General features: G+C 35.9%; 1 protein-coding gene across 4 annotated transcripts; it reads right to left on the minus strand.

The window, feature by feature from the left end:
• Nucleotides 1-11,218: 11,218 nt before the first annotated feature.
• LOC110008226 (transcription factor PHYTOCHROME INTERACTING FACTOR-LIKE 15-like) lies at nucleotides 11,219-44,528 on the minus strand. 4 transcript variants are annotated; one of them, XM_020674414.2, is made up of 7 exons: nucleotides 43,872-44,528; nucleotides 40,448-40,537; nucleotides 40,270-40,335; nucleotides 40,108-40,173; nucleotides 39,298-39,733; nucleotides 38,957-39,041; nucleotides 11,219-11,509 (listed from the first exon to the last, which is right to left on the minus strand). In XM_020674414.2, exons 2-6 carry the CDS (start codon nucleotides 40,532-40,534, stop codon nucleotides 39,016-39,018), a joined length of 681 nt encoding a protein of 226 aa, XP_020530073.2. In that variant the 5' UTR covers nucleotides 40,535-40,537; nucleotides 43,872-44,528; the 3' UTR covers nucleotides 11,219-11,509; nucleotides 38,957-39,015. The 4 variants fall into 4 exon arrangements, with proteins under 4 accessions (XP_020530073.2, XP_088710586.1, XP_088710585.1 ...); XM_088854460.1 differs by lacking the exons at nucleotides 11,219-11,509; nucleotides 38,957-39,041 and having other exon boundaries at nucleotides 39,169-39,733; nucleotides 43,872-44,221; nucleotides 44,348-44,501; XM_088854459.1 differs by lacking the exons at nucleotides 11,219-11,509; nucleotides 38,957-39,041 and having other exon boundaries at nucleotides 39,169-39,733.
• Between the last annotated feature and the right edge of the window lie 6,477 nt (nucleotides 44,529-51,005).

Below are 51,005 nucleotides of genomic sequence, written 5' to 3' on the forward strand. Positions count from 1 at the left end.
CATGAAGCAGAGCGTTACGTGGCATTTTAAAATTGCTTGGTATCGTATGTTGATACATGTTGATATTGCATGTGGGCTGATTCTTGAACCTCTCTCTGCGATGCTGACATGTGGAAAAGACCCCCTAGTATCACACGGGCTTGTTATACTTTTGGGGATTTGGTTATCGTTCTTGGTGGCTGATTTTTTTAGACTGACAAACATATGTGAGGAAGTACCTTAAACCTGGACTGGACTTTGGTGAGAGAACCTTGACTGGACTTTGGTGAGAGGTGAGGTGGTGAGAGAACCTTGACCGGACTTTGGTGAGAAGCGAGGCCAGTGCGTAATAGGGTAGATGCGAGGCAAGTATTAGGGCCTGGTAAATGAGACTCAGGTGCACGTGCCGATGCATGTAGCGGTAAAGGCCATTGGTGCAAGACCTTTGACATGATGGGATGGGTGAATGGTTAAGATGGTGAGACATGGTGGACCTTAGTTGAATGGGTGGGAGCTTAAATGGTCCACCCATGGCCAATATGACCTGTCATGCACAACCCTTGTAGAAGAGGTATGATTGAGTATACACCTGAGCTGGAAGGCATAGACCAATAACAATCAAGAGGATTCAAATTGCTTAATTACCCAAAACCTGCACTTGTGTGATGGTTGTCGGCCAGGTTGAGTGCACTTGTAATCGGCCATTGTTAACTGTGTAATGCTCGTGCATGTTTTGACATGCCACTCACGGGGGACTCATGGAGTGAGTTACAGACTTGCATAAACCGTCGAAATTTCGTCTTGATCCAACTTCAGGGAATGAAAATAAATGAAATGTCTCTCATTTTCAAAACGACGAAATGAAATTCTATTTCCCATTCTCTCCTTGAATCCCATCCAGAAAATGGGAAATCCATATTTCAGATTCTTGAAGAAATTTCGTCTTCCATGGAGCCATTGTTTATAAATATGAGCTTCCTCTCGCTGCAGCATTTCAAATTGCCAAACTAATAAGTGAGAACCGGAAATTTTGGCTTCTGGTGCTGAAATTTCTGGTTTCCAAATGCCTTCATAATAAATTTGTGTGAGGCAAAAAGAGTTCACACGCATTGTGGTAGAAAAGTCTCGCTCCAAGTCTCTAATAGAAGCCTCTTAAGGTGGTGATTCTCTACCGCAACACGCTCTCTTGAGCACCTTGTATCCTGCTCCTGAAGGTGTGACACATTCCCGAAATTCGGTCAACCATGATCTCCAAACTCCACTTCAAAAACCATTTGTCATGGAGACTAATTTCTGCTATCGCCAAACCATGCAAAGCCGAATAAAAACCGATCCACAAGTGTACACGAGGAACATAGCGAGATAAGCATAGAAAACATGCAGTGTATAGTAATGGGATGTAGCCCACTCTTATACAGCCATGAATGCCCCTCAAGGGTCTAGACAAAGGGTTTTTATAGCCTCAAATATGCACTGATAAGCTCACCCATCGGTTGCATGGGTTCAAGGCTTGCCCCTGTTGCTATTCACAACCACGTGTGGCATTTACATGCCATGCCCCCCATCATCACTAACTAAGGGAGCTCATACGTTTTATTAAAGGATTGATGAAATGTTTCAAAGCTAAAGAGGGCTGACAAACCTAGCTTTCTGCAGAATTCACAAGAATTCTAGGTAACAATGTTTACTAAATATGAATCAAAACCTTCACTTAAGCCTTATAGTTTACTTAGGCCTCCTAATCCATATTCCAATGTAATCAGAATTACTTGAAATTGAACTTGAACTTGACACTTTTGCCTTTGATGAAATGAATTAAGACAAACTAATCTAGAAGTAACCCCGAAAAATACCATGACTTGATGTAGGCATAACTTTTGCTTCGATATAAAAATCTCTATGACCCATTTGAAAATGGTAGGGAAAGCTCTAAAATCTCCCAAATTGCTATATGAGGCTTGACCAACAAATTTGGCTGACATATGCCTAAAACAGCTGCACATCAGCCTTAAAAGTTTGTTGTGCATTGCTGGACTCCATCAGTGTGTGTGCCCATTGGGCACCTATGATCTAGTGCCACTGCATGTAAGGAAGAGAAAATGTAATTAAGACAGATAATAATAAATAAGAACACCAATTTTCATCATTCTAAATATTATAAGGTACTCTTTCCCATCACATAATGTGAGAGCAAGTTACACAACTCTCTCTAGTAGTCGCTTCTAAATACAAATCAACCACTAATCATTCCAAAGAAGGTGTTAGTCATCCAAGGATTGTTATCCACCGCAAGCAGCACCGCATCCGGCAGAGCAAGCCGTGCCGGTGCCGGTGCCGGTGCCGGTGCCGGTGCCGGTGCCGGTGCCGGTGTGGGACGACCGTTTTTCCTTGCGGCCATCCGCACACGAGAAGAGGAGGAATATGAAGACGGAGATGCTCACAATCACAGCCCATAGTGCAACTACACCGTCACTATTCTCTCCCAACACAACCATACTCTCTCTCTCGCTCCCCCTTTACACCTTTTCTATCCTTTAATTCTCTTGTTTCCCTCAAGTAGCAGCTGTGTTCTAGTCTCCTCTCTCTCCTCAATTGCCTTCTCTCTGTTAACTAATCTCTCCTATAGTTTCTCTCTCTCTCTCTTTCTCTCTCTCTCTCCTCAATTGCCTTCTCTTTGTTAACTAACCTCTCCTATAGTCTCTCTATCTCATGTGCTGTGCCTGCCTGTCTTTAAGTCTTTGTCCTTTTGGGCCTTCCTCATGGAATCACATGTTTGCTCTTATATCTTGGGGACGCATCACGGTCGGTGGTGCGCACTTTCAAGAGTGATGGCTGCATCAATGGGTTGGGTGGAGGCTTCCCTAACGTTTAATATTTAGGTCCACATAAATAGAAAGAGGAGAAAGGATCATGAGAAAAGAGATAGGAAGGGAGCATATTTGACTTTGGAAGACTTAAAGGCACTAGAATCCATCAGGTGGAAAAAAGTTCATGCATGGATGCAATTTTATACCCCCTTTCTAATCATGTAGGGTTCGTTATATGAATCTTGATCCGATATTTTGTTCTACCAAGAGCCGTACATTCAATAAAGCCATAAGTCATTATATTACTAGTTTTTTTACTTTGTTAAAAAAAACAAAAGAACAAATTTTACAGGCAAAAAAAAAACTCGTTGAGATTAGATAAAGCGTTCCAATTTGTTGACAACCAAATATAAGCGACCCAAAATTCACTGGTCTTAAATCACTCATTTGACAATTCTGTGGTGGATCCAAAAATTTTACATCGTATGAAATAAGGCCTGAAGGAGTAAGAGTACAATATAATCCTTTTGGAACATGTTAATATTTTAATTTTTCTTCCCATTTTGGTCGTATTTTGTAACATCCGTACGGAAATTTGGAGGAGTTTTAGGAATTCGACAGCGAGGGTGAAGAAATCACTTTACTAATTGCTAAAATATATATACCTCCTCCGGAGTAGATTGTTTTTTTACTCCCTCGGAAAAAACTCCACTTTTAATTAATTTTAGGTTCCCAAATTTTGGGGACAATAAAAAAAAAATATTTTAATTGTACCCTCTATGTACTTGGAAAAATATAATTTTTCGACATTGAATAATGACCATCCAATTTTTAAACAATGAGATCTAAGAGTTAAAAAACTAAAATTTCAAATTCATTTTTTGAAAACAATCATCTGATAATTTTGACATGGTTCTCAAAATTTTAAATTGAAAAAATCATCCCAAATAGTAGGTCTTTGGACGGAGGGAGTAGAAGCAAAAACTATGCAACGTGAGCATAGTATACCCGCTCTCCCTGATCCTTTGGCGCTTATTTTATTGGGATTTGAAAAGGTATAAAACAACCTTCCACTACCCATGGTGTATGCATTCATTCGCTATTTTGTATTCAACTGTTCTTTATTTTGAGTTATATTTTGGTTTCTTTGTTGATTATTTTGCTCAAAGATTATATACTCATGTGGGAGTAGACTGTTCATTTACTTCATCAGGTAAAATTCTTCTTCAAATTCCTCAATAATTTTTTTTGTCAAATTTCACTATGTACGGGCAAAAATCAAGAAAAAAAGGAAAAAAAAAAAAAAAAAACGTAATGTCTCAAAAATTGAATAGAGACCGTCCAATTTTTGGAGGGTGAAATCTAAGTGCTAGACAAGTAAAGTCCATTTTTTTTTCCAAATAATCATTTAGTGATTACAAGGTGGTTCCGAAAATTTTAGAAGAGAAGGAAATCTATTCCCAAGTAGATCACCCATCCAACATATGCCCCGATGGCAATATAGTATACACGCTAATTAGCAAATTCCATAATTCAAATGCCGTTTCCTGCTTACATTGATGTTTGTATATAATATAATATCCCAATAGCCGATCTCAATTAATTGAAAAAATACTATGATAATGACAATAATATAATATAATATCCTGTGCTCTTTGTACAGTGGTGGGGCACCCACTTTTTATGGACGTCAAAGGCCCTGACTTCCACCAAACTCGTCCCAAAACCCAAATAAATTTTTTTTTATGATAATGCATCCAATGTTTTGGATAACGTTGGGGACGAAATCCAATGGACAATCTGTGAGGCTATGCTCCAATGGGAGCATATAAAGAGAAAAAAATTTATATGCACACTATACTTTGTGTAGGACAAACAGCATTCTAAGATTAATTATTGTGTAGTTCTAACATACGTCATAATATTAATATCTTGGCAATATGGCATCATGCATGTGCCACACAAACACGTCTGCTAATGTCATGAATCGATAAACACTAATAAGGGAACTACCAAACAACTCCACGTGGTGCTCACCACCCTATGTGGCTTACATGGCATCCACATCAGCCACATTGATGATGTCACAGCCACTTGTAGCCATGTGGTAGCCCGTGGGTTCATTGGCTACTGGGCCCCATGTGGTACACTCCTTTTTTCAATTTTGAAGTGCAATTCACCTAGTTGAAGCCCTACTTCATTGGGAAAAGAGTTGGGCCTTAATTGGTTAGCGCTTGACGATTTGCAACTTTATATCTTAAACTCAATTCTTACAAAAGCTAGGGCCTTGACTCGCCAAAAAAAAACGTCCTACGTCACTAAGCCATCGAATTTTGAACCCCAGCTCATCTCAAAACCTAACCGTAATCACCATTCAACAAACCCAAGAGCTACCTAGGATTTAGCCAACCTGACCTAACCACAACCCTAACCGTCGATTACTAAGGATGTCTTACTCCAGTGCATAGATTTTGTTGAAATGACTTTCGTGAGTCCAAACTATTGATGATAATCAATGATTTCATTAAAAGAAAAAAAAAATATATATAAGGTTCTTATAATGTAGAATTAAAGATGCACGTCATAAATCCATCATAAAAGGTTGTTTAGATGTTGAAAAACTCTCTCATTTATCATTTCGACATCAAGATAAAAGAAAAAAATATTTTGAGTCTACAAAATAGTTTATCTTGCAATACATTATCTAGACCGTTCATTTTCAAGATTTTCATGTATTTATAGATCTACTTGATTTGAAAACTTTTTAGGATTTAAAGTTTTATAATTAGATATGAAAATAGATTCTCATCCATCCTAAGAATTTTTTATATCAAAATTATATTCATAATAAAATTTAAATGTACGCCTTAATTGGATTGTTGAAAGCTGCAGTCTTATGCAAACTTCACACTCCATTAAAAGGTCTACAGGTACGAGAAAAGTTTGAAAACACCAGTGAGCATAGCGTTCTATGGTGGGAGCCCCTCAAACAAAAACCCTATTTAAGAGAAATGTCATTGTATCGAAATCCACAATTTGTTTTCAGCTCCGCTTAAGAATTTATCATATGAGCATTGTATCAAAATCTTATTTTTTGTTTTAAGAATCAAGATTCATGTCGCTGACCCTAATTAATTGGAAAAATGCTAAAATGATGAATATGAGTATTTTTTTTAAAAAAAATAAAATTTTTAGTTTTCAAACACTTAAATCTGACCATCAAAATATTTTTGAACTTGAAAAATGATTAATCAAGATTTTAATTATTATTGTTAATAGATTAGTATTATTTATTTATTAAAATACCTATAAGAAATGAATTATTTAATAATTGATAAAATATTGTTGTTATTATTATTAAAATATTATTGTTATCATCAATACAATTTGTATATCAAGTTGCAAAAAAAAAATATAGATAATTAATGCATAGATTTGGCATTTTGTGAAAAAGAAGATCAAATTTCTAGAAAGAGTAAAGAAAAATATAATTTGGGAGGCTCCAAAATTTTGCCCTTGTGGTTTTGATAAACCTAAAGAACTCGTAGGGATGGAAATTTCGGGGAGGGAAATAGAAGTCATTTTTTTAAAATTTTATGGTTTTTGATCCCATGAAAAACTAGATGTAAAAGTGGTTCCTAAGTTATTGATTTTTTACACGCCACGTGTCTTATGACACCAAATGTGTGAAATATGAGATTGTGTATGAAGTATGAGAACAAATGTGCAGATAAGGATATCTAGAAAGAGAATGAAACAAGTTTCAAATTTAAAGTTAGAGCGAGAAGAGAAATATAGAGAGCATAACCGTCTTGATTTACCCCTCATCTAAGTATTCTATACCATGCGCAAATGTAAGAAATGAATTTTTGATTTTTCAAAAGATAATTATTGAATAGAAATTAAAAGACGATAAAAGTGTTAAATCAGAACTCATAAATAATAGCTTGCGGGGTAGGGCTGGGATCAAAGCCTCTCTCCAAGCCATAGATGCCCTAAGACCAATGATCCATATCTAATATAGAAAAGATAGCAACTAAACTATTTTAGGGCTTTAATATTAGAGCACGCTTTCAATCCTTTCCTTACTGCATAAAACTTATGTACTCCCTCATTTTCAACGGTCCATTTTGAATGGACGGCGGAGATGGCTCCAATTACAATGTCAATTCTCAACACTATTTTATTTGTAATTTTTTTTACAAAATGTTTTGACACCAAATTTTAGACATCTACTCCTCTCTTAAATTCGCTTGTAAAAATATCTAAAAAAATACTTAATAAAATAAAAATGACAAAAGTACCTCTAAAAGTTTAAGGGGTATTTTGGTCATTTTATTTTATCAATTTTTTTTTAATATTTTTTTTAGATGCGTCTCATTGATATGATGTCATATACCAAATTTAATATTCATATAATTTAGGAAAAAAACGAAAAATAAATGCTCCAAGGCGTCGGATCTAGATTAAGCTGTTAGTGACTCACTTGATCTAAATTATACGGTTCGGGGAAGTATATATCTTTTATACAGTAGAGGAAGTATAGAAACCTTTTCCTTAATATAAAACCCTAAAACCCTAACTTCTCACTTATAACATTTCAAGAGAGAGGAAACTAGAGGCCAACATAACCCCCTTGAGTATTCTTAAGCTACATGGAGAGAGAAAGAGAGAGAGAGGTCCACGCCCTCCCCTTTGGCCTATACATTCATTCTAGTGGCTCATGATGCCTATTCAAGGGATTAAAAGAGCTCTTCTTTCACATCAAACACTTCCATTCTTATTGTTCAAGCATCCTAACAGCAAGGTATAGCTTATTTTTGGCCCTCTTTCATTTTGGTTTTTATTGTTTCTTTCATGGCTCCAGTACGTGATCCAGTACGTGATCATGGCTTATATTGGTCTAACTTTGGCTAGTTTTACTTTAGTAATCTGTTGCTAAAATTTTACACTTTCTTAGCCAAAATTCAGCCAGGTTTTAAGCCCATTCAAACCGCCACTTTTTCACAACATCATAATACTAATGGAAAAATTTTGTTCCCCATTTATATTGAATCAATTCCCACAAATTTAGGCCCAATCTACACACGACACAATACTCTCTCTCTTTCGATATCTTTTCATAAAGCTATTAACGTATGGATATGGATATGTATCATACTGATATATATTAGTATGGATATGCATCTGTATGGATACGTATCTCTTAGTAAGATTTGGTGGTGTCTATCCATAACCATAATATTTATCTTTAACCGTTACTGGAACGTATGGATATGGATGCATATCAGTATGGATATATATCTCTTGATAATATTAGATGGTGTCTATTCATAACCATTGGTATTTATCTTTAACTATTACTGGCTGTATATTTATATAGAGTCATGTATATTATTGATTAATCAATTTAGTAGAGTTCTCTACAGTATTCTGAAATTTCTAACATGGTATCAGAGCGATAGTCTTCTCAACTTCATATATGAGGTGCGAGCTCAGATTTGAGGTTGTCGAGATCTGAGGTTTGTCGAGATTTGAGGTTGTTGTGAATCTGAGGCTGTCGAGATCTGAGGTTGTCGTGAGGTTGCCATAGCCTCTTTGCACAGCTTCAAGCCCCACAATTCAATGTGCTGATTTGCTCGAGTCACTGATTTGTTGTTGCGTGACTTCCCTTTGCCTTCCATTGCTCGACTTTCCTTTGCCTTCCATTGCTCGAGCAAGTTATAAATCTATTTTGTGTGACTTCACCCCTACAATTTGCTTCTTTGGGGTCACTTGGGTATTGTGTGACTTCAACTTGTTTCATGTTTTTGCATGACTTCACCTTGATAAAACCTCGATACTTGAGGTTCCCTGCCTCTCCACTTGATATCCCTGCCTCTCTCAAGGATGGATGAGAGTGGTGAAAGAAGAAGAAACTATTCTATGTGAAGCTCATCCTCTCTCTCATTACTTCGTACTCTGTTGGGCACTTTTGTTGGGCAAAAAGTGCACCTCTAAGTTTTTTATTATTCCCCAAAGGCTGCCTTCATTTAATAGATGGAAGCCTCTTTATTTGGGTGAATTTGTTCTTTTGTTGAGATCCTCTCTTTCCTTCTACACGTGTAAAAAGTGCACATTGAATAAGTGCACCGCTAGGTTCTTTACTATTTTATAAAATATAAACCATTGCTGTTGTGTTCTCTCTAATCTGTCTCTCTGTCGAGTCGTGTTTCAACTCTTTAATCTGTTTTGGATCTTACTGTCCTCAACTCTGAATCTAAAGTCTAACTGTTTTTGTTGATCCGTTGCTGACTTCTATTGGCTCTTCCAAGTGCCTCATATTTGATGATCGAAATTTCTTGATCCTGGTTGATGATCAAGTTTCCGTTACTCGATCATGTTTAATGATTGAGTTTTTTGTTACTCATTTCTATTGGATGATGGACTTTTTTGTTGCTCCATCTTGTGTGATGATCGAGTTTTTTTCTGTTACTCGATCCTATATGTTTCGGAAGCCTATTGATTTGGTATTATGTGAGACTACTCTGTTCGAAGCGTCGGTTTATGAGGATCGCTAATTTGCAAAATTCACATCTGAAAAATGGCATGTGAAAACGATTGATCTGCTCTATCTGGAAAATCACCCCTCTCTTTGTTTTGCCTCTGGATCTTGATCTCAGGGTGATCATCTGAACTCTCATCAGCTACTCTGATCTTTTCTGATGATCGAGTTTTATGTTACTTGATCGTGTTTGATGATCGTATTTTCCAGTACTCGATCCTATTTGATGATTGTGTTTTTTGTTATTCTATCATGTATGTTGATCGAGTTTTTCGTTACTCGATCCCGAATGTTCCGAAGGCCTATTTGTCTGCTGTTGATCGAGTTTTTCGTTATTCGATCTCGGATGTTCCTGAAGCTGTTTGTTCATGAGGTCTGCCACTTTTTGTGCTTGTTGTTCAAGCAATCTGAGCATGGAGACCATTGCTTCTATCAGTCACGCCATGAACTTGAAGACTTGAAGATCCAACTTGTTCGTTTATGCAACTTATTGTTCAAACTCTAGATGCTTTGTGTCAAAGCATCTTGAGTTTGAGGGAGGGTGTTAACGTATAGATATGGATATGTATCATATTGATACACATCAATATGGATATGCATCTGTATGGATACATATCTCTTGATAAGATTAGGTGGTGTCTGTCCATAATCGCAATATTGATCACTGTTACTGGAACATATGGATACATATCAATATGGATATGCATGTGTATGGATACATATCTCTTGATAAGATTAGTTGGTGCCTATCCATAACTATCCGTATTTATCTTTAACTGTTACTGATCGTATATTTATACGGACTCTTGTATATAATTGATTAATCAATTTAATAGAGTTATCTGCAGTATTCTGAAAATTCTAACAAACAGTAAGCATGAGTTTACTTGAGTGTCATGAAGATATTTTGGAGCTTGATATTCTATTTCATTGTTTCACACTATTTAGATTAGATTGAACTATATTATCGTGCTGTCAGAGTAGGCAATCATATGGATTGAAATTAAGTTCTCAACCTGCAAAGTATTGATCCACGTGTAGCTTTCACCTTTTGTACAATTTTACTATGGTTCTTATCTTTGGAGATTGGTAATTTGATATCTTTGAGTGTGTAATTTGTTGTATTTGAAGTTTGAATGTTTATAGACTGATTTCATGTATTATTTGGTAATGTAAAGGTCATTTTGGTTGATCTCCGTAATGTGCATTGAGTGGAACAAGTAATGGATCAAGTTGAGGTGTTATTATTGTGTTTTGAAGTGTATTCATATATTAAATTTTGAAAAAATTATGTATACATCTATTATATTTGCCGTTATTGCAAAAAATATCTTTCGGTTTCCTTATTATAGATATATCTGTTTTTTTTAATTTTGTAATTCTTTTTTTCTTAAGAAAAAGATGAAACTGCCCATTTTCGGAGCTTGCTCTTTTGTCTCTCGCTTTCACTCGCAGCTGATTTTGAGTCTCTCTCGTATGCCTTGTCTTTCTTGGTGGAGTTGGAAGAGCGGTGCATGCTTGCATTATCTCATATATGATTCTAAGTCATGGGGGGTGGCTATGCTTCCGTGTTTTTCTTGACACAAGACTTGGGTCCTTTGTGTGGATCTTGTATCAGGAAGGGCAATGGAAGATCAAGAGAGTACCAACTTTCTTCATTTGATGAGTTCAATTGTTTTAGTTTTCTCGATATAGTTGGGAATTAAAAAGAAATAAAAGAGAGAAAAAAAATTAAAGAAATGTTTTAATTTTCTCCCTTTATTACTTTTAATCAAAATCGTGCATTCTTCAATGTGGAACTTCGAATGATATAAAAAAGATAAATGGGACTCATAATATTTCTCATTCTCTCCGTCTTTTTCATGTCACCAGATAATTCGTAACAAATGGTTCCCGACAAAAGTATTACCTTTACCATTAAAAGAAATCAACTGCCATGTTTTCTAGAACCATATTAGGAGAACATTTAACACCCCCACCTAATATTTTGAGGCAAAAGAAGTGGAGTTAACAAAGTGCCAAGCAAAATGATAAGAGAGGCATACAGAATTGTGAATCGACAGAAATGTTTTTTATCTTGCCAAGACCTCCTGCTCCCTCTGCGGAATCATTAGCAAGGGATCTGAGTGGAGTTTCCTCCATGCTTTATTGGCAGAGCCCTTGGAACAGTTTCTTGTTGCTGAAATAATCAACATACAGTTACTTAGTCGCATGTTAGATATAGAGAATTAAAAACACAACAAAATTCAACCAAAAAATATAAAAGGAAATCAATTGCAAGGATTTTAGTAAGAATCAAACAACAGAATCAAAGGTGCACCTTGCAATAGTGGCGAGGCCCTAAATCGAAAAACTTTAGAATTTTAGCTTTTGAAGAACCGAAAATAGAAGTTTTTCGGTCTTTTGAAAACCGAAAATCGTGTTTAATTCAAACATAAATACTTGAAGTTACTGGATAAGTTCAAAAAAATAAATTCGATTTTGAAAAACCAAAATTATGAAAATTTCGGTTTTTCAAAAGTCGAAATTATTAAAATTTCGGATTTTCAAAAATCGAAATTATTAAAATTTCGTTTATTCAAAAAACCAAAAATTTTAAAAATTTCAGTTTTTTAAAAATCGAAATTGGGCAGTTTTGTCATTTTTTTAAAAAATTATTACGAAGTTTAAAACATGAAGTATTAGGTATTTTAGTTATAATAGAAAATAAAACGGATATTTACATAATTTTCCCTTAAACGTTTTAGCTGTGTGATATTGTATGCACCTGTAAATTCAAGTAGTAAGGCGGGTTTTTTGTATTTCAGTATGGGAAAGCATATAATGAGATCATTTACCTTTGGTACAAGAAGGTCACAATTTATCTTGACCATTTACCTTTTAAATATTAAATATTAAGTTTGTAATCCTTGGGCAATGCCTCTACACACCCCCATTACCTTTTAAGTTCTTAATTAAGTGGTCCTAGGTGTAAATAATGAGGCTTTGGTTAATGGTTCGACCGATTTGGATTTCTAGGTCGTTTAGCATGGTACATGAAGTATGGGGGTATGGTGCACTTTGGTCTACCAGGTTGTTGTGGTTTGTAGTGTGGTTTAGGCTGAGAACGTGACATTTGATAGGTGTAAACAACATTGTTTTAGTAATTGACATATAAAAAGCCTTTATAAGACATTAGTGGACCTTGTCCACACTATTTATTAATACAATCATTCTCCTTGCTTATTGACGTCAACAAAATAAGATCAATTACACCTTGTAACACTCCAATGAATGAGGAGCTCATGGAGAAGGGAAAAGCTCCATATGGTCTTTAGAGATTTATAGAAAGCTTATAATAGTATATCTAGAGATTTAAATTGGTGGGTGTTGGAAAAGAGATGAGTCTCCAGATGTTATATTGACATGGTGAGAGATATATACGACGGAACACTAAGTAGTGTGCGGACAATTAATGGAGAGATGTGTGAGATTTCAATGACGATAGACCTATAAAAGGATTATTGTTGAGCTCATATCTCTTTGTTTTAGTTATGGATGAGTTAACGAGGCATTTACAAAATGAGGTACCGTGGTGTATATTATTCGCAGATGACATACTTTTGATCAATGGTTCTAAAAGCGGTATCAATACAATATTAGATCTTTGGAGGGTTGCTATAGAATCTAAATGTTTTAAAATTAACTAGATTAAGATAGAATACATGGAATGTAAGTTTAGTAATGATAAGAGTAGAGGTAAATAAGTAGTTAAGATTGATAGCCAAAAATATATAAAAGAGAGCATTTTTGATACTTTAGGTCGATAATTCAGGGAAATAGAGAGATTGAGGAAGATGTTGGACATAGAATTAGAGTTAGGGTGATGTGCATCTAAAGTTTTATGTAGTCATCACATACCAAAGAAGTTGAAGGATAAGTTTTATACGACAAACAAAATGTTGGGCAGTTAAGAAACAACATACCATAGGATGAGTATAGCAAGATGGGGATCATGAGATGGATGAGTGGAAAAACAAAAAAAAATAGAATTTGAAATGAATATAATCAAAGGAACTTAAGTGTGGCTTCAATAGGCAATATGATTATGAAAAGTAGACTTAGGTACGTGAGTCATATACAAAGTTGATAGAGTAAACTAAGATTCCTGTAGCCAACTCCAAATAGTTGGGATATGGTTCTAATAACGATGATGATAATTATAATGATGATGGACACTCCCATGACAGTTTCCATTCAATTAATCACTAGGATATTGCTTACATACAACACAATATGCAAATCTTGAAAATTAGGCAAAATACATTGTTATACAAATACAATGAAAACATTTCATGACCAAAATTGCATCAAAATACAATCTCCATGTTTACAAAACTTGATCAAACACATTCATTGAAGGTAGAGATCATGGAAGCTAATTTTGTTAGCTCAATTTTTCCCGGATTAGTATTCACCAAAAACAATTCGGCCTAGGTAACCTCATCGCGACTTATATACACCCCATATCAGATCCTCACTCCGATAGCACAAGAGATCGGCTGTAATTTATCCTCTAATTTGTGGAAGCAATTAATTAGAACCATACTACAAAGATACTTAATCAAAATGTACTCAAAATTGGGCTGAGAAAATGTGGGAGAAGAGAGCTCTTGATCTATATCATAAGGGGATCAATATAGAATAAAAAGGGCTATCAGATATTCATTTCAAGAGCTCAAAATAGGCCAAATTCATGGCTGATTTCTCATGAAAAACACAGTAAAAACAACAACGAAGTGAGAATCAAATAATAAGAGTAATTTGATCAAAACCAGGTCTTAAAAATTAGTCTATGAGAAGATTGACTGCGACATAAAGATGGCTATGTAAAATTGAACTTAGAAGCTTAAGAGGGGATCGAAGATCTTTCTTGAATGTAATGGAGACAGTCCAATCAGCACCATGGAAGTGACGATGGAGCACCCAAAGTGAAGAATTGCCTCATCGTTGAGCATGAGGGCATAGGAGCAAGGTAGAGCAACATCACCTCTCTCTATGTGGGGCGAGCCACTTCTTTGCACTCTCTCTTATTTTTCTTGTTTTTTCTCTAGTTTGGCATAGGCACAATTCAAAATAGGAAGAGCAAGAAACAAGTAGGTAGAACCTCCGAGTTATAGGCTTCGAGAGAGATTGTAGAAGGTTCTATAGAAGATTAATATAGACCATTGATAAGGGGATTCTATAGGGCAAGAGGTTGCTTGATCGCAACCATTCATCTCTAGACTACCTATTTAGATCTAGGGATGAGATTTAGCATCATTATCCCCTAATTCAATTTTGATTTTAAAATTTCCCTCCCTTTGAATATTTAATTTTCATTAAAGTTTCAATTTTTTAATTTCAAATTCAAATATTCCATAAAATCATATATGGCCATAATAAATTTAATAATTTTGCTAAAGTAGGAGGGTGTAGACCCCCTTTTTTTGGCTAACAAAATTCTAGAAACCTAGAAACCCTAGAAACGGTTGGGACCCAACATAGACCTTTTCCTGACCCTTCTAGAACCAAAGTCAAAACTTTCACTTCACAAAAAACCCAATTTCTCGATCTAAGCTATGCTAGTAACCACCATAAACTAGTACACCTTAAGGAACGCATCAGAGATTTGTGTGGCCCTGATGAAGCTAACAGAGAGGAGCAGAAGAGGTTACTAGATAGCTTACGCCTCTAGGCTAAGCAGCGAAGCGGAGCTGAGCAAAGTGGCTTAGCTGACTAAGTTACAGAAAGACAGAATCAAGTGTAAAGTCATATTCTCCATGCATCCAACTACCACAATCAATTAAAGCATTGCTAGTTAAACTCTAATTCACTTAGTTAACGCCCAAGCTCACCCCCAAACTCATTTAGTTACTCTTATATCTGCCAAATCAAGCCTAAACTTACTTTAAACATTCTTAATTAGGTCCAAATCGTCCGAAGTAGGTTAGGATCAATATTAAAACCTTACAAAATAGGATCTAAGTATAAGGTTAGTCAAAACTCTGTACCACTAGGACCAAAACACCCGTACTTACCCTCTCACAAAGATAAATAAAAATATAAAATATCACTTAATAGGCCATTTCCACCCCATAACAACTAGAAATGGAGCACCACCAATCCAAAAATACTCCATTGGGTGTAAGGGACAGGTGGCCGGAAACTGCCATAGTCTAGGGCCCACTACTTTAAGCGAGCCTGATCAGGCCGAGTGCATACCACATAGTCAGGTACTCATCTTATTCAAGCTAGCATATAGATGGATAACTCGGATTTGTCTGCCACCTCTTGGAGCTATTTCCCAACCTATTTTGCTTATAAATAACTGCCCCGCCTTCTCCCCCTTCACATCATTTTATGGGGACCTTTTTTAGACTTTTCAAGCAAAGCCTTGTTACATTGGACCTAAGATTCTCTAACCCTAGACTATTACATATCCTAATCCTAATTTCTGGTCATTCTGTTGGAATTATGTCCTTTCAAGGCCTTAACTTTCAACATTTTCAATGGCTCTTAGCATCAATTAGAGTAAAATCGTGACAGACTTAGGATCTTGGCGCACTGGGACCAAGACATGCAATCTCGATTAAGTCATGAGGAGAATATATATGCATGGGAGGTACTGAGAGGGTTGAAGTTACCTCTTAGTCAAGGTCGGTTGTTATATTTGTGCCTCATGATTGAGTGATAGGCCAAGGTAATAATGTTTATTTATGAGCTTGATGACTAAAGCCATGTACGAGAAGGTTATGGTTAATAGAGGACATTGGCCTAAATCTCTGACTCCTAGAACCTTCTCATTGCATGTATATATACAATCGCAATGCATGGGAAGCATTGGTTCCAGGGATCCATTGGTTAGAGCTATACACATGTGCCAAGAGATGAACCTCTGCCCCATGTGTGTGCATGTCCTCCAAGGGCTGGCACTTGAAATCCTCTTATACTTGGGGATTCAGAGTCGTACATCGATTTGGATTTAATATGCTGAGATCATGAGCCAGTGACTCTCCATTGTGAGTCATGAGTTTGTTGGGTCATACCGAGAAGGTAGCTTTGGATTCTAGGTCTAGCCGAGTGGAGTGCTCCGTTTCGTAATTTCAAGAATCTTAATTTTTCTTGTAAATATTTTTAATCAATGCCAAAATAATTTAATTTTTATAAAAAAATATTAAAATGATTTCTATGGATGTATGGAAATTGTTTTGGATTTTTTTGGGCTAAAAATCTGTTTTTCAGGATTGTTTGAAAGAAATATCAAACAAGGACATTCCCCTAGGACCCACATGGGACACCCAAATAGTCAGTGGGTGCCACATGTTGGTTTGGGGGTACCACGTTCCCCCCATGTGGTGAAGATGTGGGGTGACATCAACCCCACTAGAGACCCCGCGTCTTTTTCTAGTTTATTGTTTTAACTTAAACGTATTGTATTATGACATTTTACGACATATTGACTTCTGAAAAAGTCATTTTTGGCACATGTTTCATTCCTAAAGCAAAGGATTTGTGCACATATGTGGAAGATTCTAGAGGGTATGTTCAGAAAAAAATTGATGGAGGATATCCTTATAGAGCACATATACTACTATGTGCCTCCATGAGGGACAATTGTTTCCACAAATCTCTCGAACTTTCAAATCTCTGGAACTTCAAGAGTTTGGCCACAAAACTTGTTGCAGCCATGCTTCATGACTTGAAATTTACACAAAAACTATGAAAAATAAAACAAACAATGGGAACAAGAAATCTGACTTTGAAACCAGTGAAAGGTGGACTATGTGATATAGGCAAGTGTATGTGATTTAAAATTTCTCACTTTTTTTTGTTTATATTGCTTAGGTCATTCACGTGTCCAAATTACAACTTTTAGTCTAAGAAATAAGCAAAAATAGATTCTCACTTGCATGCTACTCACAAAAATTACATTCAACTTATAAACAAAAATTACATAACTTCTAATAAAAAAAGCATGGAAAGAAAAAAAGAAAACCAAAATACCCAAAATACCTTGCCAAGGGTTACCCCTAAGGACTTTCAACACCCCACTTGAGGTCTTCTCTACTAATTCCACACATGATTGAGGTCCTTAACTTCATCTAACAAAAAAGGAAGCCTAGGCAAAGTCCTTGTTTAGGTATAATTTTGACCGAAGTCTCACTTTGTCATGATACGTCCCCAAGAAACTTTACTTATTCAAATTTGCATGATAGAAATCATATTTGGATTAAAGTACTAAACTCACATGAAGTTAGAGTTTAGTTCATTGGTACGATTTTAAGTACTAGGAGCACACGTCTAATTATGACTGCTTTAGTTTGATTTTGATTCTAATTGCATATTAACATTGCTTTTCCCATTATCTAATTATGACTCTTTTAGTCTGATTTTGTTTCTAAGTGCATATTAATATTGATTTGCCCATTATGAGACTCTTCGGTGAATTTTGAAACACTTGTGAGACTCTCTGTAAATCTCCTTCGTACACTGGTAAGTATATACAAAAAAGGAAAATTGTCTCATGCGGGATGGACCACATGACTACATATGGGTCCAAAAAGTGTAAAGCATCCATCTTATGATGGATGCAAGTCGGTGTTCCATATCTAAAAATGATGGAAACTAACGGTCCAATTATTTTCTTACTAGAACTATTATTTTTAATTTTTAAAATTTACTTATTTTTTCATATTCATGATCTCGTGATTACATGTCCTTAAATATTAAGTCCAAAAAACCATCTCAAAAATAGATTTATTTATAGGCCCGCATTTCTACATATGCGGGCTTGGCCGCATAGAAACCAGCTCCTACAAAAAAAAAACCCAAATAACTTGTACTATGTACTTTACTTCACATTTTCCAATGCATAAGACCCTATTCATTATCAAAATATATCATCGACAAATATACCCCTCACTATACTTTTTATCCTACAAAACTTAGAGGTTCTAAGATTTGTAAGCACATTCTAGATGACAACGAACTTAAAACTCACAAGTCACTCATGACGAAAGACATTACACTCTTCTAGAGTGACGTGTCAAATAAAGCAACGATGCAGCACACACCCTGGATGAGATAAACGCTCCAGAAATACAATGGTTGTACAAGACTTGACTTCATCAAGTAAGACATGAGGACCACTGCACGCACTACATTGCAACTACTAGACATAATCGAGAACCACTAATTAAAGTATTTGACGACTATAAACCACCTTATAAAAAAGAGATACAAGAGATGAACATGTGGACAAAGAGAGGACAAAGAAAGAAAAAGAAAAATACTCAGGTGTTTATAATGTTGTATATCTATATGCACAAATTCATATAAGAAGGTGTAGCATCAAGACTTATTTGCTAGTTCTTTTATGTTTCTCTCCCTAACGAATTTATCTGTGATTGATTAAATAGAGGAATTTTAAATCTCCATTGTATGAGATAGTAAATGTAATTAACAAAGCATCCACAAATACCTTGGAACTACTCGATCCCTAGAAATAAAATAAAGCTATGTTTATGGGTATACCTTGATAGAGTGAATGCTGAAGTTCGTTTGAGTTTGTTTTGTGATTATTTCATATTTCAAATTAAAATCACCCTTACAACCCCAGTCAAACTATGAGAGCATAAGATAGTACAACATAGGGTCTCTCTACAACCTACAGTTACCAAAGGCTAGGGCATGCCACCCCTCAATGGCTTGCGCGTGGCCCCTTATTTTACTTATTAAGTTTTCTAATCTCACACAAAGAGAATAAAGAATATATATATATATATATATATATATATATATATATATATATATATATATATAGAGAGAGAGAGAGAGAGAGAGAGAGATCAAGGGTACTTTAGCCCATTCCTTATAGGGGGTATTTATAGTAAAAAAATTAGGGTTTTAAGGTCTAGGGTGTCCTATCATAATGGAGACTAAATCTTGGCTGTCGAAATTAAAGATTTGTTAGGTGAAGAGATCTTAGCCTTGCATTTCTTAAATCAACCATCACGATTAAAAATAATGTGCTATAATCTTCTCCCTCAATTTCATTAACCCTATTCTCATCAAATATTAATTTAAGAAAAATAGAGTGATATATTATATGAATTCAATCAATCCAAAATCTTTCCCTTTTGGAATCAATCAATTCCCTTCTCTTAAGCCATTCCATAATCAAAACACCTTCTAGAAGACTTGTTGAACAATCATGGAGAGAGAGAGAGAGAGAGAGAGAGAGGACTTGTTGAATAAGTTAGAGAGGGAGGGAGGGAGCGAGAGAGAGAGAGTCCGAGAGGAGGAGGTGGGGTATGCCACCCATGAGGGTGTCTCTTATGGGCCCCATGCGCCCACCTAAATGTCAGAGATAGACAATGTGATCTAACTAAGTATATATGATTAAAAGAAATCATATTTTTTATTCATAACGGTTAGAACACTTACATATATCCAAAAATACAATATTAATCTACAAAAATAGACCCTAATACAATTTAGGATCTTCACTTGCTTAGCATTATAATTCTTACATTCAAGAAGATGCAATACATGAGACTAAATCAAGAAACATAGAGCCACTAGAATACCAAATTATCTTGTAAAGGGTTACCCCAAAGACTTGATACAACCCACTACGGGTCTCGTCCACTGATGATACACGAGATCACACTCCTTAACATCGTCTCACACCAAGAGACGCCTAGGAAAACCCTAATCTCCATGAGAGAACAACCCAAGCTTTCCTATGAGGCCACTAGAGATGTAGCTTAAGAGGGGCGTACCACCCCTTTACATAGCACTTGGGCATGGACCTGCTCCTTTTGCTTCTTCTCTTTTTTAAAAAAATACTTAGAGAGGGTGAGATGAGAAAGAGTGGTCTACCACCTAAATGGACTCTATATGGTGGGTCCCCATATTTACTAGTTAATTTAGAGATTAATAAAATTATTATTAGAGTCAATTAAGTATTTGTATTCTCTCTAAAAGAATAAAATCCAAAAAATTCAACTTTAACTATTTAAAACTCATTTTTGCCAAAAATAAAATATTCAAAGGGCTTCAAAAATTCATTTTAATATTCTAAAATTCAAAAGAAACATATTTAACCATATTAAAATAAATTTTATGGGAATTAGATCCAGTAAAAAACAACACAAATATATTGAGGCACTTCATCAATTATAGAAATCACCTTGTCAAACTAACCCAACAAAACCCATTACCTAGAGCTCATTGTAGGGGTTCATGATAGGTCCATTAATACCAACCAATAAATGATGAGTACGAAATCCTAATCCATGGATTTCAAGTACGTCCTTGAAGGCAAGTCCTGGTCCCATTTAGGGCACTATTTCATGGGTCCTTCCGACACAGTCTAGTATTGCATGGATATATCTCTTGTGCACATGTGTATAACATGCCCTAAAAGTTACTTCCCAAACGAATATCTAGTGAACATCTTGTGCGATGGCAATGATAAGGACCTTGACCATTGTCCTCTCTAATGGGGCACTGGCCAACCACCTTGGGCATCTCTAACCTCATCAAGGAGTGACCCTACAAACTCGTATCAATTACGCCATGTTCCTAGGGCTAGGGGTTTTAGACATCAACTCGAGCCTAGCTTGTCGAAACTTAGGTGAGCCACAACATTAGCAATGTCATACAATCCATCTCGATCATGCTCCCACTGGAGGCATCATATCACTTTATGATGATTTTTAGTACTCATAAGAAATTTAAATGGCTACATAATCCCAATAAAATGGGCGACATATGTTCGGCCTGGGCCCCCATCATATATGGGCCCTGCAGCTTCTAAAAAATTTACAAATTAATAAATCAATTTTAAGAGGCCATTTAATATTTTCAAAATCCCTTTGTATGTATAGAATCCAAAAAATTCAACTATTTTAAATTTCCTTTTGCCAAAATAAAATATATAAAAGGATTTAAAGATTCATGTAATATTTTAAAATTCAAATAAATAATTTTAAACATATTAAAATGAATTTGATCGGAATTGTATCCAATGGGTTAGGGATAACACTATATACTGAAGCATTCCATCTTTTTCTAAAAATCGTCTCCCACTATCATCTTTTCAAATTGACCCAACAAAACCCATGACCCACAACCCATCTCAGAATTCATAATTTGTCCATCAAAACCAACTAATAAATGAAGGGAACACGATCTTAGTCCATCGATTGCAGGTTCCTCTTTGAGGACATGTCCAGGTCCCATTCAGCATAATATCTCAAAGGACCTTCCACACTATGCCGCACATATACACGGTATGCCCTAACAGTATGCTTCCTAGGCAACTATCTAGTGTACATTTCATGCAATAGCAATGATGAGGATTTTTGGCCATTGTCCTCTGAACCCAACCACCGCACGCAGGGGACATACAGTCCCTTATCCAACCATTTAGGCATCTCTTCGACCTCATCAAAGGATAATCCTACAAACCCTTACCGATTGTTCCATATGCCTAGGTTTAAGAGTTTTAAACATCAACAACCTAGCCTGTCGAAACTCAAGTGAGTCACAATATAAAAAATGCCACACAATTAGGACTACCAACGGGCAGAGCCTGGCCCGAAAATGGCCAGGCCTTATAGGCTCGAAAAAGTACATAGAAGCATGGGCCCAGACCGGCAAGCCCAAAAAAGTACAAAAGAGCGCATGCAACGTTAATGGACTCCCTCTCTCTTAAGCATGAAACAAAAAAAATACAATGACATGACTACCTCTCCGAACCCCCCCTCCCCTCTCTCTCTCACTCTATAGCAGAGCACAATCATGCCTCGCTCTCACGAAATTAGGTGCAACATAATCTCCCTTCCTCTCTCTCTTTCTATCTCTCTCAAGCAGATCACAATCAGAAAGACTTCTCTCTCTCTCACAAGCAAAGCACAATCAGTATAACTTCTCTCCCTCAAGTAAGGTCAACAATCATCCACCAATGAATTACATGCAATATAGACAAACTCTCTCTCTCTCTCTTTCTCTCTTAGAAAGCATAACAAAACCATCTAAAAACCCTCCGCCCTAAAAGGAGGGAACACTCCTCTCTCTTTCTCTCTCTCTCTCTCTCTCTCTCTCTCTCTCTCTCTCTCTCTCTCTCTCTAACGATCGTGCGATCATGGAAAGCGCGGTTCTAACATTTTGCGTATATATATATATATATATATATATATATATATATATATATATATATATATATATATATATATATATATATATATATAAGATACTACAAAACGCCTATAGGTGAGAATGAAGAGTGATTACAATTGTCCAGTAGTGTTTCAATTTTTATTTTTTTAATTAATTAGAATGATCTGAAATTTGGAGTGTGCGTAAATCTTAGTGAGGTGCGCCTAATAAAAATATGAAAAAAATAATTTGTAAAATATAAATTGACCAAAATACCCTCATTAATATTTAGGGGTATTTTTGTCAGTTTATATTAACGAATTATTTTTTTCATATTTTTATTAGGTGTGCCTCACTAAGATATACATACATTCCAAATTTCAAGTAATTTGGATTTGTAGAAAAAAAATTAAAATTTAACACTATTAGACAACTGTGACTGTGTGATGAAGTTTGGATGGTGTTGAAGGTAGGCGAAATCACTATTCATTTTCCCCTATAGGCGTTAGGAAGATTTTTCCTCTATATATATATATATATATATATATATATATATATATATATATATATATATATATATATATATATATATATATATATATATATATATATATATATATATATATATATATATATATATATATATACACGCCTTTCTCTATACATTAAAACTTGGAAGAGTGAAACTTTTAAATAAAATAAAAGAAAATAAAAGAAAAAAGAAAAAAATACTCAATTGACCGGCTCGGGTGTTATTTGAGCCTAGACAAGACATTAATGGGCCAATAAGGGACAACCTGACCCGATGGATAAATTTCGGGCTTATCAAGCGCAGCCTGGCCCAGCCCAATAACCGTCTATGTCCAAAATGGCCATGCTCGAAGATTGCTAGTAACCTGTTAACCGGACCGCTAGAGGCCCATTAGCCGGCCTTGTCTGAAGGCCCGCAGGCAGGCTATGTCCATTGGCAGCCCTACACACACGCCATCTGGACCACAATCCCACAGGTGCTATCACATCACTATATACAAATATTCAGTGCATATTCTCTTAAGGCCTTTAAATGACTATGTAACCCCGACATAAACTATGTTTCAAGGGTCTAAGCTCTTACCCTGATCTATTTATGCATTTAATCTGGACCAATTCCGAATTGACACATGGCATGACACACCCTGTGGCGGAGAGTTTGCTCTTTCCATGGACACACTCTGCATCTCTAATAGTTAATTCGATCCTATTGGCATATATTTTTTCGGGATTTTAATCCTAATGATATTTTCTTGACATTTCTGATTAGAAGTCTTCAATGTAACGTACTATATGACATTATCGCTCCAATTCACTATAAAACGTGTTTATTTTGGATGATTTGGTTTCCTAAGCAAGGGATTTCAAGATTTTTGGTATATTCTAATCTAGACTATGGCTTAGGATGACTAGGCACTAGTGTGGACTATGGTTTATAAGGCTAATGTAGTGTCTATGGGTCGGAATTATGCACGGTTTACCATGGTTTGAGGTTCATTTCTAGACCTTAGGATTTAAGGATTTAGAATTGAAATCAATTTCAAACTTATACATCAATAAATTGGGTCTAGTGAAATCCTGAAAAGGCCATATGAGTAAAATTAAAAAACAAGGACACTGGTGGAAATACCACGGGTTTGGAGAACCTTCATGGCTCTGGCCTTAGCAAGTTCAGGCGGAAACTGCAGGGTGCCTGAACAACCAGAGGCACAATCCGAAGATGTTCGGTATATATAATAGTAGTAGTAGTAATAATTTAAACAAGGCCCCTCACATCAAAACCATTAATATAAATCAATGTTAGGAATCCTATATTGAAGAATCACGGTCAATCAAAATTGCACTTCAAGGCCCATTTCTTGAAATGGCCAATGTCAATTTGTAATGGCTATTTGTGGCTAATGCCCAATGGGCCATGCTCTATGTGACCAATGCCAAATGGTTAATGTCCATCATGAATCAATAGCGAATTGCTGATGCCCATTATAACCAATGCCTTAACGGCCCAAGCCTAGTGAGACCAATGCCTCATGGCTAATATCAAATGCCTAGAGTTGCCTAATGCTCATGGCTTAGGGCTAAGTCACCCCTCTTCCCACATACACACGTCCAAATTCCCCAAACTTCAAATTGTACCTGATAAAACCAAAATACTGTGAGGATGTGTAGACACCTCCCTTGAAATTCGGACTACAGGAATTGCCTAAGTCTTAAGGACCACAGTGACCCTTGTGAGCCATAGTGAATTTAAGCCCTTAAAATTATCCTAAAGTTACCCAAAAACTATTTCAATAACTAGTTATCCTAAACATTTATGAGTTTTATAAACATAAAAAACTGTCCCAAACACTATTATGACACCCAAAAATCTATAATTGAGACCCTACAGGCTTAGCCATGTAGACCCCTCAAAAGTAACCCAAAGTTAACCACATTTGAATCCATATTATAGAGGAGGTTGCATGCTTTCCAACGGTTCAAGAATTGCTTGAATTCAACTTACGGTTAGAAGCTATTGCCTGGAAAAATTGTTCAGAAAAATAACATTTTAGTCCTTATGTGACCGACACATGTCGGACTGCGCGACAGGCTACGTGTTGCACGGTGCGATGGGTCCAAGACTGGCCAAAACGTGTCCTAAGCCTAGTTTTACTAGATTTTGGGTCGGTTTTGACTTAAATATTATGAAAAAATCCAAAAAGTACCCAAATCCTAATCAAACTATAACCAGGAGATCAATTAATTTCAAGCCTAACCCTAGTGAAAACCAATAAACACCCTCTCTAAAATCCCAGATAAATAGACTAACAAATCCCTAGAAAATTAGTTAGGAAATTCCCAGATAATTGAGAAATTCTGAGAAATTCCAAATAAATAGAAAAATCATCTAGAAATTTAGGAAATAATCTAAAAAGCCAAGAAAATTAGGAAATTCATCCAAAATAACTAAGAAAATAGGAAAAATCCAAAAACCCATAAAAATTAGGGAAAATATCTAGAAAAATATGAAAAACCCTAGAAATCCTCAGGTAAAAGCTCCTAACACCAAGTCCTACCCAAACCTCTCCAAAATTAATATCAAACCTTAGGAACAAGTTCTCCTAGATCCAAGACCTTAGAGTCCTACTTCAAGAAAGCAAGAGAAGACATGAAAATGTGTAAATCAACCAGCGGTCTTAATACGGGCCCTAACTCTGGGTTTTCCAGCTATATTTTCTTTCTCTTTCTCTCTCTCTCTCTCTCCCTCTCTCTCTCTCTTATTTTTATTTGTTTATTACGTACTTTATTTTTATTTTATTTTATTTTTTGGAAAATTTATTTATTTTTAGATTTACTTAAATTTTAGAAGCTTTTAAAGGTTAATATATAGATTTGAGAGCTGTCGCTACCAATCGATTCAGAAAAGAACCGAATCTACATAGATTTGTAATACTTTTGAGCCCATATTTTGAGCACCCCACTCTATCTATTGATTTATAAAATAACCCAAGATATTTGAGTTAATCTCGCTTAGAGATCGGTGCAAATCTGAGCACACACATTTTAGCACCCACTGTAGGGATCTCAAACTTCAGATATTCCTATTTTGAGAAATAATTTATGAAAATTTATGTAATATTTTGCAGAAAACAAAAAGCCGCAAAACTATGGACAAGCCTCAAATTTGGATCTGAGGCCCCTCTATTTTGCTTAACTCAGGCCGTGTTGCATGGCCTTACATGGAATGTGTCGTGTTTCCTAGTGCGACCGTGGCGTGTTGCGCAGTGCGATGCCTAGCGAGTCGTTATATGCAGACTACCATAAAAGTTTTCCAACAGGCCATTATTGCTCCTATTCTGGCTCCCTATGATTTTTGGCCTTCTTTTCATTGTAGAAGAAAGAATAAAGATAGAACTTAGGTCTTTTCTTTGCCTTATCTATTTAGATTTGATTTTTCCTACATTAGTCTTTCTTGCATAGCTTAGAACTTTTTGACTTTATCTTTGTAAAGATCGTCATCTTTTTCATGATAAAAATAGAAATATAAAAGAAGAAGGAAAATATAGACTTAGCTTTTCTCTATTTTATATGTTTAAATTAGATTTAATCTTATTTGCTTTGACCTTATCTTCTTAGTCTAGAATATTTAATCTTATCTCTTTAGATTAAATCTATATTTATCTCTTGCATAAGTAGATAGGTTTATCGGCATGTGTATATTTGACCACACTTATTACATACACCATTGGGTGTTGATCTCACACACTTTCCAAAACACGTTCTGACACCCTAAAATCTTCAAGTTTTCAAAAACCCCTATACCAACACTTAAGTCGTGCAGGAACCTAGTTTCATGTGTGAAACATTGGGAATGTGCCAACGATAAAGCAAAGCATCCCTCCTGGGAAAATCTGACCAAGAAACAAGCCCACATTAGTAAGCACTGGTCTCCACAGATAACTGTAGTTGGACCCTACGGAGGTACCTATTAAGCCTAGCCGATTTCAGTTTTCTCTTAGTTAGGTAACCTAACCAGACCCGAGCCTACCTATAGTCCTAGGTCAAATTGCTTTCAAACTGTTTTCGTGTGCCTTGCTTTGATCCAGGTTCGAGTCTAGGTCCACTCAGGTTCAATTCTAGGTCCACTCGAATAGAAGTTTAGGTCTAGCTTAGTATTAGTCTTGACCCATCCAAGCTAGGTTTGCATCTAGGTTGAGTCAGACCCAAGTCTAAGTCTAGCCCAGTCTAAGTTTTGGTCCATCCAATTTTGATTCTAGGTCTATCCCAATCTAAGTTTTGGTCCATCCAATTTCGAGTCTAGGTCTACCTAGGTTCAAGTCCAGGTTTAATCCAATACAAGTCTAAGTCTTGCTAGGTTTGAGTTCAGGTTTAACCCAGTCCAAGTCTAGGTCTTGCCAAGTTCAAGCCCAAGATTCGTCAAGTTCAAGTTTAGCTTGGTTCGTGTCTAAGCTAGTTAGGTCCAAAATCTTGGTCCATTCTAGGTCTCTAGCCCTAGGTCTAAATCTAGGTCAAAGTCCAAGTCTAAAAGTCAGAGCCCAAGCCCACATTTAGGTCCAAACAAAGGCTGGAGTTCAATCCATAATCTAGGCCCATGCTTAGTCTTTGTAAAGGCCCAAATTCTAAACCCAAGGTGGTCTCCAACTACGGATTTAGGTCCAAGCCCAGATCCAGTCGAAGTTAGGCCCAACCTTTGAAGTCTAGTCAAGTCCGGGAATCATGATTCATGGCAGGATTAAGATACAATATAACCCTTTATTCAAGCTTAGGGAGTTAGGTTAGTCTTTGAGGCATCACCAAGGTGCACCCTCAAATCTGAAGACCCGTGAGGGGTAAGTCAAGTCAAAACCCACATAGAACTACAACTAGTCGCTTAGGTCCCAAGGCTACCATTCATCCTGCCCATGGTTCAGGAAAAAGGGGCCACCGACTGAGTAAAACAAATAGCAACTTGAATGATGAACTCATTAGGCATGCTATCTATCATGACTTAGAGTATTGTCGAAAGTCAAATCGACACGACCTTGGCAAGTTGAAAATGTAAAACCTTGAAATCCATACGTCAGTCGACTTGAATTGGGTTAACCTTCCTCCTAACCCTAATACCTAGCCGATTGGGGATCAATCGATTCAAAGTCCAAATCAGGGAAAACTAGAAAGGCAGGCATCTGCGCCTAAACCCAGGAGCTCATCAAGCCGGGCTCTACTCAATAAGGTGCACCCTTAGGTAATTCTGAGGACTGTGAATTCCTCTCCATCAAGAGTCCTAGGGATGATCCTGCGGTCAGAACCTACTTGTGGTATATTTGACAGTGTCGAACCTCGAGATCCATCTAGGGGCTCAGGTCGGCATCTGAGTCAAGGTCAGGGGATCTCTTCTTCCCTTGACCAACATAGTCATTCCAGTACCACCCCAGTGGAGAGATGGCATCGCCGAAGCACTCATGCTATCCCACTCAGGTCCCAACTTAAGGGCATGGTCAAGGTCCTCTTGAATCCTATGGTCAACACAGTTTAGTGAGTCAGTATGGGGGAGTATATAACCCACAAGTTAGTAAGCCCTTATCGACTGGGGCACATCTTTAGCGTGGAGCCCAATTGGTTCCAGCCGAAATCTACCCATGTCAGGCTCAGTCTGTCCAATCGGTTCGGTCCAAACCTATTGTCCATCAGCTAAGCCAGTTCAGGCTACCTCATTAGCTCAGATCTACCATGTGCCAGCTCAACCAACTCAGGTCGCACCATTTATGCCAATACATTATCCACTGGTCCAGTCCCTTCCGACTATGCCACAGTCCAGGTTTGGCCAACTCAAGCTGTACCACAAACCCAGGTGTATCCTGTCCATTACCTAGTCCAAACGATGCTTACCATACCATCAGTTCAAGTCAGTCCATCAGTACTAGGCAACCCCAGCTGCTCAATCGATTGATTTAGCCAACCTAAAAAGTGAACTGAAAACCTTTAAGCATACCTTGGTGAAGATAGGCGTTCCCGGTGTCCTCCCACCAAAATCTTATGTCAAAGACACTCTTAGGCATTTCTAACCCCTCCCATTGGGTTTTGAATTCTCCTAATTTGAAAACAAGTTTAGTGGGAAGGGTGACCCTAAAAATAGGTCACCTCTTATGCTCTATATGTTCCATCTCGTGAAAATAGACCTCGCTCACTCAAGGCGATGTTTCAGTATACTCTCTCTAAACAACATCTAACCTGGTTCTAAAAGACGATTATTAAATGCCTGGATCAAACTCCTGATGAATTGTTTCGATGTTTAGTCAATCAATATCGCATGACAAAAGAACGACCAATGGCCCTTGGCGAATTGGTCTACACCTGACAAAATCTTGGCTAGTTGTTTACAGACTATGTTCATAGATTTAGATATGCTGCATCAAAATTCATTGATTGTACACTATCTGAAGCCTCTCGGATCAGTGTGACTATAGAAAATGTGTTCCCTGAGTATAAACTTTACTTCCGCAAAAACACTCGGCCTTTCTATTTGACTCGAAGCTTGAAATGGTCTCGCACTATCAGAGAGCAAAGGGCTCGAGACCAGTCACCAATCATATTGGGGCAAGAGTCGGATGAAGTCGTGATAGAGCAAGAACTTGATCGTAGTAAAGATTCATCTGAAACTGATCCTGATGACAAAATAATTAAAAATTGTAGAGATCATCCCAAGTTAGAATCATCTAGGCTTATGCATACAGATGGAACTCACTCAGGGCGAAGTTAGGTAATTTTAAATGATATGACTGTTTCACATGAAGATGAAGTCCTTGCCAATATCAATATGATAAGGACTTACTAGTCAAGATCATGCCCTAGCCTGAAGATCATTCAATATGGCCTTGGGGAACGAGAAGAAGCTGACAAGGAAATTTAGTAAACGAAGAGAGAAATGATAAGATTATCCAAACTCATGCTACTAAGGAATTTCAGAAACCAAATGATAAGAATTTCCTTAGCTCTAGGTCTATAGTTAAAGAAAACAAGGTAATCATTCCATGGGGAGCTCTTATGGAATTAGAAAACTCCAACCCACAAAATGAACATCTTGCCTCTACAATAAAAACTTGTGTGGAGATCCTCCAGAGTTCATAACCTAATAATATTGGTCACCTAAAGGAGGAAGCAATTCCGGCTGTCCCAGCAAATGTAAAAAACATGAAGACACAAAGGGACCAAATCATTCACCCTACGGAAAAAGTATGAGATGAGCATGAGCTCTCCCAAAAGCCTATGGTACGGGAATCTCAGAGTGAGATGTCAATGATTGCCTTAGCCTAGGGTCCATAATCCAAGAGAGAACAAAAAGCAAACAACCCCACAAGGAGTTCCAATTCAAGTAGAAGGAATTAACTTGCACGAGACTCAAGACACCCCTGTCCTAAATAGGGGGGCATGGGTGGATAATCCAAATCTTGTGGCTAGGCATTCTCAAATTCCTAATGATAGGAATAACCTTAGCTCAGGTTTTGAAACTCAAGAAAAAGAGAAGATACAAGCTCGTAGAGCTCCAAGTTGTCCCTATGATATATGTCACCACAAATGCAAAGGGTCTAATTAGTCTCATCTTTCAAATAAGAGCAATAGGTGATCCAAAAGATGCTCTAGTCGTCCATGAGCTCAATCGAGATCTCAAGGTTAGGGGTTACTAAGACAACAATAATTGGGAATGCCTTAATCTCAAAAGTACCATCCAAGAAGAAACAAACAGGCCAAGCCTAGTATATTCAGCCGAACCATCCTCTAAGGTAAACTTAAAAGAAGATACAGCCCCTCAAGAGAAGATGGGAGATATTTAACCTTTAGAAATTTTAAGAGGCCCACTTGAGCCACCTTCACCCGACTTCTTGGCAAGCCCACCTATTTTGGATGAGGAGTTGAGTCCAAAGGAGTCAAGCAGACCATCCTCTAAGGTCAATCCAAAAGAAACGGAAGGCTTCCTAAACATTCAACATCTCCGTAAGAGTTACAATAGATCGAATGCCTAGAAAGTCGAAGGGGACCACCGAGGCCACTCTCACAAGAATTCTTAGATGATCGGCCTACATGGGATGTAGACCTAGAAGAAGACATGGGTAGGGTATGACACCATTGATTGGGGCATCTCATATTCATGGAAATCTACCCTTAAAAATAGAAAGTGTTGAAGAAGATTCAGTAGGGGTAGCCCCATCCACTAGTTAGAAAGTAAACATCCCATCCAATGAAAATTTTGTAGAAGTTGTCCCATCCAACATACCGATAGGGACGATCTGATCCAATGAAAAAAACCCTACAGGGGAATTCTCCACCAAATCAATTGATAGGGACACCCCCATTTGATAATGATAATATAGTAGGGGCAATTGGTGAGGCTCATGCCTTATTCAACGGCTCCCAAAACTCCTCAAGGTCATCAACTCCCAAAGGACAACATGAAATTCTAGATGAAAAGGATCACTGAAAAGGAGTAGGGTGATCACTTGCTCCTCCCTTTCAAATAAGCCAAGTGAGGCATCCTACTCCGTGGCATTAACGACCTAAGGAGTCAGTAAAAAAAAGAAGAGATTGGTAACAAGTATTCTTAGGGGCCTCAAAATAAAAAGAGTAAATAAAAGGTTGTCCCAAGTATGCTTAGGGAAGTAAAAAAAAACAAAAAACGAGTTATTTGTGCAAGAGAAAAAAGAAAGAAAGAAAAAAAATGATAAATAAAGAAAATGAGCTTAGCCAACCTAGAAGGAGAGTGAAGGACTAGGAAGTTGAGAGTGACTTCAAGTCTGAAAATCAAGGTCTGATTGTAGCACTTCAAGGAGGAAATGCTCAACATGAATTCAACAAATTTTGTCAAGGATGTGTTAGATACCAACCATGGGCAAGAAAATCCAAAGATAACCAATACTAGAACCTCCCTGCCACCTGAGGATGGAAGGATGATCAACTTCTCATTTGATTCTAGAACAAAGTACCATATAAAGTAAAAGCACCATTGAATCTCCTACTCCTCCTCCTCCACCTTCATAGTCTTCTTTTCCTTTCCTCATTTTACATCTCTTGTCCTCATTCTTCATGTCCTTCAAAAACTGAAAAGAAAATAAAAGAGAAATAATTTTTTTCGCTGAGCTGAAATTTGAGAGAAACCCCGAGCGTTTGAAAAAAAGACCACCAGGTTGAGTATTCGAAAGGAACCTTGGAGGTGATAAAAAAGAAATGAAGTTGTCTTTTTTTTTTTTTTTGGTCTCTTCTCCAATATCTTTAGAAATTCTACCCAACTTCTCTTCTCAAGTCAGAACAGTGTCAAAAGCGAAGAAATGTAAAGGCATCAGTCCCAGCAAAATCATGAAGAGACTCAACTGGCTGAACTTTAGGAGTGGTAATGGAAGAACGCAACAAGAAGTCCAAGCAATATCCCATATTATCCAAGACATCAACTTGCTCAAAAACTTCATAAAGCTCTCCCTTGAGTTGTTACTCAAGAACTAAAATTGGAAGATGATGAGGTACTTGATGGTTCCCCATCTTGACTATACCAAACAAACACTCGGCATGCTCATAATTCCAAAAAAAAAAAGGAAGAAATTACATGATAGCATGAGCCAAAACTACTTACTAACGTCTTTTCCAAAAATTCTCTCTTTTTAGAAAAATTGTGTGTCGTGACTTAAAAAATCTTTGTTTCTTTGTTAAAATCGTATGCCCAGTCACCTAGTTCTATTCTAAAAAATGCTCTCTATTTTCAAAATTGCTAAAAATGTTTTATAAAATGAAGGAGTATGGTGATACATGATTGTTATCGCGTTTCCGTCTTCTCTAAGTCATGAACAATGGGCTAAAACCCTTTGGAAAACCCGTTTTTAACAAGTATAACCCATAGGTTCCCAAAATCTTAGTCTCAACCTGTGGATCCAAAAAATATAAAATCAAAGATCAATGGAAGTTCAATTAGCTAGAAATTCGTCATCATCATTGTTTCTCAATTCAAATTTCTATTCAATAGAAAATCAGGTCCAAAGAGTAAAGGTCTAAGGCCAAAGATGACTACACTGATATCCCAGGTAGCATTGAGGTGAAGTCACCGGCTCAAAGGTAGCATGATTCTTGCTGACTATTATTTCAAGTCCTGATTATCAGAGACCTATCAACGCCATTGCCTCAAAGATTGCGCAGTTTCTGTTCGATGTCTGACGGATCAAAGTATCCATCGGGGTATTGCCTTCCTAGAGGGTATTAGTCATTCAAAAGAATGACTCTTCAAATTTTTCATTGTGTGTCACTGTCTGCTTCTTTTCAATTCACCCAGTCTTCTAGGTGAATGCCAAAGTGGGGCAACTGTAGACATCCCCCTCGAAATTCTGGGTAAGGGAATTCCTATAAACCCTGATTATGATTCCTTAGGAACACAATAACTCTAGTGAGCCATAGTGAACCTAGACCCTAAGAATTATATCAAATTTATCCAAAACCTATCCTAATACCCTCAAATAGTCATCCTACACACTAATGAGCCTTATGCACCTAGAATTTGGCACCCAAAAACCTAAAATCGAGACTCTAAAGTCCTAGTCATGTTGATCCCTCAAAATAACTTAAATTTTACACCATTTGGCTCCAATATAGAGGAGGTTGCAAGCTTTCCAATGTTCAAAGAATCGTCATAATCTGACTTAGGGTTAGAAAGTTATGGCCTAAGGAAAATTGTTTAGAAACATGATATTTTAGTCCCTGGGCTACTCGACACATGTCGTGCGCTTGACACGCAACTCGCCACGTATCGGGATGCCCTCTAAAAAATTAGGAAAACTCCTAGAAAGCCAAGAAAATTCATCCAAACTAGCTTGGAATGTAGGAAAATCCAAAGAAACCTAGAAAACTAGGGAAAGCTCTAGATAAATAGGGCAACACCCTAAAAAGCCTTAGGCAAATGCTACCAAACCCAAATCCTATCAAAACCTCTTCAAAATTTAGATCAAATCCTAGGATCAAGTTCTCCTAAATCCAAAACCTTCGTGCCATTCTTCAAGGGAAAAAGTTTATATAAGGTTGCAACCCTATAATGTAGAGCTACAGATGCACCTTTGATTGATCATCTCGACATCGAGTTGTATGACCATGAAGAATAAAAGATTTTAAGTCTCAGAAATAGTGCATTTTACAGCATATTATCTACACCGTCCATTTTCAAAATTTTCATATGTTTATGGATTTACTTGATTTTAACCATTTTTTAAATTTTAAATTTTATAATAAGATATAAAAATAGATTTTGAGATAATCCTAAGAATATTTTACAACAAAATTATATACCATGATAAAATTTGAAGGCGCACCTTATCTCTATAGCTACAGATGCATCCGTATACCAACTACACCCTTCTTCAAGACAACAAGAGAATGCATCAAAATGTGTAAATCGACCTGCAGTCCTAATATGAGCCCCTGGGTTTTCCAAATATGTAATTTTTCTCTCTTTTATGTTTATTTATTTATTTGTTTCTTTATTATTTCGGATTATTTATTTTATCTAAAAATTTATTTGTTTTAAAATTTACTTAAATTTTAGAATTTTTTTAAGGTGTAATTTATGGATTTGAGAATTGACGCTGCAATAGATTAAAAAAAGAACCAAATCTACATAGATCTGCGATGCTTCTGAGTGTATAAATTGAGCAACCCCACTCTACTTACTGATTTCTAAACTAACTGATTGTGACAAGATATTTCAGTTGATCTCGTTAAGAGATCAGCGTAAATCCGAGCGTAAACAGGATCACCTTTGTTCAATGGCCCTAAATTGTGTATCCCTGAGATGATTCCCGCCCTAACCAAATTAAAATCCCCACTAGAGACAAAATCCTTTCATAGGAGGAGATTATTATGCCATCTTACAAATGAAACCATGTATCATAATTGGCCCTAGTCTCAATAAACCATAGAACACCCAGTATACTTCCAGCGAAGACCTTGGTATTTCTTTGTATAAAGAGTTGTGCAGGCTTTAGTCCCAAGTACATTACCTAAACTGTGTGATATCTATTAGCGAGAAGGGCATCATCTTTATTCTCGCAACAAATATCCCTTTTAGTTCCAATTTTATCCTATTGATTTCCATTTTCTACCAATTTTGACCTATTGTTCTCTTCTTTTTGAAAGGGCAATATTCCTTAAATCAATCTTTCTGAAAAGGATCAATGTTATCTTTTTCCTCAAAAACTTTACTTTGAACTCTTGAAATTACCTAATTCTCAACTAATACTAATTTAAACTTTTCAAATTACCTAAATCTCAACTAATATTCTTTTGGGAAAGTATAGAATGAGACTATTTACCTTTGTATACAATGAGACCATTTACCTTTGATTCAATTACTTACCACCATCCGATGTGAAATTTGATAGCTCTGATGTGTCACAAAGTTGGAGAAAATTTCTTTTGAAGTTTGAACGTGGTCAATAGAATAATTGCAGCCACCCAATCACATCCAATGGTCAAGATTAATGTGACCACCCTGTACCAAAAGTAAATTGTCCCATTCTATACTTTTCCCTATTTATCTTAGTGAATTATAAATTGAATAGTGCTATATTCATAGTATTTAATTAATATTCTTATTATTTTATATTTATTATAGCTTTTGTTACATTATATTAGTAGTGTACTTAATAGTATTTTATATCTATAATGACATTGAAGTTCATAACAACTATTATTACTATTAATTATTTCAATTACTATTACCATTAATTACTATAAAAAATATTTACCGACGAGGTCAACTCTATTTATTGGAACAACTTCTGTTGAGTCGCTGCACCTATCCTTTCCTTTGATTTCCACTTTCTAGGAACTTTTGTTTCTTGTAAACATGATTTGGCTTAGGATTTCCATTTATCATTTCAGGGTTTCTCTGAATTTGGAAGCTACCACTCAGTAAGTTTCTATAACAAGGCTCAATTCAATTAAGTCCGTAACGTCTTTTGCCATATCTCCTTTTGAGTGAGACCGGGATCTCATTGTGATTTTATTTAACCCCCCCCCCCCCTCCCTTACTTTCATGTATTAGGTATTTTTTATATATAATGACATTGAACATCATAACAAATACTATTACTATTAATTATTTCAATTACCATTACTATTAATTACTATAAAAATAATTAATTATATTTATTTAAACAATATTCAAATTATAGAGATAAATAATACAATTGAAATTATGTTTTAGAAAATCATTACTGAGTTATGAATAGAATTATAATCATATCTGGAAGTTGACTTGATATATCTTCATATTTTCATTTTTCCCAATTTTCTAGACAAATATTTACTTATAAGTAAATAATACATTTATTGATATAATTAATAATAATTTTGGAGTTGGATCCCTCAAATTCTCTCTTTCTATTTACTCCCTCTATAATCATGTGCAACACACGTTGAAACCACTATTAATATTCATGATTTTAATAATTATTACTATATTTATTTAAATTATATTTACATATAGGTAAACATATAAGTACTAAAATAAGTAAAAATAATTTTATTTATATTAGTGAATTGTAAAATTAAAAATGCAAAAAAAAGGGAAAAGTAATAATAATTAACCGTAAATACAAATTATAGAGGTAATAATATAATGGAAATTATTTTTAGAAAAACCATTACTGCAAAATGAGAGTTATAAATAGAATTGTAATCGTATTTTGAAGTTGACCTGATGTGTCTTTGTATTTTAATTTTTCCTCATTTTCTAGAATAAATATTTACTCATACATATATAGTATATTTACTAATATAATAATTATAAATTTCGAGTAGTTTAAAAAATATTTTATTAAAAATTTTAAAAAATAATTATTATCTAATAAAAGCCCATATATGAAGATGGATCCATCAAATTCTCTCATTCTATTTACTCTCTCTATTATCACATGCAACGTACGTGCAAATCACTAGTACAATCATGAACTGTCATCATCATCCTCCTCCAAACCTTATCCCAATTATTTGGTGTTGGCTAATATAATCATGCATATAAAAAAGAGGTTCAACCCATCACATGGATTCAATTCGAAGAGGTACAAGTAGAAGGAGCAAATACAAAATTGTAAATAGCAAAGAGGTACCGGCCATCACATGATAAAGGTATTCATCTCATTGAAAAAGGAACGTGGCTTACTAAGACAGGCATAGTAACATATTCGTAGTTCATAAAATGCATAAGAAAAGGAGAAAAAACATACACCAAATGCCAAAAGGAATAAATTTTCCCATTACCATAGTTGAAAGGAAAGGTATATAAAGGGATCATATACTTTTAATACAAGGACGTCACACTCACTCTTGTTGGTCAGATTTCAAATCAAGTAGTTGAGATTGTGCCATTGACCAAAACTTTAACTTAAAAAAAAAAAAAAAGACCCTCTTGAATACTTTTCTAACTTTGTTTCTAAGGATTTTGGCTCCAATTACACTATGTGCCTTTTCAGTAATAGAATGTCGTCCCTCTCAGTCATAAGGAGGAAGCATCACTCGTTGCTTCCTTGACTTAGCAAATTAAGGACCACGGATCATGAATTTCATGGTATTATCCGACCATTCGATCGTGTTCTTCTGTTAACATTGTTTCTGCCTTTTCGAGATGGCCTTTCTAATTGAGAACCAGTTTGTGGATGATCTTCTCCCTGGTACGCACTTCATCTAGCTCTCACCCTTGGTCCACATGCATGACCTTGGCATGAGACAAAGTAGACCAACCCTCAGAGCGAAGCATCTCAGGTTAATTTTGATACACCCAAAGACTTGTCGATATCTTCTTTTGTAGTTCCAGGATTCTCTTAGCATTTAGAACCAGGATATTAACTTCCCCATCGAGAGGAGCGAAGGGTATCGGGGCGGTGAAAATGTCCTCAAATTCCAGCCTAAATAAGGACCAAGCATGGACAAGGTCGGGAAACGAAAAAGCTTCATATCCCTTGGATCTACACTCCATTCATATGGGCTCCCAAGATTTATTTATAATATAGACTTTTCTAGAATGGAGGAGACTACTTTGAAGCTCCTTAGGGTCTTCACCTACCTTAACAGTTGTATTTTAGGTGGGGGAGTGCCATTTTTTGGTGGTCCTATAAGAGCTCAAAAATTTTCCCAACAATAATATAGAAGTGGACTAAAAAACATGTATTAGATAATGTTGTTTCTGAGAAGGTTGGTGATGGCTACATATTACAAATTCTGACATTCCAAATTAAGAAGATGGAAATATAAATTGGGATAGACAATAGACATATTGAAGGACACTCCTTGGAAATATCTACTGGTTCTTATGTCTTCCTGAATTTGCCTATTAGGTTTTCAATGCTATTACAGGTGTCTTACTGGTTAAAAAGGAGTCCAACACCATAGGACTTCAACTCTCCAACTTTTCTTACATGGGTTCTTTCCTGTATCATGGATTTTGACAAGAAGGTCCTTAAAGTAGAAAAGTTTCATGAAGTTGGCATTGTCATGAAGCAGATTACACTTTATGTGTGCTCATTTTCATGAAGCGGATTACACTTTTTTGGGTGCTAAATTATTTTCATATAAATATTCGCAAACTTTCACATCGTATTAAAACTTATGTCTGGATTTATGCGAACTTTCAACATGATTCCACGTGGTTACTGAAATATCTAACGACTTGTGCACCTGAATAAGTCATTAATTGCTTTTTCCTTAACTCGTAATTTTCAAAATACCGATGTTAGATTAAGACAGGAGTAACTAAAGAAATATTCAGGATAAATGCATCTCAAGCATGATAGTAGTTTCTATTCAAAATCTGACTTTACCCCATGGGCATGGCTGAATTATTCGATTCTTCCACATCCATCTGGTAGTGTATTACTCACAAATACGCCAATGAATTGAAACTTACTTGATGAGTGATTGCAAACGACTCCCTTCCGTTAACTGTATATGGACGTCCACGACCATTCAAAGGTGATGCTTAATTAAAGTCCCTGCACTAGCATTTGATATAAATAAATTGTTCTTCACCGCTTAAACTAAGATGATGATGACGATGAGAGTAAAACAACAGTGGAATAAGTCCAAAGTCAAGAGACATAATGTGTGCCGAATCAATGATCAAAAGGAAAATACTTAAAAGATGCTAAAAAAATGGAAAACAAGATCCCTTCTAAGATTTAGCATGTATAAGACTTGTCACAACCTCTTAAGAACCACAAAATTCAGGAAGTGAAAGAGAATGAACACCTGTAGGATAATCATTGGTTTCATTTGTCTCCATGGAGATTTTCTCGGAATCTAACATACCAGTCGACACCATCATCAATGGAGGTCTATTGATGACCACTGAGGAAACTCCAGGTGGAGCAGCAAAGGTTGGTCCATAAGGCATAGCCACTGGTGACTGCTGTGTGTGTACCCCAGGCATGTGAATAGGTAATCCAGGTATCAAAGGCATGTTAGAGCCCCCTGAATTGTTTGAGGGGTGGAGAATACTAGCTTCTAAAGTTGGAAGAAAAGGATGGCTCGAGGAACAATTCATGTCGAACATGCGCATTCCCATGCCCATGCTTATGGCCATTCTCAGGCCCGAAGGCCAGACTCGTGAAAATGAGGGCATGGATATGTACTGCGATCCGGTTGGCGACAGTTGTAGTGGGTGCATGCACATAAACGCCATAACCTGAAAAGCATCAGCAGTGAAAAATCGTCCCAAGATGAATTATGCTTATACAAATGCAGGTTCTACAAAAATTAGAAATCATTGTAAATGAGGAGAAAATATCTTGTCCTACATTTTTCTCAGCTCAGGTTTCTATGAACTTGTGTTTTCAAGGTCCTATAGGAGGAGTAAATATCACCATATCTCTATCTTTCAAGGAAAGTCATAGGGGGAATAAAACACTGGAAAACTCTACTTTAGTTAGAAGAGATTTCATCTTCTAATCCCATAATAGTTTTGTAAGATTTTAAAAGAAATGGTGACATTCATAACCAGTACCATGCACAGCAACAAACAAATCAAATTACAGAAAACAAATCATAGAAAATCGTTACTTGGACTTGCATCTGATGGGCTTTCAGATATTCAATAGCCTCATTTAGCATCGATGCCTTGTCGACCTGCACTAAAGCCTCCAACCTCAAACACTTTGATGCAAGTGAGAGTGTCAAAGGTTAAAAGAAAAACCACCACAAATGAGTGGTCATAATGACAACCTTATTGCAATTGGGTATTAGTTCTTGTAAGGCCCTCAACTTCGAGTTGATCCGCTCCCTTCGCCTCTATTCAGAACATTTAGAATTCATGGAAAGTCATCAACATAAATGGGTAAAAGGAAGTCAAAAACTAAAGATAATTATTGTTTTTTCCAAGCCTTGGTATCTTTGCAGTTACCCTCTCTGACAAACTGTGATCTTCCATTGCACGGCTTTGTTTCTTGTGCAAATTCTTCCTTCTTAAATCCATAGAGTCACCATCCATTGCCTGCAACCCAATATAAAAACTTACAAAACCCAAAAAAATTTGTCGATATTTGGACAAAATTTCCTCACTATACTGTAAATAACTGAGAATGGTGGAATTTGGATGACTTCTGAAGTTTGTTCACCATCAGTGTTTCAAAACCCAGATCGGTGGGGTCGATCATTCATCCGCAGATATGTGTTGTGGATGTACGCTATTTAAAAGTAAAATAGCATACACCTAGGTACTTGGGTTCTTAGCAGTTAATGTGCTTGCATATTAGTTAGTAATGCTTGTATTCAAACCTCATATAATCCATTTTTCTTCAATGATTTTAAAATTTCAAGAAAAAAAAATCCTATGTATGTGCCGGGCTAGGCTAGGCCTATGGAACATGCCATGGACCTCAAGCCCAGGCCACCAGCCTTGGATTTTAACCTATGAGCTAGCTTATTGTTTGGGATCAGGTTTTAAGTGACTGGCTAAGTAGGGCGCTGGTTTATTTCCACCTGTGCCTATAACTAAAGGTATGGCTTTTGATAGAGCAGAATGGTAGAACACGATTCATATAACTGACATATAATTGTGGTAAAGTTCGGATAATGATGATGATTTAATTTTATTGTATAAAATCTTCCTAAATATACATACAAAACCAATTGGCCAAACTGAAAAGAATAGATGCCACCACAGGAGTAAAATGAGATTTGCTCCCTTGGCTAAACCCTGGTAAAGAGTAATTTTAGGACACCAAAATTTGAGATATGAGATCTACTTAACCTTTTTTTTTTTTTTTTTTGGGGTAAATAGATCTATTCAACCTTGCCACAAACAAAAACAAAAGGTTTTGCTCCATGGAATTGCTTGAAAACAAAATCATTCCTTGGCTCTTATTTGCTATGTTAGAAGAGATGTACCTCCACGATGGAGGTACAGTTTGTGCCTTCATAAATAAAAAAAGAATTCAGAGGCTCATGCTTTTGGCTAAGAATGGATTATCCAAACTAGCTTTGATTGTCAATAGATTTTGAACTTGTATAAAAGCTATTGATGTTATATAACATCTTTACACATGTACAATACTTCTAAGATTAATGGACATAAGCCACATTAAATTTCAAAACTAGAAAAAGGAAAGAAAACAAAACCGCATCCTAAAATTCCGAATATTTTCACTCAATATCTTTGCTACTTTTGTTTTGAGAATACTCATGTTGAATTAATGTCGATCTCAAGTTCCGTTTCAAACAATCCTCCTATGTAGGTCATTTCCCTTTGAGACCACTCCCTTGAAAGGATAGTAGTGCAAAAAAAATCAACTCGACCAAGTTACTTGGCTCTTGAAAGGATAGTAGTGCACAGACAATCAACTCGACCAAGTTATTTAGCTCTTGGTTGAGCCGACTAACATGGCCAAATTAGGTACACGCCAAAACAAAAGCCAAAAAAACAGGTAAGAAAGCCTCTAAAAAAATCTTTTAAAATAAAAAAAATTTAAAAGAGTTATTAGAATCATTAGGACACTAAATAAAATCAACAACCTCTATAAATGATGAATTACTGAAAAAGTGGATTTATACCTTTAGTATTTGAATTTTTTTTAAAAAAAAAAAAAATCTTCGAAGAGATATTCCTAAGGGATAATAATAGAAATCTTCAAAATGAACTTGGTAGACATTCTACCCGCCAATACTTTCACTATCACACCCACAACCCAATCACGGTGTTTTCTTGCTTTACCCACAACCCCGAGTCAAAAAGTAAATATTTTAAAACCTAAACTACCTTTCATCTCTCTCTCTCTCTACCTGCCCTCTCTCTTTGTATCTCTCTACTCTCTTTCTCTTTCTCTCTTTACCCACCATCTCTTTCTCTCTCTAACCGCCATCTCTCTCCACCCAACATTAGGGAGAGGAGGTGCGTGGAGAGAGAGGGTGGGTAGAGAGACCGATATTAGACAAAGAGAAAAAGGGCCGGTAGAGAGAGAGCGAGGGTAGAGAGAGAAAGGGGTGGGTAGACAGAGGAGAGAGAGGGCTGGCAGAGAGAAAGAGAGAGGGGAATGATAGTTTAATCTTTAAAACATTTAATTTTTAGACCGGATAAAAACAAGAAAAAATAGTGAGTGGGTTATACGTGTGATACTAAAAGTATTATGGATAAAATATCTACAAAGTTCATTTTGGAATATACATAATTTTTCTTATTTCTAACTAGGATGCTAGTGTTTTCATATTTTTATAATTTTTGCATTTTGTCTCATTTTTTAGTGTTTAGTTTAGCTCGGTAAGTTATAGACCTAACTCACTTAACCTCGCCTCGCACGTAAGGCGAGGCCAAGTTACTAATGAACTTTGTCGAGTCTTAAGGCGAGCCCAAGTTACTCAAGGACTTTGCCGAGTCGTAGCGTTTACGCACTCCCGCCTATCCATTGGAAAGTGAGGAAAGTTTTTTTAGACAACATTGACAAATAATGTGTGGTACACAAACCAGCCATCATAACGCCGCTTTTCATACACATATGGCATGGAAAGTAGCAGCTATTTGATGTTACCCACAAAAAAAACATCTCTTAATTGGGACAACACCATCCTTTGATAATTTATCAGGTTGGAGGTGGTTGTCCAGACTCTGTACCCAATGCCATGGCAATGCATATTCTAACTAGACTGCTATTAATATTTAGTAATTAGCATAAGCTCATATATATATATATATATATAGATAAAAAAATAAAGCTGGGATTAGCTTAATAGTTTATATGAATATAATAGCTTAACCGCCCATATTGAATCTAGGTCGATTTGACGATCATGGATATTTGATAGTGTTTGAATTTTAATTTTGTTTTCTACAAATCCAAATCACTTGAAATTTTAAAAGTGTATACATAGATATGAAAAAAAATAATTCGTAAAATATAAATTGATCAAAATATCCCAAAAAATTTACGGTGGTATTTTGATCAACTTATAGTTTGCAACTTATTTTTTTGTATTTTTATTAGGTGTGTCTCACTAATATTTACATACGCTCCAAATTTCAGATCATTCCGATTTGTAAAAAATAAAATAAAAAAGATAATACTACTGGACACCAGTGACCGTGCGACAATGTTTTGGAGATGATGAGGGTAGGCGAAATCACTACTTATTTTCGCCCATAAACATTAAAAAGAGTTTTCATATATATATATATATATATATATATATATATATATATATATATATATATATATATATATATATATATATATAATATTATTTTATGTATATTATATAATAAAAATAAAGATTAATAAAAGAGTAGCTTTTAGAGCAATCTATGTGCATATATAGAGATAGAACAAGAGGGAGACCTCAATCTGCCACACTGGTTCCTCTACCTCGCTTCTCTTCCTCTTTCGCGCACCACAAGAAGACGACAACCCTGCCGATGAGAATCCATAACCCCCACTACTTGCACCCCAAGCAACGCCACCACCACATTCCGCAGGTCGCTACTCGTCTTGTGACACCGACCAAACCAACAGCAGTCTTCGTAACAGTTGTGGCTGCAATCATCTGAGCTGAGAAACACAGAGGCTCTGGGCTCATATCTACATCAACAAACCCACAGAACAGTCCTTCCTCCACCTCTTCAATGGGACAAGGCCCAAGCGCCTCCTCTAAGCTCGGTGCATGGTGATCAGGGTCCGAGTGAAGCATCCTATTGTTCATTACAAGCTATTAAGGAAGAGAAGAAGTCAGTAAAAAGAAACGGAGAATTAGAGAGAATGAAGAGGAAGAAGAAAAAGGGGTGAGAAGGTGGGTGTCATTGATATGGAAGAGAGACGTTGGTAAGTGCGACACTCGTAGGGGAATAGAAGGTTGCAGTGGGAGAGCGTCGTTTTCCCATGGGGCCGGGGAAGCGAACGATTCGTTTTGTTTTGGTTTAGTATCCCCTCTCTCGCTCTAAGCCCTCTTTTTCTCTCTGAGTCTTCTCTCTCTCTCCAATGGTTGGATAGTTGTGGTATGGAGTTTGTCTCTGTTTGGTTGATGAGATGTTTCCTCTTTTTCCAAGTGAATAGGTCTCGTTTGGCTCCATGTGTCCAATTTTTGGTGATGTTAAAACCTCGTTATTCAGGCGGTCCTCTCACATGGTTTACCTACTTGTGAGGACCGGCTTGTTTGGATCCATGTCTTGTTTTTGAGGACCAGCTTGTTTGGATCCATGTCTCTTCTCAATGAGGAAGGCTTGGGATTTCGTTAGAAGGCAGGAAATTTTTAAACCTTATTTTAAACTTTTGTAGGTTATGCTATCTTTTTTAAGGTCAAGTGGTTGGCTTGGTTAGCTATGTCGCCATGATTACCTATTTGAAAGATTAATGTGATCGTGTCGTAGAATTTTTTTTTTTCTTCTTTTTATCTCATTTTCTTTTCTTTTTTTTTCTTTTTTTTTTTTTTTTTTTTTGTTTTTTTGGTAAAGATTATTTACAAGTATTTTTATTACAATAAATTTTATTTCAAATAAAATAAAACTAACAAATCCAAGATATTAAAAACCTTAATATCATTAAACCGATTTTCTTTAAACAAAGAAAATATTCACAATTTTTATGCTTGGGAATATAAAGCAATATAATTAAATATAGTAATAAACAAAAAGAGAGTGCCGAATATTACATCAACTGAGCTTATTACACCCCACACCGAATCACTACCATCCGATGACGCGGGATCAATGATCAACTTTCAATCTCAACAGGAAAAGCAAGTTTAGGCCAAGCTACACCAATAAAACATAAAGCCCTTTGATCACAAACTCAAACCCTAAGTGAATTCCCTTAACAACATAGTTTGAGAGAGATGGATTCTCTTTTTGCTATACCCTAAAACCCTTAGCCATAAATCCATAGTTTAGAGATGGGAGATAGAAGAACCCCATAGCCTAAACCCTTAGCCTTTTTTTACAATGTGGAAGAGAGATCAAAGATGAAAGAGTGAGGCGTACTCCTTTGGGCTTTCATGAGAGATAGAGAAACTTTCTTAGGAGAGAGATAGAATGATAAGGTATAGAGAGATATTTGAGTCATTCATTCTATAAATGAGCTATTAACATTATGGAATGTGCTAGAACCGTTATCCCCCTCTTTCCTTTGACCATTATCCAATCAATATAAATCAAATAAAATAATACTAATCATAATATTGTGTTTTATAGAAAAATATGCGTAAGCCTTATCAAAAAATTTAACCACTTATACCACAAAAGATATCAAACCCCGTAAAAATAGGATGTGCCACCACATGGGAATAAGAAGCCCCAAAAATTGGGGTGCGCCACCCATGTGATGGCTTTTGTTGCCCCCACCAATTTTGGGCATGGTGGGCCCATGTACACAATGCGCTCCTAAAGCTATTTTTAAATATTTAAAAATTAATAAATGATTTTAGAATTAACTAAAATATTAAAAACATTAAAAATTAATATCTCTGTTCTTATAAATCCAAATTTTATAAATAAAATATCTAGAGATCTAGAAAAATTCAAATAATAATTTTAAAATCATATCATCATAAAATAAATACAATTAAATTCATTAGATGGGATAATGATCCATATGATCTAAGAATAAATAATCTAGGGTACTCCACCATCAACTGTGGACTATGGATCACACTTGCTTTATCAAACCGACCCAGTATTTCTCATGACCCAGAGTCAATACAGAGGCTCATTAGTTAGTCACCAAAATCTGGTCGATGAGCCAGGAGATCACAATCTCAATCTATCAATTTCAGATTCTCCCCTAGAGACGGGCCAATGTCAATTAGACCTGATGCGACCATAGCTCCTATGGCGCATAGGGGTATCTCTCGCACATGCATACGCTTCACCGTGAAGGGTGACTTGCTTTCTCGAAATAGTCTATCAGTATGCATGTCGTGGGATGGTACATGGATGAGGCTTTCGCCCCCGTATTTGAAAGCCACCATCACACACAAGGGTCACACAGTCATTCGGCTCATTCATCCGGGCATACTCCGACAACATCAAGGGAAGACCGATTAGAACTTTTATCGGTTTATATTTTATGCTCAGGTAACATGGGTTTTTTCCAAACGACTGGCCTAGACCGTCAAGCACAGTCTAGTATCAGCAAACATCATTTGTTTAATATGGTCCACGAGGGATCACACTCCCACTAAGTTCATGTTCCAGTATATCGTTTCATTGTACAAGCACTCATAAGGTCTTCAATGGCCACACTCACCCATCACCATCTTTATTCTTCTCCAATCTAGGGGCTTTACTTAAGTTTCCAGTTATCCCTTTTGTTTACAAGGGCAAGACTTCTCTCGTTCAATGTCAGTTTTCGCAGTTGATTTGGATCTTCACAGATTTAGAAAGTGTTGTACAATTGAGCAAAATACAACAACCTTCATGGCCAAATGGATCAAGTATAAATTTTGATCTTCAGGTATGCAGTTCATATGGATCTTTATCTTTTCCATAACCATTTGGGGCCTTTGGATAGAATGAAACTCACGCGTCCATGAGGGGGTAAAAATGCCCAGTGAACAAATCCAACAACATATTATCCGTTTGGTTAATTCTTTGGTTAAAACAAAAAATTGGGCTTTCATCTCCTCACAAATTAATATAGCTACCAATCTCAACTTGCATTGGAGTTTGGCACCCCCTAAGACTCAAATACATGTGGCATGGTTGCCCTATCATGCAAGTTTTTTCAAACTTTATATTGATGGGCCTCCAGGCAAAACCTAGGCATTGTTGGTTGTGGTGGTGTCATCAGGAATGATGCAGGTCGCTTCATTGCAGCACCTTTGGGCATCAACTCTAACAACATTGTTGAATTTCATGCACTATAAGAGGGGATCGTTCTAGCTAAGGAGATGCAATGTGCACCCCTGATCATTGAAAGTGGCCCAAAACTTCTGATCGATTCTTTGAGTCAACATTGTAGGGCCCCATGGAAACTGCGCATTATCTTGACAAATTGTAACTTTAGCCTCAATTCTTCTGCAGACCATCAATGGAAAATCCAACATACTTACCGAGAGAGGCTACTGACTCTTTAGCTAAAGAGGCGGTATCCAGGAATGAAGCAATGGTGTGGCCAAATTTCATTTTGCCTTTTCTTTTATTTGATGTTGCCAATTTTCCCATTCCAATGGTTGTAAAAGGTCTTTCCTTGTAACACATTTTTTTTTTTTTTTAGTTCTTAATAAAATGGGTAGGGGCTCAACATCCCCATTGATTCACCCAGAAAAAACCTGGTTCACCCAAAAATAACTTGATTCCTCAAGTAGTACGTTTGGATGGCTTTGAATGGTACCCAAGTTATATAAATCTTATGTTTAAACATCTTTTTTGTATAACCTGAGTTGCTATTGCACATAGAGAATACATCAAATTTGAAATTTTGAGATAGTTTGTTTCTCTAAAAATTTTGATATAGTTTCACTCTCTCAAAATTTTGAACAGGTTCTCCCTCTTACAATTTGAAATTTCATATAGTTGACCAAAAATTTTGAGATAATTTCTATATCTGAAAACTTTCACGTAGTTTATCTCTCTAAAATTTGATATAGTTTCTCACACAAAATTTTTAATATTATTTCACTCTTTAAAACATAAAATTTGAGATAGTTTCTCTAAAAATTTTGAGATAGTTTTTTTCTCTAAAATGTTTTAGATAATTTCTCTCTCCAAAATTTGATATAATTTCACTGTCTAAATTTTCAAGGTAGTTTCTCTCTCCAAAATTTGAAATTTGACATAGTTTCTCACTAATATTTTTGAGATAGCTCTCCCTAAAAAAATTTAGGTTGTCTCTCTCAAAATTTTGATATAGTTTCTCTCTCCAAAATTTGAAATTTGACATAGTTTCTCACTAATTTTTTTGAGATAACTCGCTCTAAAAAAAATTTAGGTTGTTTCTCTCCCAAAATTTTGATATAGTTTCTCTCTAATACTTAAAATTTGATGTAGTTTCTCTCTCTCTAAAAAAATTGGGATAGTTTGCTCTAAAAACTTTTAGGTAATTTCTCTCTCTAAAATTTGACATAATTTATCTCTCTAAAATTTTAAGATACTTTATCACTCTAAAGCTTAAAATTTGTGATACTTTCTCTCTCTAAAAATTTTGAGTTAGTTTCTCCATCTAAAAATTTAGGTAGTTTCTCTCTCTAAAATATTAAGATACTTTCTCTCTAAAACTTGAAATTTGAGATAGTTTTCTCGTTCTAAGATTTTTTTAATATAGTTTCTTTCTCTAAAATTTGATATAGTTTCTTCCTCTAAAATTTTAAGATACTTTCTCTCTAAAACTTGAAGTTTTGAGATAGTTTCTCGTTCTAAAAATTTTGAGATAGTTTCTCTCTAAAATGTTTTAGGTAATTTCGCTCTCTAAAATTTGCTATAATTTCACTCTCTACAATTTTAAGATGCTTTCTCTCTAAAACTTCAAATTGGAGATAGTTTTTCTCGTTAAAAATTTTAAGGCAATTTCTCTCTCTAAAATTTAATATAGTTTATCTCTAAAAAATTTTAATATACTTTTTCTCTTTAAAACTTGAAATTTTAGAAAGTTTCTCTCTCTAAAAATTTTGAGATAGTTTCTCTTTCTAATTGTTTTTGATATAGTTTCTCTCTCTAAAATTTTAATATACATTCTCCACCTAAAACTTAGAATTTGATATACTTTCTCTCTCTGGAAATTTTGAGATAGTTTCTCCCTCTAAAAGTTTTAAGTACTTTTTCTTTCTAAAATTTGAAATAGTTTTTCTCTCTAAATTTCTAATATACTTTCTTTCTCTAAAACTTCAAATTTGGTGTGGTTTCTCTCTCTAAAAAAGTTTAGGTAGTTTCTCTATTTAAAATTTGATATAGTTTCTCTCTCTAAAATTTTAAGATATTTTATCTATCTAAAACTTAAAATTTGATATAATTTCTCTCTAAAAGATTTGAGAAGTATTCTCTCTCTAAAATTTTTCAAGCAAGTTCTCTCTCTAAAACTTGAAATTTGATATAATTTCCCTTTCTAAGAAAATTGAGATAGTTTATCTATCTAAAAATTTTCATTAGTTTTTCCTTCTAAAATTCTAAGATACTTTCTATCTCTAAAATTTAAAATTTGAAGTGGTTTCTCTTTCTAATTGTGGGAATGTTTTGGCATAATTAACTGTATTTAATAAAGTGGTTTGCTCTAGTGTGTGAAAATAGTATTATCATTAGTTGTATTATATTGTATTCCCTCTTTCCCTTTTACACAAAATCCTATTTTAGATAACCCAAATTCTTTCTTGATTTTATGTACGGTCGTTTTGGCCCCCGATCTTGCTTATAGGAATCATGATTATGTATTCTAAAAAGTTGCCAAACATGTTTTTATGCAAGATACCCTGGGCATACAAAATATGATTTGCGATACCCAGGATCCAAACGAACCAATAGTGTGCTTAATGCTCTATTCTTCACGAACAAGGCTTATGGCATGGGAGGAGGAGAAACAGCAGCCAGGGAGTTAAATGCTCCACATATGATGCTCAAATTCAATGGTGAATAAAAGCTTGATTTTAGTATAAAGATAGGTAAAAATGGATTTGACTGTTTCTCATATACAATACACGGATGATACAATTATCTTTTGTAATTCTGAAGAGTGGGAAATAAAAAATCTAGAGGTGTTTTTAAAATGTATGGAGATGGCTGGTGGACTAAAAGTTAATTTGGGGACGACAAATTTGATAGGTATTGGATGCCCTCAAGCTAGAGTTGTTGAACTAGCCAGAATTCTTGGGTGCGGAGTGAACAATTTGCCATGGAAGTATTTGGGTATCCCATTAATTGGAGGTGATGTGCGTTGTTTGCTTAACCCTCTCTTGGTTTTGTTCTTTATTGTCCACCTAACTACGTTTTGTGTATTTATTTTTATAGCTTTGTTAAGTCCTCTCGGACCCATATGCTTTGTGATCACCATTATATGCATATTTCATATCTAAAGGGTTAGGGTTTCTTTTGGTATAAAAATGCCTAGGTTTAAGGTTTTTTTAGCGTCAGTTTAATGTTTAAAAAGATATTTAAGGTTTTCCTCTTTATCTTGTGAGTTTCATCTTTGTAAAACCAGTTTTCCTTTAAAACCTATGAACCCTAAAAGTCTAGGGGTTTAGGGTTTTCAAATTAGTATTTTTAAATTAGGGTTTTCAATCTAGGGACCTGCGTATTTTTTAATGATGTTTCAGTCCCAGAGAAGACTTAAAAATCTTTAAAATTGACGGTCCAAAAATGCATTACAAAATATACTATTTCTAAAACTTGAAATCCATTTTTTTCTCATGTCCAGGCATCTTGATGTTGAGATGATCAATTTGAGGATATTAGAACATCAAAACAACCTCTTCTAATGAAAATTTCGAGGTAGGCTCGAATTGAGCCTCGACTCTATAAAACATTTCCCCTATAACAATATCCTGAAATTGGCTTA

This window comes from Amborella trichopoda, chromosome 12 (genome assembly GCF_054954075.1).
Source record: "Amborella trichopoda isolate Santa Cruz 75 chromosome 12, AtrichopodaSantaCruz75HAP2 v2.0, whole genome shotgun sequence".
Taxonomy (NCBI): Eukaryota; Viridiplantae; Streptophyta; class Magnoliopsida; order Amborellales; family Amborellaceae; genus Amborella; species Amborella trichopoda.

Bases quoted from the DNA above. Each gene is read 5' to 3' on its own strand.
- LOC110008226 (XM_088854459.1), bottom strand. From the start codon at position 40,534: ATGGATGGTGACTCTATGGATTTAAGAAGGAAGAATTTGCACAAGAAA. The intron at 40,336-40,447 runs GTAACTGCAAAG...TGTTCTGAATAG, and splicing joins ATCACAGTTTGTCAGAGAGG to AGGCGAAGGGAGCGGATCAA. The intron at 39,734-40,107 runs GTAACGATTTTC...GATGCTTTTCAG, and splicing joins CCCATCAGATGCAAGTCCAA to GTTATGGCGTTTATGTGCAT.